At 50.2% G+C, this 62938-nt stretch overlaps 4 protein-coding genes across 5 annotated transcripts in view; 1 reads left to right on the top strand and 3 right to left on the bottom strand.

Moving 5' to 3' along the window:
• polrmt (polymerase (RNA) mitochondrial (DNA directed)) overlaps window positions 1–12803 on the top strand; it is a 13455-nt gene extending 652 nt beyond the window's left edge. The window contains exons 3-23 of the mRNA XM_047051189.1: window positions 286–1199; window positions 1284–1417; window positions 1538–1724; window positions 1962–2111; window positions 2847–3014; window positions 3131–3301; window positions 3493–3735; window positions 4129–4317; window positions 7240–7491; window positions 8305–8652; window positions 8766–8888; window positions 9079–9201; window positions 9275–9454; window positions 9562–9648; window positions 10183–10296; window positions 10948–11000; window positions 11086–11184; window positions 11315–11387; window positions 11646–11737; window positions 12186–12250; window positions 12373–12803. Of these exons, the coding sequence (XP_046907145.1) occupies window positions 286–1199; window positions 1284–1417; window positions 1538–1724; window positions 1962–2111; window positions 2847–3014; window positions 3131–3301; window positions 3493–3735; window positions 4129–4317; window positions 7240–7491; window positions 8305–8652; window positions 8766–8888; window positions 9079–9201; window positions 9275–9454; window positions 9562–9648; window positions 10183–10296; window positions 10948–11000; window positions 11086–11184; window positions 11315–11387; window positions 11646–11737; window positions 12186–12250; window positions 12373–12422 (3815 nt within the window). The 3' untranslated portion in view covers window positions 12423–12803. The remainder of the gene's footprint in view (window positions 1–285; window positions 1200–1283; window positions 1418–1537; window positions 1725–1961; window positions 2112–2846; window positions 3015–3130; window positions 3302–3492; window positions 3736–4128; window positions 4318–7239; window positions 7492–8304; window positions 8653–8765; window positions 8889–9078; window positions 9202–9274; window positions 9455–9561; window positions 9649–10182; window positions 10297–10947; window positions 11001–11085; window positions 11185–11314; window positions 11388–11645; window positions 11738–12185; window positions 12251–12372) is intronic.
• A 4929-nt stretch (window positions 12804–17732) lies between these two features.
• Window positions 17733–35069, bottom strand: hcn2b (hyperpolarization activated cyclic nucleotide-gated potassium channel 2b). The gene is made up of 9 exons (XM_047051117.1): window positions 34197–35069; window positions 31927–32350; window positions 30328–30489; window positions 29169–29387; window positions 24765–24911; window positions 21432–21672; window positions 20240–20404; window positions 18057–18909; window positions 17733–17907 (listed from the first exon to the last, which is right to left on the bottom strand). The coding sequence occupies exons 1-9, from the start codon at window positions 34952–34954 to the stop codon at window positions 17733–17735; spliced, it is 3144 nt and encodes a 1047-aa protein (XP_046907073.1). The 5' UTR covers window positions 34955–35069.
• A 4240-nt stretch (window positions 35070–39309) lies between these two features.
• Window positions 39310–50816, bottom strand: bsg (basigin). Of its 2 annotated transcripts, none has more exons than XM_047051192.1 (8): window positions 50620–50816; window positions 45868–46036; window positions 44405–44493; window positions 44116–44255; window positions 43526–43802; window positions 40706–40718; window positions 40354–40423; window positions 39310–40218 (listed from the first exon to the last, which is right to left on the bottom strand). In XM_047051192.1, the coding sequence occupies exons 1-7, from the start codon at window positions 50678–50680 to the stop codon at window positions 40366–40368; spliced, it is 807 nt and encodes a 268-aa protein (XP_046907148.1). In that variant the 5' UTR covers window positions 50681–50816; the 3' UTR covers window positions 39310–40218; window positions 40354–40365. The 2 variants fall into 2 exon arrangements, with proteins under 2 accessions (XP_046907148.1, XP_046907147.1); XM_047051191.1 differs by having other exon boundaries at window positions 40706–40730.
• Window positions 50817–52339: 1523 nt separating this feature from the next.
• Window positions 52340–57240, bottom strand: rnf126 (ring finger protein 126). The gene is made up of 9 exons (XM_047051190.1): window positions 57132–57240; window positions 56222–56280; window positions 56077–56137; window positions 55694–55911; window positions 54860–54928; window positions 54571–54640; window positions 54060–54153; window positions 53733–53848; window positions 52340–53571 (listed from the first exon to the last, which is right to left on the bottom strand). Exons 1-9 carry the CDS (start codon window positions 57204–57206, stop codon window positions 53410–53412), a joined length of 924 nt encoding a protein of 307 aa, XP_046907146.1. The 5' UTR covers window positions 57207–57240; the 3' UTR covers window positions 52340–53409.
• Window positions 57241–62938: the final 5698 nt, after the last annotated feature.

Below are 62938 nucleotides of genomic sequence, written 5' to 3' on the forward strand. Positions count from 1 at the left end.
TCGCGTCTAACTATTACTAGCAGACACATGATAGCCTAAGAGTTAACCAAAAGCTGGCTAGCAAACAAATGTCGACAACGTAGTTAGCAAGTCCTTTGTTATGTTAAGGTGGTGTTAACATACAAAACAGCTGTTGTAAAATGTACTTGTTCCTGACTTAGCTTCATTCCATCACATCACTTAAATGCTTTCTTTTTCTCTTCCTCTGTCATCTCCTTCTCTCCTCTTCTCCCCTCTCCATCCCCGCCCTCCCTCCCTCCCTTATCCCGCCTCCCTCCTCTTCAGTCCTAGAAGCCAGGATCCAACAGCTTCAATGTGGCTTCCTCCTGGAACCCCCGCCCTCCCAAGCCCCACCCCTCAGACCCCCCCAGCAAGGCAGAGGTGGGGCCCCAGCCAGGCTCCCTGTGGGGGGCCAGCCCAGGGGGGCGGTGGGGGGCGGCGCCCCTGGCAAGGAACAGGCCAGCCGCTGGATGGAGAAGCTGAACAAGGAAAAGAGGGTAACCAATACAAAGCTGCAGAGGATCCAGCAGAAGAACACCAAGACCCCCACCCTAACCTCCAAGACCCCCACCCTAACCTCCAAGACCCCCACCCTAACCTCCGAGCCTACCACCAAGATTACCTCCAAGCCCACCAGCAAGACTACCTCCAAGCCCTCCAACAAGACTACCTCCAAGACTAGCTCCAAGCCCACCACCAAGAGTACCAGAAACCCTGCCTCTAAGGCCAGGATGATGGCTGAGGCTGGGAGGGAGGCTGGGGCGGAGGCCATTGTGAGGACTGGGCCTAAAGCAGAGACTAAGGTCAAGACTAAGGCCAAGACTAAGCTCAAGACTAAGGCTAGGGCTGGTGGAGGGGCCGGAGGTGGAGGTTCTGGAGGTGGGCAGAGGAAGGCTGAGGTGTCTAGGGAGGCTGGGCAGCAGGAGGAGGCTGGGCAGCAAGAGGAGGCCAGCTGGGACAGGGAACTGGAGGGGTTACAGGAGTTACAGGCACGGATCAACCAGCTGCCTGGGGCTGGGGCTGGGGGGGAGCAGGCCCACAGCCCCACAGCGGTACGGTCCTACCTGGAGGCGTGTGTGGCAGCGTTGGACATCAATGTGGCTCATCGCTTCCTGCTGGAGCAGCATCGCCGTCTGAAGAGACGCAACATGCTGACCACCGCTGAGTACAACACCATGATGAGAGCCTGGGCCAAGAGGGTGAGGAGGGGGAGGAGGGACTGTGTAGGTGCGTGTGTGTGTGTGTGTGTAAGGTTTGATGGTGTGCGTGTGTGTCCCATGCAGGGTAACCTAGGTAACGTTCGTCGTATCTTCACGCTGCTGGATGAGGCGGGGCTGAAGCCAGACCTAGGCTCCTACGCTGCCGCCCTGGAGGCCATGGGTCGCATCACATCCTGCCCCGCGCACATCATCCTCAGGTACACACAAACATCATCCTCAGGTACACACGCACATCATCCTCAGGTACACACGCACATCATCCTCAGGTACACACGCACATCATCCTCAGGTAGATGAGTGTGTGTGTGCGTGCGCAGGTGTCTAAGCCAGCTGGAGGGGGATGGTCTAAGTCTGGATGGCATGTTCAGCAAGGTGATGTTCAAGCAGGATGAGAAGGACATGGTTGTGAAGGCTGTACACGCCGTCCGGCCAGACTACCAGCCCAGCAGCTCCTTCACCCAGCCTCTCTGCTCTTCTCCTCTGGTCAAGGACTTCTACACTCAGGTGAACCTCTCCTCTTTCCTACATCTTTACCTTCAGTTCTAAGAGCAGGACCGTTGTAGCCAAGCTTGCTTCTTGTTGATATTCTGTTAGTCAGGCTGCAGTATAGCAACATGTTCTGCTCAAAACTAGCCTGTGATAGATCTGTTGTCCAGGAAAATGACACTTTATAGAAAAAATATTGTACAACTATTTACAGATGTATTATCATTTTCTGACTGACTGTGTGTGTGTGTTCAGGCTGGAGAGGCGTCCTACCCTAAGCTGCCGTTCTCCCATGCGGAGCTGCAGAGGAGGTTCAAGCAGCAGCTCAGTGAGGAGCAGGCCTGCACCGTCACCATCCAGTCAGTAGAGGGCAGCAAACCTGTCACTCCCCACGCCTCCAGGATGGTACACACACCCTACACACCCACAAACACACCATATACTAGGGCTGGGCGATAAATATTATAGAAGTAATGACTTCCCTCAATAAAGATATTGTAACATGAATTCATTTTCAATAATGTCGAGAGAGAATAATTAGGAACAGCAGTCCATTTAATTTCTATGGTGTAGCAGGAAGTTGCGGAGAAATACGCTAATATTAACCGCGGAAAATTAGTCTTGTTGCTGAAAATAGTGGCAGCGATAGCCATGGCGAGGGAACAACTTCCAATAAAGAAATTATTGATAAAAAGGGTGCGTCTTCAGTTAATTGGAAGTGGTTTGGCTTTTTAAAATCCGACAAAGAGCAGAGCAATGTCTACCAAGTCTGGTAACGACAAACCTTTTTTACCACTTGAAGCAATATCACTCGTTGGAACATGCAGCAGGTGTGTGTTTGCACCAAGGTATTGATCAAAAGCTTAAGTTACTTGACCCCAGGTACGTGCTCCCTGGCCGCAAACATTTCTCTCACACCGCTCTGCCTAAACTTGATGCCGAGTGTAGGGGAAAAGTTGAGGAAGAGACTTATTTGGCTACTACTACAGATCTGTGGTCTATCGTTTAATTATCGTAATCGAATGGAAATATAAATATCTATCGTGATGATTTTTTACCCATATCGCCCAGCCCTACCAAACACATACACACTAACGTGGTCCCGGTTAACCCTCCTTCCCTCCCCCTCCTGTCCTGCAGAGGGAGCTGTTGAGTGAGCTGCGCTCCCAGTGGCAGAGCAGCCTCCTGCTGGCCTTCAGAGAAACCAGGCAGGCCATGGCCTCCAGTAGCCACCATCACCTCAAGACCAGCTTGTACCCCTACCTGTGTCTGCTCCAGGACCAGGACTACACAGGCATCATGATGCAGGTAGCACACACACACACTCACACACCCTGACCTCTGTCTTTTGTCTTCTACTCATCCTCTGTTGTGTCCTGTCTATCTTCCTCTATCATCCTTCTATCCCTCCCCCCTCCCTCCAGAGCCTGCGAGGGATGTCCCCCCAGGGGGACTCTCTGCACAGCCTGGCTCGCTCTCTGGGGACGCAGGTCCACAGCAAGTTGTGTGTCCAGGACAGGAACCACAGCAGGATGGTGCACAAGCTGGGCCAAGTGTACCACGAGTACACACACCTGCTGGCCCAGGACACAGAGGTAAACACAACACACACACACACGAGTACACACACCTGCTGGCCCAGGACACAAAGGTAAACACAACACACACACACGAGTACACACACCTGCTGGCCCAGGACACAGAGGTAAACACACACACACACACAGCATCAGTCTCCTCAGGAAGCATTCATTAGATGACATGTCCATAACCCCGCTCCCCCCAGTCCTCCTCCTCCCTTCCCAGGGAGCACTGGTGTCGTGTGGAGGCTGCCCAGGCCTCAGGGCCCTCCCTCCAGGGGGACGACGCCCCATGGCCCCCCATGCTGGTGCTGGAGCTGGGCACCTTCCTGGTGGAGCTCATGGTGAAACACCTGCAGGTCCGCAGCAACATCCTGAACCCCCAGCAGACAGACAGCAAGGTGGTCCCCATCCTCTACCACATGTACACCTTCCGCAGCGTGAAGCAGGTACGCTCCCTCTGAACAGCCTGAACACACCCTGCCTCCACCTGAACACACCCTGCCTCTCCACCTGAACACACCCTGCCTCCACCTGAACACACCCTGCCTCCACCTGAACACACCCTGCCTCCACCTGAACACACCGTGCCTCCACCTGAACACACCCTGCCTCTCCACCTGAACACACCCTGCCTCCACCTGAACACACCCTGCCTCCACCTGAACACACCCTGCCTCCACCTGAACATACCATGCCTCCACCTGAACATACCCTGCCTCTAACTGAACACACTCTGCCTTCTCAGCGCCTGTTTTTTTATAGTCTCTAAATATCGGATTTCGAAATCTAATCTAAATATCTGTCTCCATCTAAACCCCCCCCCCCCCCCCCCCCCCCAGGTCGGCTTCATCAAGCCCCACCCCATCCTGAGCCAGATACAGCTGGACGCCATGGAAACGACTTTGACGTTTGACTCGTATGTGATGCCCATGCTGTGTCCTCCCCTCCCCTGGACAACCACACGCTCTGGTGGCTACCTGCTCACCCCTGCCAAGATCATGCGTACAGGCGGAGCAGCCCAGCATGAGGTGTGTGTGTGTGTGTACATGGGCTCACAGCAAGGTGTGTGTGTAAAGACGGTGTAGGTATATGTATTAGTGGTGGATATGGATTCAGTCATCTGGTGATGTAGGTATATGTATTAGTGGTGGATATGGATTCAGTCGTCTGGTGATGTAGGTATATGTATTAGTGGTGGATATGGATTCAGTCGTCTGGTGATGTAGGTATATGTATTAGTGGTGGATATGGATTCAGTCGTCTGGTGATGTAGGTATATGTATTAGTGGTGGATATGGATTCAGTCGTCTGGTGATGTAGGTATATGTATTAGTGGTGGATATGGATTCAGTCGTCTGGTGATGTAGGTATATGTATTAGTGGTGGATATGGATTCAGTCGTCTGGTGATGTAGGTATATGTATTAGTGGTGGATATGGATTCAGTCGTCTGGTGATGTAGGTATATGTATTCAGTGTTTCCCACAGATTAGAAATCTAATTGTGGCGGGGAGGGGTGGGGGTTGTCAGACGGGGGGGGGGGGGGGGGTCGTAATAATTCCTTCGTTAATAATTCGTTACACAGTTAATTTGTTAATAATTTGTTACATTAAATATTAATCCAAAATGATTCACACCTTCACAAATTAACAACAACTAACATATCATTTCTGCATTATGCATGTAGCAACGCTAGTGCTAAACAACTATTTAACTGGTCGGCTCCATGACGCCGAGTAAGTAGCTAGCTCCTGAGACTTCTCACCAAAAGAACGAAGGGGAAACTTCGAGTACTGTAACTCGCTCTGGATAAGAGCGTCTGCTAAATGACTAAATGTAAATGTGAGTAAGGTACCTAGCGAAAAGTAGCCTCAACTTTCCTCGACTTTTAGCTACGGCACTAATGCTGAAGGCTCGCTGTCGGTCTTACTAGAACGGCATATGTATGCATTGTTGCTAACGTGTGCTGACGTTGTGACTGTGTGCATATGTGGGAAAGATGAGTGACAGAGAGACGGAGGGAGAGCAGGGGAAAGGAAATGCAGCTGAACGAATACGCTGCGTGTTTTAACCTAAATAGCGATAATAAAAAATTGTTTCACGAAACGCAATGTGTGGCGGCCGGTGTTGACTCTGTGGCGCACCGCCACAAATTAGTCTATGTGTGGGAAACACTGGTATTAGTGGTGGATATGGATTCAGTCGTCTGGTGATGTAGGTATATGTATTAGTGGTGGATATGGATTCAGTCATCTGGTGATGTAGGTATATGTATTAGTGGTGGATATGGATTCAGTCGTCTGGTGATGTAGGTATATGTATTAGTGGTGGATATGGATTCAGTCGTCTGGTGATGTAGGTATATGTATTAGTGGTGGATATGGATTCAGTCGTCTGGTGATGTAGGTATATGTATTAGTGGTGGATATGGATTCAGTCGTCTGGTGATGTAGGTATATGTATTAGTGGTGGATATGGATTCAGTCGTCTGGTGATGTAGGTATATGTATTAGTGGTGGATATGGATTCAGTCGTCTGGTGATGTAGGTATATGTATTAGTGGTGGATATGGATTCAGTCGTCTGGTGATGTAGGTATATGTATTAGTGGTGGATATGGATTCAGTCGTCTGGTGATGTAGGTATATGTATTAGTGGTGGATATGGATTCAGTCGTCTGGTGATGTAGGTATATGTATTAGTGGTGGATATGGATTCAGTCGTCTGGTGATGTAGGTATATGTATTAGTGGTGGATATGGATTCAGTCGTCTGGTGATGTAGGTATATGTATTAGTGGTGGATATGGATTCAGTCATCTGGTGATGTAGGTATATGTATTAGTGGTGGATATGGATTCAGTCATCTGGTGATGTAGGTATATGTATTAGTGGTGGATATGGATTGGAGTCATCTGGTGATGTAGGTATATGTATTAGTGGTGGATATGGATTGGAGTCGTCTGGTGATATGAACACCAGTACCAACATGGGTCTGGTAAGCACCAGCCTCAAGACCATAATGCAACATGGCTTAGAATCAGCTGACCACTAACCTGGATATTCTTTAAAAGTCCTAATATGTATCAATCTAATATGTAAGGATAATGCCCAGTTGCTTCTGCAGAGTCCATTATTGGATGATATTGTACACTTCGAAGGGCATTATCCCGCTTATACCATGGTCACTTACCAACAATCTTTTTGTTACAAACATGAATTTATGTTTTCATGCGTTTTGTAGTAGAAATCTAAAGTTTTTCAACGTTAGCCAACTCTGATATTCCTAGTCCGCTCAGGTCATAGAACCAACACCGGCTTTCTTTTGGCTAAGCTATTAGCCAGAAAGATAATGTTATGCTAGCAAGATTCAAAGGCAATAACATTGTGTACGGTTGACAAACAGTAAATATAATTTGACAATATCTTTGACAAGAAAATTATCTATCTAACCAGCCATGTCATTCGCCCAAATGAATATCAAGATTTTCAAGAACAAAGTATCGGCCATATACTAGTACTAGGCTACAGTAGGCTACGGCCACAGCCTGTGGAGCGAGTTGAATATCAAATGGATGTGAGATGATCGCATCAAAGTTGACATATTCTCCAAACGGTAGCTAATTATAATTGGACAGTAAATTCAGAAAAGTAAAATTTTTCAAATAGGCTAAAATAAATATTGAAGTCACTCATTGTTGTAATTACATGTTAGCTTGTTGAAGTCTTTCAAAATTGTGTATGGTTACTTATTTCAGACACTTTGTACAGGCTCATACTATGTAGCCAGCGGAATCATTTGGAACGGTGAACAGACAGTTCGACTGGAACTACTTAGTATGTGTTTATTATAACCTGATAATGGACAGCCCTGCAGCCAATCAGAATCGAGTATTCACCCAGACCATGGTATGAGTATAAATCTAATATATCTAAACTTCCGTGATGTTGCAGGTTCTGTTGGACCGGACCCCCACCCAGAGCTTGCACGCCGTGCTGGACTCTCTGAGCCAGCTGGGGAACTGTGCCTGGAGGGTCAACCAGCATCTCCTGGACGTCATCATCTCCTTGTTCAACGACCGCGGCAACGAGAAGCTGGCGGTGCCCCCGCCCGTGTCCGAGGGCCCGGAGGTCCCCCGCTTCAGCCCCAGAGACCCCACAGTCAGCCCCGCCCAGAAGGCTACCCTGAAGACCCAGGCCAACAAGGTGGGTGGAGGAGGGGGTGGAGGAGAGTGCCTTACAGCTCAATAATGCCCTCTGACGAAAATGTCAAAGTGAGCAAAAGCGATCAGTCTGAGTTTTACTAACATATCCAACTTCGGTTTCGGCGTATCAACCTCGTTAATGCTCGGTCGATATGTTAAAGCCTCAGTTTGATATTTCCCGGCATTACCTCACTCTCAGTTAAGTAATTAGCCTTCACTTGTCATTCTAGATCAAGAATGCTAGCCACGCAACCAGAGTAATTTTACAACAATCATTTTTCAACAACAAATCGAATTGGTTACCTGCAGAATGGGTCAACAAATATATAATTAATTAGCATCGGCATGAATGTGGTCCGCTTAGACAAAATACACTCCACATCGAAAATTTCCGTCGGACCAACGCAAATGTGCTTCAAGGTCGGACGAAAACAGCAAATCAAATAAAAGTTAATCTACAATTCTAAATATGCGATCGCAAAAATTCGATTTATATGATGGCTTGTATAGAATACAACAACCAGACATTTAATTGACACGTGTAATCCAAAAATACAGTATAAAAGTATACCGCGGTGGAAACGGTATAGCCAAATCTCTCCCGGTAGACACATTTCTACCGTCGCACGGTATATACCGTCATAGCGCCCAGGCCTAGTGTGCATCATGTTACATAGCGCCCAGGCCTAGTGTGCATCATGTTACATAGCGCCCAGGCCTAGTGTGCATCATGTTACATAGCGCCCAGGCCTAGTGTGCATCATGTTACATAGCGCCCAGGCCTAGTGTGCATCATGTTACTGCTCGTCCACAGGCTAAGAAGCGCCTCAGTGAGATGCACAGCTTGAGAGTGTCTGCACTGTACAAGCTGTCCATCGCCCTCCACCTGAGGGATCAGGTCTTCTGGTTCCCCCACAACATGGACTTCAGAGGCCGCACCTACCCCATTCCCCCACACCTCAACCACCTGGGCAGCGATGTGACCCGGGCCATCCTAGTGTTTGCGGAGGGCCGTCCGCTGGGTCCGCGGGGGCTGGACTGGATCAAGATTCACCTGGTGAACCTGACGGGGCTGAAGAAGCGTTGCTCTCTGCAGGAGAGGCTGGGCCACGCCAACAGCCTCATGGAGGAAATCCTGGACTCTGCTGACCACCCCCTGACAGTGAGACCAGCGACACACATACACACACACTCAGAGACCCTGGAGAACACACACACACACTCAGAGACCCTGGAGAACACACACACATGTTTTTCTGTGTGTGTGTGTGTAAGGGGAGAGGTTGGTGGATGGAAGCTGAGGAGCCCTGGCAGGCTCTGGGCTGCTGTATGGAGATTGCCAACGCAACCAGGTCACCTGACCCTGCCCAGTACATATCACACCTTCCAGTCCACCAGGTGAGCTAGCGCCTCACACACCTAAACACACCTAACACACACCTAAACACCCCTCACACCTCACACACACCTCAACACCCCTCACACACACCCCTCACACACACTGAAACACACCTCACACACACCTAAACACACCTCACACACACCTAAACACACCTCACACACACCTAACCCCCCCCCTGCCCCCCAGGACGGCTCCTGTAACGGGCTGCAGCACTATGCAGCTCTGGGTCGGGACGTCGTGGGAGCCACCTCCGTCAACCTGGCGCCCTGCCCCCTGCCCCAGGACGTCTACAGCAGCGTGGCCCAGCAGGTACCCTGCCCCCCTGGCCCCCTGCCCCCCGGCCCCCCTGGCCACCCGGCCCCTGACGTGTGTGTTTGTGCAGGTGGAGGTGTTCCGCTGCAGGGATGCTGCGCGGGGCGTGCAGGTGGCGCAGGTGCTGGAGGGGGTGGTGGGCAGGAGAGTGGTGAAGCAGACCGTGATGACAGTGGTGTACGGGGTGACGCGCTACGGAGGACGACTGCAGATCGAGAAGAGATTGAGAGAGGCCCAGGACTTCCCCCGGGTGGGGTGCACACACACACACACCTCACACACACACCTCAAACACCCCTTAAACTTATACACATACACAGTATAATGCCTAAGTCATTTGTATGTGTGTGTGCATAGGAGTACCTGTGGGAAGCATCTCATTACCTGGTGCACCAGGTGTTCAACAGTCTGAAGGAGATGTTCACTGGTACCAGAGAAATCCAGGTAACACACTCGCATACGCACACACACACACACACTTCATGCTGACCTACATCTGCTGTCTGCCCAGGTGACCCAGACAGAAAGTTTTATTAATGACTTACACACACACACACACGCTCACACACACACACACACACACAGAGCTAGAAAGTTGTATTGATGACAAGAGGAGTAGTACTTTGGGCTGTTCATCATTCGTTCCTATTAAGACTACTACTGCTGCTCTGTCCCCTCCTCTCTCTCCTGCCACTGCTGCTCTGTCCCCTCCTCTCTCTCCTCCTCCCCTCCTCCCTCCCCTCTCTCTCTCCTCCTCCCTCCCCTCTCTCTCTCCTCCTCCCCTCCCCTCTCTCCTCCTCCCCTCCTCCCTCCCATCTCTCCTCCTCCTCGCCTCTCCTCCTCCCTCCCTCTCCTCCTCCAAGTGGGTCTTCCTCAGAGAAGGGATCAACACTTTTTCAGATCTTTGTCTTCTGTGTGCCACACACACACACACAGCACACACACACACACCAGACACCCTCTGTCTATCTCATCCAGGATTGGCTGACGGACAGTGCTCGTCTGATCTCTAAGTCGGGGCGGCCGGTGGAGTGGGTCACACCCTTGGGCCTGCCGATCATCCAGCCCTATCACCGCCCCCGCCACACCCAGGTACACACACACACTCTCCATCCTCCAGCCCTTTCACCGCCCCCAGAGAGGAGGAGAAGAAAGGAGGAGAAGAAAGGAGGATAAGAAAGGAGGAGAGGAGAGACCAGCTCCAATATCATCATGTGATTGGTTTGGGCTAGAGGAATTCCATTTTTCGCCACCTTGATGACCATGCCTTGTTGCCATAGTTACTGATGGTTCTGTGTGTGTGGGGGTTGCTAGTAAGTAGGTCATATTGATGCTAGTAAGTGGGTCATATTGATCAGCAGCTGTCCGGGTTGGAGGGGGGAGGTGACCTGGAGATCTGGGACAAAACCCAGTGGTACTTCAGCTAGCTGACAGGTCAGGGTTAACCCAGTGGTACTTCAGCTAGCTGACACGTCAGGGTTCACCAGATGAATTCATGAATTACCGTGGAAACAGAAACCATGTCAGTTATTAATGTAACTCTTTTCCTCCTCATCCTCCTCTTCCTCATCCTCCTACCCTCACCCTCCTACCCTCACCCTCCTACCCTCATCCTCCTACCCTCATCCTCCTACCCTCACCCTCCTACCCTCACCCTCCTACCCTCATCCTCCTACCCTCATCCTCCTACCCTCACCCTCCTACCCTCATCCTCCTCTTCCTTATCCTCCTCCTCCCCCTCAGTTGAATAGCACCATGCAGACTCTTTGTCTCTCGATCAACTATGACGCTAAACAGTAAGTTGCTCTTTTTATCATTAGATGTGTGTGTATCTGTATCTGTGTGTGTGTGTGTGTAACCCTGCTTTCTCTGTGTCTGCAGGAGACCAGACACTATGAAACAGAAGAATGCCTTCCCTCCCAATTTCATCCACTCTCTAGACTCCACACACATGATGCTGACAGCCCTGCACTGCTGCAGGTACGCACACACACACACACGCGATTCTCACAGCCACCCACAGGCTCCAGAAGAGGGTAAGTTAGGGTTAGTTAGTTGTTCTCTATTGTAGAGAATCTTCTTTCACTATTTTCTCCGTTCTTTCTCTCAGGGCTGGTGTGACATTTGCATCTGTCCATGACTGTTTCTGGACCCACGCAATTACTGTGGACACCATGAACAAGGTACGCATTCACACACACACACACACTCAGACAGCTGAGGCCAGGCAGGCAGGCAGGTTCAGGCTACAACAGATGAGCCAGCCTCCCGAGACACTCCACCTGCACTGACCCAGCAACCCAGTTAGAGGAGCTCCTCCCTCCTCCTCCTCCTCCTGTCTTCTGCTAAGCTTCATTCAGAGCTTCCTGTCAGAGAGACTGTGTTCATTCAGAGCTTCCTGTCAGAGAGACTGTGTTCTTCCTCTCCCTCTGGGTTGCCAGGTTTGCCGGGAGCAGTTTGTTGCCCTACACAGCCAGCCAATCCTTCAAGAGCTTTCCAACTTCCTGCTTAAAAACTACTGCTCTGGGCTACCGTAAGTAACGCACGCATGCACTCAGGGTGTTAGTGTGGGAGAGGTGTGTGGGACAGTAAACACAGCGCTGCCACATCTAAACCATCAACCTCAGGAGGATCACAACCTCGTCTGTCACCTGACACCTGTACACTAACACCTTAGCTCACACACACACACTCTCACAGACACACACACACACACACAGACGTTCACTTACTCAACCTCAGAGTTAAGTTTGCTTTGAAGTGGATCTTTTCACCGAACCAGAATACGGAAAGCAGAGGAGGTGGAGTTAGCGCTATACTTAACCCTCACCCTAAACCTAACCCTCACCCTAAGTGTTGCTATACATTTTGTGCCGACCACAAGTTGTGCATGAGAGCAGAAGTCGTTTAGTCTTGGTGAGAGAGCGAGGGTTGTGTTAGTGTGTTTACACAGCCAACAAACCACAGCTATGTGTGTGTAGGTCTGACCTGAAGAAACCAGACTACAGGAGGATGATGCTGCTTCTAGCCAAGGTGCCTCAGACAGGTTAGTGTCTCTCTCACACACACACACACACACGTTCAGCTTCTGGCTGCCATCTCTCCTCTCAACGTTCTTAACACATACTCACACAGGAGCAGTTCATCCTGTCCTCCTCTCCTCTCCAGGTGACTTTGATCTTCAGAAAGTAAAGGAGTCCACCTTCTTCTTCAGCTGATTGGAGCTGACAAGAGGAGAGGAGAGGGGGATAGAAGAGAGGAGAGGGATTGAAGGGGATTGACAGGCTGACGGTGGGAGGTCGGGGTGACAGGCCAGACTTAGGAGACATCGATCCCCAGCCTGCTGCGCCTTCACTGGCAGGACAGAAGGGGGAGAGGAGGGGGAAGACAGCTCAGTGCTCTTGAATGCTGTAGCAGGAGGGTCAGATACTGAATCATGACTAATGTTCAAACCTGTGTGTGTGTGTGTGTGTGTGTGTTGCCTCCCTCCACTGGGCTGAGCTAACTCCACCATAGACATATATACATGTCTATGAACTCCACAGGTTCTTAATCTACCCCCCTCCACCACCACTTCAACCTCCACACACACACCCGCTCGGGGGGGGGGGGGGGGGGAGAGGGTGTGAAGGGAGGGATATGCGTGTTTGTATAAAGTTTTATGATTCCTTGTGGAGTTACCAGACAGTTGAATGTAAAAATATAAATAAACGTGTGTCTTATTTCTTGAAGCGTCTGAGATAATTTCTAAAGTGTCATAACTGGTTGTTATGGTGAGGTAGAGGGGTGAGAGGGTGGGTGGGTGAAGGGTAGACACTGGCTCATCTTATGGGTTCTGCACAGAAGTAGGAAACAGGAGACTGGAGAGAAAGGGAAATGGAGTTTAACCATGTGTGAAAGCAAGACCCAGTGTTGTGAATGTAAGATTCTGTCTGTATAAACATAAAAACCATCTTATCTGAAATCAGTCGTTTAGCAGAACTACCAACATGTTTAGAGTGAATCAGACAAGGAAGAAAGAAAATATTCCTCTTTTCAAATACAATTTATTAATCTGCTTCACTCATTACATGTATTGCAGGTAGATATAAAGACCAACATGGTTTTGCATCAGGGGAGCTACACGTTGTAAGATAAGTGAGCTAGGAGTGTTTAGGCACCAGGGGCAGGAGGGCAGGTTAAAGACCTCAGGGGCAGGTTAAAGACCTTAGGGGCAGGTTAAAGACCTTAGGGGCAGGTTAAAGACCTTAGGGGCAGGTTGAGGACCTCAGGGGCAGGTTAAAGACCTCAGGGGCAGTTTGAAGACCTCAGGGGCAGGTTAAAGACCTTAGGGGCAGGTTGAAGACCTTAGGGGCACCAGGGGCAGTTTGAAGACCTCAGGGGCAGGTTAAAGACCTTAGGGGCAGGTTAAAGACCTTAGGGGCACCAGGGGCAGGTTGAGGACCTCAGGGGCAGGTTAAAGACCTTAGGGGCACCAGGGGCAGGTTGAGGACCTCAGGGGCAGGTTAAAGACCTTAGGGGCACCAGGGGCAGGTTGAGGACCTCAGGGGCAGGTTAAAGACCTTAGGGGCAGGTTAAAGACCTTAGGGGCAGGTTGAAGACCTTAGGGGCAGGTTAAAGACCTTAGGGGCAGGTTGAAGACCTTAGGGGCAGGTTGAAGACCTTAGGGGCAGGTTGAAGACCTTAGGGGCAGGAGGGGCAGGTTGAGGACCTCAGGGGCACGAGGGGCAGGTTGAGGACCTCACAACACGGAAGTCTGGATTTCAGGAGCAGCTGATGGGTCACCTATGGCAACAACCCTGAACTAGCTTGGGGTTAGGGTCAAGTTTAGCCTAACCCTAACCCTGAACTAGCTTGTCGCTTCTCAACACTAACTACATGTGCAAACTATTGAAAAACCACGTTATCACACAATTCAGAATAAAAAAATCTCTTTAATCCAGTTTAATCTTACATTTGATAATCATATAGGCATGTATCCATTTAGAGGCCAAATTTGGCTAATCTTGTCATCCAGGCCTTAAGTTGGTCAAAGCTAGTCAAAGCTAGCCGCACGTTGTTGTCCATGCAACTTTCAGCAAAATACGCAGAAACTCATGGTAATCGACGTGCGCATTTCATCCTTCATATATGATTCATGATAATGGATATATATATATATATAGAACCAGTCAAAAATGTGTCCAAACTTTTGACTGGTACTGTATATATCATATATGGAATGTACGCACCTCATCCTTATGAATCCCCAGGTCTGTGTAGTCATGGGTGATTGTGAGGACTGGTGTAGCTTAATGGTTAGAGCCTTTGACTGCTGATCAAGAAGTTGCATGTTTAAATGCCCCCTGTACATCATGTTGGATCAAACCCTCTGCAGTATGAATATTGTGTAGGACAGGAGAGGATCGCTTCTCTCTGAGTCATCGTAAACAGACACCTCTACCACGCTACTGCTTCCAATCTAGAACAGAAACACAACTACTGGTTCTAGAACAGAACCATAACTAGAGTCAAATACAACAGGATAGATTAGTATCAATAGATACAAATTCGTATTTATTAGTATATGTACCTATAAAATGTGTAACCATACTAGAGTATAGTTAAATATATTAATTAAACTATACGGGCTTTAAGGGCTTTCCCTGTTGGTCAAATAAATGTTTTCACAAGATCTGCTAATCTAATGTCATTTATTCTTAACACTCGCTCCAGCCATACTGAACCTTTAGGAAGAAGTGAACGTGTTTCCTTGTCAGGTGCCAGACAGACAGGTGCCAGACAGACATGTGCCAGACAGACAGGTGCCAGACAGACAGGTGCCAGACAGACAGGTGTCAGACAGACAGGTGTCAGACAGACAGGTGCCAGACAGACAGGTGCCAGACAGACAGGTGCCAGACAGACAGACAACACAGCCCTTATTGATGAGATCACAGACAGACAGAACAGGGGTTCCTAACCCGATGCAAGACTGAATGAAGAGAACCCAAGGAAGGTGATTCTGAAGAAAAGCATGTGTATATACCTGCACACAAACAGTGTCTATAGATTAATATATCCATACTTTCTTACCTCACACACACACACAGTCTAAAGATATGCCCATAACCCGCCACACACACATGAATCATGCAGCTCTGTAGACCCAGGAACCTGCAGGGCTGGAGCGACAGTGCTCCCTGACACACATGCCACAGTGTGTGTGTGTGTGTCGGGTGAATGTACAGAGTTATCTTTAGACACTGAGTCTGTGAGTGTGTGTGAGTGTGTGTATGGTCTGTGAGTGTGTGTGTCTGCGTGAGTGTGTGTGAGTGTGTGTGAGTGTGTGTGTGCATGGTCTGTGTGCCGAGGGAAAGTGAGAGACAAAAGCACGGACAGAGGTGTCTGCAGACTGTGAGTGTGACTCAATTCTAGATACATACACAGGCTTTTCTGGGAGGGGAAGGGAGGCGTAGTCCTCAGCGAGTCTTGTTTCTCCAGGCCTGCTCCCTCCTCCTCCTCCTCCTCCTCCTCCATCATCTACCTCTCCTTCTCCCTCTTCCTACAGTGACCTTGTCCTGAAGCTGTTCAGGTCGGATTTCAGTCTGACAGGACTGGAGACGGGCACCCTAACCCAAATAAACAATATCAATATATCTGCCAGAGAACAGCCAAGAAGGTTGAATCAGTTCAGACACATTTGCATCTCATGGTTTTAGATGGTTTTGAATTTTCAAATCGCCTAAAATGATGAGCTGGATCTGGGAACATGCAAACGGGTTAGGGTTAGATGGATTAAGCAGGAATTATCTATGGATGAGATCAGGAAGATCAGTTTGACCTCCGACTGGGGAGATGTTGAATCCACCTCTTTCTCCAGTTTTACCAAAGAATACCTTGACAAAATGTATGTAAGAATAATATAACTTCAGTCTTGGCAGTAATATATAATGTTAGATATAATGTTTTACATGAAACAATGAGTTAGCTATTCACAAACACAAAACAATTATCTTGTATAAATATGGTCTAAAGGGGTTTGTCTCAATAATAGCTATATTTCCGAAATACAGTCTGTAGTGAATAATTAGCTATTCACAAAATAAACACACTATGTTGCTTGAGGGCTTGAGGACTTGAGCGGACTGCGTTACATCTTCAAGAGATCATAAGATCACAAGATCACAAATATTGATCAAATTATCCCTTTAACTCTCAGAGTAGTAGATCTCTAGACCACTAGATCCCATAGTGCAAGATCTCTAGACCACTAGATCTACAGAGTAATAGATCTCTAGACCACTAGATCTACAGAGTGATAGATCTCTTGACCACTATAGATCTACAGAATGATAGATCTCTAGACCACTAGATCTACAGAGTGATAGATCTCTAGACCACTAGATCCACAGAGTGATAGATCTCTTGACCACTATAGATCTACAGAATGATAGATCTCTAGACCACTAGATCTACAGAGTGATAGATCTCTTGACCACTATAGATCTACAGAGTGATAGATCTCTTGACCACTATAGACCTACAGAATGATAGATCTCTAGACCACTAGATTTACAGAGTGATTGATCTCTTGACCACTATAGATCTACAGAATGATAGATCTCTAGACCACTAGATCTACAGAGTGATTGATCTCTTGACCACTATAGATCTACAGACTGATAGATCTCTAGACCACTAGATCTACAGAATGATAGATCTCTAGATCAATATATATCTACAGTGACAGATCTCTAGACCACTAGATCTACGGAGTGATAGATCTCTAGACCACTATAGATCTACAGAATGATAGATCTCTAGACCACTAGATCTACAGAGTGATAGATCTCTTGACCACTATAGATCTACAGAGTGATAGATCTCTTGACCACTATAGATCTAGAGAATGATAGATCTCTAGACCACTAGATCTACAGAGTGATAGATCTCTTGACCACTATAAATCTACAGAATGATAGATCTCTTGACCACTATAGATCTACAGAGTGATAGATCTCTTGACCACTATAGATCTACAGAGTGATAGATCTCTAGACTACTAGATCTACAGAATGATAGATCTCTTGACCACTATAGATCTACAGAGTGATAGATCTCTAGACCACTAGATCTACAGAGTGATAGATCTCTTGACCACTATAGATCTAGAGAATGATAGATCTCTTGACCACTATAGATCTACAGAGTGATAGATCTCTTGACCACTATAGATCTACAGAGTGATAGATCTCTTGACCACTATAGATCTACAGTGTGATAGATCTCTTGACCGCTATAGATCTACAGAGTGGGATCAGAAGCAACCACCTAGCTTTGTCACAATCTTAAATAATTGAAGAATATTTTACAGTTTAATTTTGTTTTCTACGTTGTTGTCTGTAATAAAACTACTTCCATTAGTTTAAATAACAACATGTTTAAGCTCAGTCTGTTGAAGGGGTAGTCTGTTGATTAACAAATAAACCAAAACCTGATAAAAGGAGGAGGGGCGGGGCTGTTTCCTACTCAGTCTGGAGGCGGGGCTAAAACTTCCAACCACTGATGTCCAGTCTGTACAAGTCCACGAAGTGAGGACCCGTGACCACACCCCTCTCCTCAGCATATTGGTCAGCAGTCACAGGTTGGAGGAGAGCCTGGACCGCCTGGGGGCGGGGCCTGTCTCTGCCAGGCTTCCAGCAGTGTCCTTCTGGGGCTGTCCTGATTGTTCGAGTCTTATGGGAACCATTCCTGCCCCTGCCTCCACACCTGCCCCTGCCCTCACCCCGGCCTCCACACCTGCCCTCACCCCAGCCTCCACACCTGCCCCTGCCCTCACCCCAGCCTCCACACCTGCCCCTGCCCTCACCCCAGCCTCCACACCTGCTCCTGCCCTCACCCCAGCCTCCACACCTGCTCCTGCCCTCACCCCGGGCCACAGACCTGATAGAAAGCTAGGCAGGGGAGCCAGGGGCCCGGCCCCCAGAGACCCCTGGTGGGTCAGAGGGACCCTGGACTGGGCTGAGATGGGAGCAGGGAGGCCTCTTCTGTGTGTGGAAGCATGCGGCCGAGTTGGCTCAGGTGGGATGTGAGGGGGGCCGATGGAGGAGCAGGAAGCTTGTGTGGACCCGGGGGGGCTGGGGGCCGCAAGGGGGAACGTGTTGTGAGGGAGGGAGGGCTGGGAGGCGGAGAGAGCCCGCCCATCCTGACTCCGCTGGGAGGGGCTGCAGATGTGGCTCAGGGACAGCTGGGAGCCAAAGGGGGGCCCATGCTGGAGGTTCCACGCCGGGGTGACTAGGGGGCTAGGGCCAGGGGGGCCAGAGAGGGCATGGAGCGGGGGGGCCTGTTGGGGGCCGTGGGCCAGGGAGGACAGACTCTGCATCACCTGGAAACGCCTCACCACCCTGGGGGACTGGAGGGCCAACACCCCAGGCCCCCCCAGGGGGCCTGCCATGGGGGGGCAGAAGCTCATGGCCACAGCCTGCTGGAGCGTGCCCACCACGGAGCTGTGGATCTGGGAGCCGGGCTGGGAGGTGAAGGGGCTAGCGTGCGAGGGGGCAGGCAGGGTCATGGACATGGAGCGAGGTCGGGGGGGATCAACCTGTTGCACCATCTGGCGGTCGTACTTCACAATCTCCTGGATCATCTCGTTCTCTCGGGTGTTGAAGACGCCGGAGTGGAGGTCATGCTGGACCTTGTGGAGGAGGAGGGAGTTCTTCTTACCTGGGGAGAGAGGGGGAAGGGAGAGAGAGAGCGAGAGAAAGAGAGAGAGAGGGGGGGGGAGAGACAGAGAGGGGGGGGGGGAGAGAGAAGTAGAGGAGAGTATGGTTACTCGAGTACACTCTGTTCTCTGCATAATCATCAATCAATATTTATTTAGAGAAATAAGCAACTCAGTATTCAGCAGAAATTCTGCCAAAAAAAAATACACCCTCTTCTCCCTTCCTCCTCACCTCTCCTCTTTTCCCCTCCTCCCTTGACATGTCTGTCTAAGACTGACCCGTCAGGGAGGGGGGGGGGGGGGGTTGAAAGCCTTGTTTTTGTTGAGTCACCTTCACCTCTGAAGATATGAGATATGACGGAGACAGGGTGTCTGAGGCCTAAAAGTGTGTGTGTGAGTGAGTGAGTGAGTGAGTGTGTGTGTGTGTGTGAGTGAGTGTTGGGGTGGTACTAGACATTTGAAGCTGATGTAGGAACTGAATTTGTCTTTGTGGATCAAGGAAAGCAGCCAGGAAGACATGATTCTGTTTTAATAATATTCAGTTTGTTGGCTTTGATCTAGATGCCTCTTCCAGAGCTGAACAGACTCTGCTGTCATCAGGGGTCATTGGGGGTCAGATGGCTGAGCGGTTAGGCAGTTGGGCTATTAATCAGAAGGTTGCCGGTTCGATTCCCAGCTGTGCAAAATGACGTTGTGTCCTTGGGCAAGGCACTTCACCCTACTTGGCTCAGGGAGAATGTCCCTGTACTTACTGTAAGTCGCTCTGGATAAGAGCGTCTGCTAAATGTAATGTAAATCGTAAATTAGCTGCATTATCAGTCAAGTGTTAGCTGTGGTCCTCTCACTAATGGCAAGGCTAATTGAATGGTGGCTAGGCTAACAGACAGGGGGCTAGACATTTAGCATGGTGGCTAGGCTAACAGACAGGGGGCTAGGCTATTAGCATGGTGGCTAGGCTAGCAGACAGGTAACTAGGGTTGGAATCTAGCTGCTATGGCAACAGCTGGCAGGTGGCGGATGGAGGCTTCTGTAAACATGTGATGCATCACAAGACCAGGACTCTGACATCAGCGCCAAACTAATTCTGGAGGAGAGAAGAAGCTGGTTAACACTTATGGTGTTTAAATAGCTGACTGTTGTAGAGGAGGGGAGGTGAGGAGGAGAGGAGAGCAGGAGGAGGAGAGGAGGAAGAGGGGAGGGGAGAGCAGGAGGATGAGAGGAGGAGGAGGGGAGAGGAGAGAGCAGGAGGAGGAGAGGAGGAGGAGTGGAGAGGAAAGCAGGAAGAAGAGAGGAGGAGGAGGGGAGAGGAGAGGGGAGAGGGCCAGAGCTTACCGATGCGGTCCAGTCTGTCGATGGCGACCGTCTCGAAAGCTCGCCTCATCATGGGGTACTCCTCTAGAACCTCGTTGAAGTTGTCCACAGACAGCGAGTACAGACGGCAGTAGGTGTCTGCCTTCACACTGGCCGTCCTACGACCCCGCGTCAGCAGACAGATCTCTGGAGGCAGACAGACAGACAGACAGACAGACAGACAGACAGACAGACAGACAGACAGACAGACAGACAGACAGGCAGACAAACAGACAAACAGACAAACAGGCAGACAGACAGGCAGACAGACAGACAGACAGACAGACAGACAGACAGACAGGCAGGCAGGCAGGCAGGCAGGCAGGCAGGCAGGCAGACAGGCAGACAGGCAGGCAGACAGGTCGACAGTAGTTATCCTCCAGACAGAGACAAAGCAAGAGACAGCATCATTAAGACATTGCCATGGTGACACAGGTCACCGGTTAGTCTGCTGCTTGTTATTGTGCCAGCCTGCAGCTGCCTGGGGTAATGACATCACATCCTGCTTGAGAGTTCCAGAGCTGGAGAGTGACAGTTTGACAGCTCAGTTAGGAGACAGGCCACTTCCCTCTATTCAGGTGTGACTTCTCTCCTCTTCTGACCATCACTTCCATCGGTCGAGATACTGCTGTTGCCTTGACAACCATATGCTCTTTTACTCCGTCTGAGAAGATTTTCCTTTTTGACTCTAATCACAAATCAAAACTTAAACATATACATGAGGTCCCCCCTCCCTCTCTCCCTCTCTCCCTCTCTCCCTCCCTCCCTCCCGTCCTTTAACCCCCCCAGCCTCTTCTGTCCTCTAACCCCCCAGCCTCTCCTGCCCTCTAACCCCAGCCTCTCCTAATCTACTCTGATCTTGATTCGCAGAGGATTAATTTGCTTTATCCTGTCCTTCCCTCCTTCCCCCCTTCCTTCCTTCCTTCCTTTCCTTCCATCACTCCTTCTACAGACCCCATCCATCTCTTTGTCATCATTGTTACAGGCTGAGACACACACACAGACACACAGACACACACACACACACAGACCTCTGGCCTCTGTTGTGACAGACACCCTCCAGACTCCAGGAGCCCCTCACAGGGTTAACCCTAGCCCTAACAGATCTATGTTAAGAGGAGAGGGAGGGGAGAGGAAAGAGAGAAGAGGAGAGGAAGAGAGGACACCTCCTCACCTCCGAAGTATGACCCGTCCATCAGCTTCATCCCTGTGGTTGCCTTGGTGATGACGCTGACCACGCCGTGCTGGATGAAGTACATCTTCCTGCCCACTGTGCCCTCCCGCACGATGAAGTCACCTGGCTGGAACACCTCGAAGCGCAGCTGGGTCAACATGGCCGTCACAAAGTTGGGATCAGCATTGGCAAACAGAGGCATGGACGCCACCAGCTTACGACAGTTGAAGTTGACAATTTCCTGGAGGAGAGAGGAAGACGTGAGGAAGATAAAGAAAAGGCTCAAGACGCACTTGTTCCGGCAGTACAACGGCACTTAGGAATGTTTGTCTGGACCTGAAGTTTCCTCCAGGATCACAATGACTCTAAATGAGAGCCTTGATGCTCTTGTTGGTTAGTTGAAACTGACTTAAAACTATTGTACTTGCTGTGTAATATATTTTTGCTGCTTGATTTTTTCCGCAGGTACAACCTTGCACTTTTTCGAAGTTCATGTTGTTTAATTGTATCTTGTTCAACTACATCAGAGGTCGCCAACCTGTCGATCGCGATCGACGTGTCGATCTCGGAGACTTTCCCTGTCGATCTCCAAAATAATTTCAGAAATACTGATCTCCGACTAATTCATGAACGCGGAGGATTCTTAAACTGAACGCGCGTTCTCTTGTACCTGGATTTGCATATTGGCCTGTGCGTGTTGCAAAGCAATTCACCGACAGAATAAATGGGCGTTTTTTCCCGAAGACGACCTTTGAGAGACCTGCTATCCCAGGATACCTGTGGGCGTGGTTGCCGTTGGTTTGTTTATTTACCCGGCCGTGTTGTCCACATAGTGTTAGCAAGCATGGCAGAGGCACCACGAAAGAGGGCGAAAAACTACAGTTTCCATCATGAATGGGAGGAGGAATTCATCTTTACCTTGGTAAAAGACAAGAGTGTGTGTATGTTGTGCCACCAGCCACAGGCACTGTCTAAGCGAGGGAATTTGGAGCGGCACCACAACACTAACCATCCGAAATTCAAAGACTGCTATCCACCAAAGAGCGCAATCCGCGCCAAAAAAGTTCAGGAGCTGAAAGTGGAGTTGAAGGCTCAACAGTCGCTTTTCTCACAACCTACGTCTCAAAGTAAGGCTGCAACTGAGGCGTCATTTCGTATTAGCCACATTTTGGCTAAACACAAGAGACCTTTTACAGATGGGGATTTGTTTAAGGAACTATTGACCGTCACCGCAGAGACTGTTTGCAGCACCTTCAAAAACAAAGAGGACATAAAAGCTGCATTCCGTGCTGTGCCTCTTGGTCCTACAACAGTGACACGAAGGATCGAGTTACTGTCGGATAACGTTGGTCAACAGGTGTTGGAGGACTTGTCACTCTGTGAATATTTTTCACTGCAGTTTGATGAATCGCTGGATGTAATGGACACGGCTCAGCTTGTTGTATTTGTCAGAATGGCTTTCCAGGACTTTACAACAAAGGAGGACTTCCTCACTCTTCTCCAATTAAAAGAGAGAACGAGAGGTGAGGATATTTACAACGTTTTTAAAAGCTATGTCCGTGAAAAGAACATCCCCATTCAGAAACTGGTGGCAATCACTACCGATGGGGCACCGGCAATGTGCGGTGTGCACGCTGGTTTTATAGCACTGTGCCGTAATGATCCGGATTTCCCCGACTTCATGAAGTATCACTGTGTGATTCATCAGCAAGCCTTGGCTGGGAAAGTTGTGGACTTTTCTCATGTCATGTCACTGGTGGTCAAAGTGGTAAACGATTCGAGCAAAAGCGCTTCAGCATCGCTTATTCAAGGCGTTATTGGATGAGCTCGATTCGGCGTATGGAGACCTGCTTCTGCATGCTGATGTCAGGTGGTTGAGTCGCGGAAAAGTGCTGCAGCGATTTGTTGACTTGCTGCCTGAGATTAAGACGTTTCTGTCGAAAAGGAACGAGGAGCACGAGGAACTTTCAACGGATGCGTGGCTACTGGACCTGGGGTTTCTGACGGACCTAACCGGAAAACTGAACTCGCTCAACCACGAACTCCAGGGAAAAGACCGGCACCTCCTCCACATGATCAGCGCAGTGAATGCGTTCAAGGCCAAACTCTGTGTCTGGACCACGAATCTGAGGAAAGGGACGCTGACACACTTTACAAACCTGGAAAAAATGTCACAGTCCATCAAAGACTCTTCTGACTTTCACCCTGAGCAGTACTGTGTGCACCTGGACAAACTGGCAGCGGAGTTCAGTCGACGTTTTGGTGAGTTAGAAATCATGAAGGATATTGCTGCATTTCTTTCAAACCCATTCCTGCCTATTAATACAGAGGAGGTTGCAGACCAATTCGAGAAAGCATTTGCTTTGCCAAGTGGAGTGGACATGGAGATGCTTGATTTGCAAAATGACATTGAGCTGAAAGCCAGGTCAAGGGACAGTGACTTTTGGGGACTTGTCAGCCGAGAGAAGTTTCCTCTCCTCAGTGCATGTGCACTAAAAGTGAGTGCCTACTTTGGATCGACCTACCTCTGTGAAATGGCATTTTCACAGATGAAAATCACCAAATCCAAGTACAGGAGCCGGCTTACTGACAGACACCTCACAGACTGCCTCAGACTGGCTGTCTCTGCTTATGAGCCAAACTACAAGGCACTCACAGACAGTGTTCAGTCACAGCCATCACACTGACTTGTCACATGAGAAATTTGTCAGTGTTGTGTTGTAACTTCAGTTTATAAATAAAACCGTTCATATCCAGCCTGCTCATTGCAAAAGTGTTTTTTCTTGTTCATATTGTTCACAAAGTGTTTGATTTCATTCAATTACAATAAGGCCAAATATAAAGTTAAGTTGTAAGTTCAGTCTGGAGTCTGTTCTGTCTCTCAACGCCTCAATAGGTAGATCTTCGGGTCACCAAGGCAAAGGTCGGTGATCTTTGGCCTAAAAAGGTTGGTGACCACTGAACTACATGCTCTTATGGTTCTTCCCTTTGGGACTTATTTCGTTTTCACAATGTATGCTTCATGTTTTGTTTACCCGCAATATTTGGGGCTATCTCGTTGTTATGATCAGTGGCCTATGCACTTTTGGAAAGCTCTCTTTTGGAAGTTGCTTTGGATAAAAGCGTCTGCTAAATGCGTAAATGTAAGATTATAGGAAATATGATGAACACTGAGTGTAACCTTTTAGTAAAGTGTTGCTGGAAATACAACCACTGTTTAGTTTGACTGATTTGAGGGTGTATTTGGTTACGTTCCCTAGAGGAGACAGTAGGCTTTGTGGGCAGCTTGCAGGGGTGGTGTCAACTTGGGGAGGTGTGTTTGTTTGGTGCTACCTGACGTAGTGGCTCGTTCAGCTCCTCCAGGATGCTCTCCTCATCAAACATCTTTCCCTGGTAGCGATGCTCATAATAGTCATGGATCCTCTGGCGGAAGTCTGCCGGCAGCTTGTGGAAAGACATGTACTGCTCTACCTGTTTATACTGGAGAGAGAGAGACATGTACTGTTCTACCTGTTTAAACTGGAGAGAGAGACATGTACTGTTCTACCTGTTTATACTGGAGAAAGAGACATGTACTGTTCTACCTGTTTATACTGGAGAGAGAGAGACATGTACTGTTCTACCTGTTTATACTGGAGAGAGAGACATGTACTGTTCTACCTGTTTATACTGGAGAAAGAGACATGTACTGTTCTACCTGTTTATACTGGAGAGAGAGAGACATGTACTGTTCTACCTGTTTATACTGGAGAGAGAGAGAGACATGTACTGTTCTACCTGTTTATACTGGAGAGAGAGACATGTACTGTTCTACCTGTTTATACTGGAGAGAGAGACATGTACTGTTCTACCTGTTTATACTGGAGAGAGAGAGACATGTACTGCTCTACCTGTTTATACTGGAGAGAGAGAACATGTACTGCTCTACCTGTTTATACTGGAGAGAGAGACATGTACTCTTCTACCTGTTTATACTGGAGAGAGAGAGACATGTACTGCTCTACCTGTTTATACTGGAGAGAGAGACATGTACTGTTCTACCTGTTTATACTGGAGAGAGAGAGAGAGACATGTACTGTTCTACCTGTTTATACTGGAGAGAGAGAGAGACATGTACTGTTCTACCTGTTTATACTGGAGAGAGAGAGAGACATGTACTGTTCTACCTGTTTATACTGGAGAGAGAGAGAGAGACATGTACTGTTCTACCTGTTTATACTGGAGAGAGAGAGAGACATGTACTGTTCTACCTGTTTATACTGGAGAGAGAGAGAGAGACATGTACTGTTCTACCTGTTTATACTGGAGAGAGAGAGAGAGACATGTACTGTTCTACCTGTTTATACTGGAGAGAGAGAGACATGTACTGTTGTCCCTGTTTATACTGGAGAGAGAGAGACAAGTACTGCTCTATCTGTTTATACTGGAGAGAGAGAGACATGAACTGCTCTACCTGTTTATACTGGAGAGAGAGACATGTACTGTTCTACCTGTTTATACTGGAGAGAAAGAGACATGTACTGTTCTACCTGTTTATACTGGAGAGAGAGACATGTACTGCTCTACCTGTTTATACTGGAGAGAGAGAGAGACATGTACTGTTCTACCTGTTTATACTGGAGAGAGAGAGAGAGAGAGACATGTACTGTTCTACCTGTTTATACTGGAGAGAGAGAGAGAGACATGTACTGTTCTACCTGTTTATACTGGAGAGAAAGAGAGAGACATGTACTGTTCTACCTGTTAATACTGGAGAGAGAGAGAGAGAGACATATACTGTTCTACCTGTTTATACTGGAGAGAGAGAGAGACATGTACTGTTCTACCTGTTTATTCTGGAGAGAGAGAGAGAGAGACATGTACTGTTCTACCTGTTTATACTGGAGAGAGAGACATGTACTGCTCTACCTGTTTATACTGGAGAGAGAGAGAGAGAGAGAGACATGTACTGTTCTACCTGTTTATACTGGAGAGAGAGAGACATGTACTGTTCTACCTGTTTATACTGGAGAGAGAGAGAGAGACATGTACTGATCTACCTGTTTATACTGGAGAGAGAGAGAGAGACATATACTGTTCTACCTGTTTATACTGGAGAGAGAGAGAGACATGTACTGTTCTACCTGTTTATACTGGAGAGAGAGAGAGACATGTACTGTTCTACCTGTTTATTCTGGAGAGAGAGAGAGACATGTACTGTTCTACCTGTTTATACTGGAGAGAGAGAGAGACATGTACTGTTCTACCTGTTTATACTGGAGAGAGAGACATGTACTGTTCTACCTGTTAATACTGGAGAGAGAGAGAGAGACATGTACTGTTCTACCTGTTTATACTGGATAGAGAGAGACATGTACTGTTGTCCCTGTTTATACTGGTGAGAGAGAGACAAGTACTGCTCTATCTGTTTATACTGGAGAGAGAGACATGAACTGCTCTACCTGTTTATACTGGAGAGAGAGACATGTACTGTTCTACCTGTTTATACTGGAGAGAAAGAGACATGTACTGTTCTACCTGTTTATACTGGAGAAAGAGACATGTACTGCTCTACCTGTTTATACTGGAGAGAGAGAGAGACATGTCCTGTTCTACCTGTTTATACTGGAGAGAGAGAGAGAGAGAGAGACATGTACTGTTCTACCTGTTTATACTGGAGAGAGAGAGAGAGACATGTACTGTTCTACCTGTTTATACTGGAGAGAAAGAGAGAGACATGTACTGTTCTACCTGTTTATACTGGAGAGAGAGAGAGAGACATATACTGTTCTACCTGTTTATACTGGAGAGAGAGAGAGAGACATGTACTGCTCTACCTGTTTATACTGGAGAGAGAGAGACATTAACTGCTCTACCTGTTTATACTGGAGAGAGAGACATGTACTGTTCTACCTGTTTATGCTGGAGAGAGGAGAGGAGAGAGGATCCAGTCCAGCCCTCCACACACACACACATACACACACACGTGGCGGCTGCTGGTCTTTCAAATGGGGGAAGCTCATTTTCGGCCGACATCATTGACATTTTCCATGTATTTTGCTAGTTCACTGGCTAGTTCACCCCTTCGACACTAGCCTATGAAGGAACGATCTAACGAAACAATATTAACTATATTAAACTTGAAGGGAATGTGGGAATTAAGTTAAACTGAAACAACTAGGCCTAATGTGGTGTATAATTGTATGCAATGTATGGTAAAACTTGGCTTGCAATTTCGCCAAGAAAATACAAAGCAACAGGTGGTCGCAGCTTGTCTTGCAACGAGTTGCAAAATCTGCGATGGGACTGCGCTTGAATAGTGACTTTTTATAGTACAAAATCACTTTCGGTGACTTTTTATAGTACAAAATCACTGTGAATCAAAAGTAATTGCAGTCTTTCGACAGAACCTCCAATCTGAGCGTCAAGTCTAACTGAGGCTAACGTCAAAACAGTGTAACGGGGACGCAGTCTCACTCAGATTGACAGTTTAAACAAGCGTGAAGACATGGTTGACGCTCGACTATGCGGTCTGTACCGGGCGACATTCTCACTCAAATTTCAAGACTTTCGTGACCCAAATCAAAATTTTGATGCGGCAGATCAATGGGGAATCGCTTTCTCTCTTAAAGGCTGTCCTCCTTGACTTTTTTGCTCTTTTTAAATCTAACTATTTGTATGATCCGTGTGGTCCCTTAGCCGTTATAAATGCTATCCTTTTCCGGTTTTCTGCCACCACTTTGCGCACGCATCCCGAATGTTTACAAACAAAAAATTGGTCTATAGCTTTGAAATGAGATTTGCTATAGATTTAACTGTCTCTCCTCTCGTGTGTTTAGATTAACTCAATCCCAGTTACGTTCTGTGACAGATGGTTCCTATCAGCTCCACTCTCAAGTACAGAAAGCCTTTTATCAGGGACAGTAATGAAGGTCACACATGCATCCTGCCACACACCACCTCCCATCATCCAGAGAGACAGACAGCACTGGTTACAACTTATCACGGGTCTAACATCCTCTGACCTTACACACACACACACACACAAAGAGGGTATTGAAAGATAGATCATTCTACCTAATTAACTTCATCATAAAATTCCCTCAAAACAACATCCTATCCCTTTGTTTTGCTCATAAGCCTATTTTGATCAGAATTTAATTCACTTCTGATTAATTAGAATTAGAAATGGTGTCTGGAACCAACTGCTTTGATAACATAGCAGACTGTCTCTCCCTCCCTCACACACACATACCATACAAATACTTTGACGAACACAGCTATACACACACACTGTTAAAAACATACACTCAATCACTGACACACACACTTTGTCACACACACACGCTTGGTTTGTCTGTGCCGGGAGTTTTTCTTTCACTGTGATAACATTGTTGCCAAGGTTACATAACAGTGATGACTGACTACTGTGTATCTTAGTTTCCAGGGCGACAGACTATGTTGCTGTTTTGGCAGGGGTGACACACTACTGACCACCTACAACTCTCTCTCTTTCCTATCTCCCTTCCTCTCCCTCCTCTGTCTCCCTTCCTCTGCCCCTCTCCACCCCTCCTCTCCCTCCTCTGTCTCCCTTCCTCTGCCCCTCTCCACCCCTCCTCTCCCTCCCCATCTCTCTTTCTCCCTCCCCCCTCTCTCAACATGTGTCACCTTGAGCCCTCCCAGGGACTGGCTGACCAATCAGAGAACAGCATAACCAATCAGAAAGCAGCTCCCTCCCCCTCAATGTCTTGGGCCTACCTTCTCCTGGTACTGTCGTCGCGAGGAGTCCAGTGATTGGATGAGGGCGGTGGCGTGTCCTATGAACATGGCGTAGCAGGTGGCGCCCACGATCATACTGAGCATGGTCAGCCAAATGTCTGAAGCGCTCTCAGGGGCCTGGCGACCGTAACCAATACACAGCATGTGACTCATGGCCTTGAAGAGAGCGAAGGAGTAGAGCTCACTCCACGAGTCATTCTGGAGAGGGGGGAGGGGAGGGGAGGGGAGGGGAGGGGAGGGGAGGGGAGGGGAGGGGAGGGGAGGGGAGGGGAGGGGAGGGGAGGGGAGGGGAGGGGAGGGGAGGGGAGGGGAGGGGAGGGGAGAGATTTAGACAGCCCCAGCCTCACCTCCCAGCCTCAGAGCAGAGATACAGCAGTCCAACACAGCAGCTCTGGGACCAAAATAAACACACACACTCACAGGGTGCTGCTTGATAGAGATGTCAGATATGACCCCTTAGTGACCCTGCATAGCACTGCTGGGGTCCTGGAGAAACACACCAGGACCACAGTCCTGCTGTCAACTCCCTCTCCTTCTCCCTACGAGCCACCAATTACGGGTCAAGATCCTAGAGTGTGTGTGTGTGTGTGTGAACTGTAAGGGGTTTCTATCCATGTCAGACACACATAATATGTAAAAACACTGAAGTGATACACACATACACAGGCAGCCAGGCAGGTAGACAAACAGACAGACAGAAAGGGATGTCTCCTGTGTCAGAATTCAGGTTGTGCTACAGGAGAAGAGCTTTGGATAAATGTAAGAAGCATGGTTATATAACAGATATAAGATCTGATCAGTGTCCTGCAGAGTACTATACAACACACACACACACGCTCCTGGGCATCAGAGCAGAGCGTCAGGTGTGTGTGTATCACGGAGATCATTTAACGCTGTGTCTCTCATTTGTGACCTTGATGGCAGATATTCACATCATGTCTCTCTCTGCCTGTGCAACTGTCTGGCTGCCTGCCTTGTCTGCCTGCTTGCCTGTTTGTCTGTTTTGAGGTTAAAGGGGAAGGTGTGTGTGTTAGAGTCAGGTGGCTGAGTGGTTAGGGAATCGGGCTAGTATCGGGCTACTATTACTATAGTAAGTATAGTAATCAGAAGGTTGCTGGTGTGTGTGTGTGTGTCGTACCACCATCTTGTTGAGGGACACCCAGCAGTTTGGGGGGAAGTCCTGCAGCATGGGAACCAGGAACTGCAGACAGCCATCCCAGTGACACAGCAGCAGCATCATACCAATCAGGTTGAAGATCCGCATCACTGCACTGGCCAAGTCATAGGTCATGTGGAAGATCTGGTGGAGAGGACATTTAGAGTTAGTGTGTGTAGGGTTCATGTGTGTCTTAGTCTGTGTTTGTGTGTAGAGGTAGTGTGTACACTGAGTGTGTGTTTGAGAGTGAGTGTGTGTTTGAGAGTGAGTGTGTGTTTGAGAGTGAGTGTGTGTTTGAGAGTGAGTGTGTGTTTGAGTTAGGATGTGGTGTTATGGTGATGGATGTGGTGTTATGGTGATGGATGTGGTGTTATGGTGATGGATGTGGTGTTATGGTGATGGATGTGGTGTTATGGTGATGGATGTGGTGTTATGGTGATGGATGTGGTGTTAGGGTGATGGATGTGGTGTTAGGGTGATGGATGTGGTGTTAGGGTGATGGATGTGGTGTTAGGGTGATGGATGTGGTGTTAGGGTGATGGATGTGGTGTTAGGGTGATGGATGTGGTGTTATGGTGATGGATGTGGTGTTATGGTGATGGATGTGGTGTTATGGTGATGGATGTGGTGTTATGGTGATGGATGTGGTGTTATGGTGATGGATGTGGTGTTATGGTGATGGATGTGGTGTTAGGGTGATGGATGTGGTGTTAGGGTGATGGATGTGGTGTTAGGGTGATGGATGTGGTGTTAGGGTGATGGATGTGGTGTTAGGGTGATGGATGTGGTGTTAGGGTGATGGATGTGGTGTTATGGTGATGGATGTGGTGTTATGGTGATGGATGTGGTGTTATGGTGATGGATGTGGTGTTATGGTGATGGATGTGGTGTTATGGTGATGGATGTGGTGTTATGGTGATGGATGTGGTGTTATGGTGATGGATGTGGTGTTATGGTGATGGATGTGGTGTTATGGTGATGGATGCGGTGTTATGGTGATGGATGTGGTGTTATGGTGATGGATGTGGTGTTATGGTGATGGATGTGGTCTGGTCTGGCCTGCATACATCACTGTCAGCTGGGGAACAGGTGATCTCTCCTTCAAGACCTGGACAGACACTCTGGAAATACCACTGACCACTACCAAGTCTGCCTGCTACCACTGACCACAACCAAGTCTGCCTGTCTGCCTGCCTGTCTGCCTAAAGAGTGGGCTCCTGCCTCCAGTGAGAGAGTGAAGGTGACAACAGCAGAAAAGTTTAGCTTCAACTTAGAGAGCGAGAGAGAAATAGAAAGTGACATGTTGATGATCTTGAAGAAAAGACAGGCTCATTCTCTGCCAGGTCCCACCTCTACACTACACACCTCCTAAAAACAGGAAAAAACACCTCTACTGTCCACTCTGGTCTAGCATAGAAAACATAAAACAATACCTTTGCATACCCTAAACTAGCCTGGCATGTGCTTAATGGCTAGTTAGCATGGTTGCGGTGTTAGCATTGTTAAGGTGTTATCATGGTTGAGGTGTTAGCAGGCCTTCCTCCCCCTATTGGTTGGTGTGAGTCACATGATCCGGCCTACCTCCTCCCATTGGTGGATGTAGCGTATGAGCCTGGAGAGACGCAGCAGGCGCAGCAGGCTGAGGATCTTGGTGAAGCGAACGATCCGGAGCGCCCGGGCCGTCTTGTACACCTCTGAGTCCAGCCCCTTCTCCACCATCAGGAAGATGTAGTCTACAGGGATGGATGACACAAAGTCCACCAGGAACCAGCTCCTCAGGTACCGCCGCTTGATCCTTCTCGGGTCCAGGATGATCTCCGTGTTGTCCTCGAACACGATGCCCGTGCGGAAGTTGAGCAGCAGGTCCATGAGGAAGAAAGTGTCGGAGACCACGTTGAAGATGATCCAGGGAGTGGTGGTCTCATCTTTGAAGAAGGTGATGCCAACGGGGATGATGATCAGGTTACCCACCATGAACATCAGCATGGTGAAGTCCCAGTAGAACCTTAGACAGGTCGGGGAGACAGGTCAGACAGACAGGTCAAAGAGACAGGTCGGGGAGACAGGTCAGACAGACAGGTCAGACAGACAGGTCAGAGAGACAGGTCAAGGAGACAGGTCAGAGAAACAGTTCAGAGAGACAGGTCAAGGAGACAAGTCAGGGAGACAGGTCAGAGAAACAGGTCAGAGAGACAGGTCGGGGAGACAGGTCAGACAGACAGGTCAGACAGACAAGTCAGAGAGACAGGTCAAGGAGACAGGTCAGAGAAACAGTTCAGAGAGACAGGTCAAGGAGACAAGTCAGGGAGACAGGTCAGAGAAACAGGTCAGAGAGACAGGTCAGAGAGACAGACAGGCAGACCAACACAAACAGAGGAGGGGGAATACATGGAATGTCATTTAGTATAAATCAGGATTCTGCTGTTGACGTTAATATCACGTGACACCAAGACGCTGGGGCGTCTGGAACTGTGCCCTGTCTCTCACAGCGCCATCTCGAAACATTTCCCCTCACCGGAGTCACGCCATTACAATATCACTCCGGCTATCAACTATATCCACTCACTTATGGCAAGGTCACGTGAAAGACTGGAGGGCGGGGAGTAACGTGAGTGGCTGATGAATTGATTCTAAATCCTGCACACGCGGACGAAGGACAACACAGAAACCAAAATAGCACGATCCCCTATGACCGCTACGGACAACAATGCTTTCAAAGTGTACAGTGGAATTTAATGCGCGAACATGTGCGCGCTAGTTTATCAATTTATGGAATACTATTCAAGCTGATGTTACAGATGCATAAATATACTAGAATGGCAGGCCGGTGGTCAAAATACATTTTACTAAAACTTCCTGGTGTTCCCGTATTAAATTCAGCAGACAGTGTAATATCAGTGAATCTATAGATGGCTCGGTGTCAACTCAAGCAAGGGGTGAGAACGGACCGGGCTGGGTCGGGATTCTATAGTCACATAGGCTTACATCTTAGAAACGCGATTCAATGACTGGCGTGGAGACGAGACGGACTTGATCATCAAGCCTGACCACGGTGTCCGGTTACATTTTATCCGCCAAGCGAGAGCTTCACAGATGTGGAAAGTTTGTGAATAGATTGATTGTGTGTCTTTGGAGGAAACTAGATGCTCTTAAAAAAAAGTAGTGCAGATCTGATGTCCTGAGCTGTCCGTGGTGCTGAAACATTTCGAAAGATTTCAGTCTTTCTCTACAGGTGGAAAGCTCAACTATCAATTGGGAAGTGATCCGGCACGCATAAAAACCCTCAAAAACGTCACGCGCGGTTTCATAACACAGCAACAAGTTACGTGGCGTTGAGCATTTAGCTATCAACCTCCCAACTCCAGCAGAAAACAATAAAAAGGGAAAACTAAATCATACAGGTAACTATAGTTGTAATTTTGAGAGGTTGTAAAGATTGTGATCATCACGACCCCAAATGAAGCGTTTCATCTTTCCAGGAGTTTGTGTTTAACGCTAGCTCCACAGTGGCGAAGATAGCTCGGGTCAGTCTGGTCACCACGCGGAAATCCATCAATCGTCATTTTACCATAACTAAACACTAAAATCATAATTAAACAATTACGTAAGGATCTTAGCTAAATTATAAACATTAATACATGACGTGGTTTTAGGTTTATTTTAAACTGTTTATAACTCAGTTTTAAAGTCTTATAGAACACATCTCTAAATTAAATGGTCAGTTTTATGACAAAATAAGGAGATATTGAATTTTTCAATAACTTCTGCCATCTAATATTGGTGGATTTCTACATGAAGTTGTATTGTTGTTTACGCGTGCCAAAATGTATACTACACTGCTCGAGCTGTACCTGAAGTCGCTGTATGGGTGAATGATCCAGTTTCCCGCCGATTTCATGCGCTCTTGTTCTTTTTCCACCGCTTTCTGGCTCCCGAACATGCGCAGGGAGAACTTGTTGACGCCGGGCTGCAGCATGGAGCTGAACTGCCGCTGCATGTAGGTCCGGTTGTCCCCCTGGCCCAAATCGTCCAGCACGGGACGCCCGTCCTCACCCTTGGAAAACGGAATAGAATTCCCGGACTGAGTCGGTTGGCTCTGGGTCGGTCCCAGTCCGGGAACAGGAGGCTGCGGTTTACAGCTGGGAGAGTTGGAGGAAAAAACTCTGGAGTCTGTTTTCTCCGTTGGCCCCGGGGTCTGGGGCAGCGACCCCACGGAGGCTACAGAACATTCCATGTCGGCGACGGTAGAGTCACATACAGCTGTCTCAACTGTCCGCTTCTCCTGGCTCGAGCTGACTGGAGCCTGGATCGTGGAAGGGCTCGGGTCTCTTCTGCAGTCTCCGTTTTTGTTGTAAATCATCCCGGTGCTTCCTTCACCTGTCAATCCGGTGGTGAAGTCGGTAACGGCTGCTTGTGTGACTGAGCGCACTCCGCCTTTGTAGCTCGAGCTGCCACGACCGGCAGCGTCTCCTTGGCATAGCAACGCAGCGGCAGCGCGTGTGGAAGTGAGAGGTGTGGACTGCTCGCTGTGCAGGAGCCGCAGATCGTTGTTGTTGGAGTTCTTGCGCGTGGCTGCGGCTGCTCCCCCTCCTGGCCTGTAGGTCTTCATCTTGAGATATACACCTTTACCGTCGCAACCGACCGAACCGACTCGTTGAAACGATCCGGCAGGAATTTTGATTCATCGTCTCCATCCTCGTGCATGGCAGAGGACTCCAGAAGCACTTTAGGACCAGGCAGCACCAGCGGCGTTGCCATGGCTGCAATCTGGCTGCTGCTTGCCGTTCATCACGCGGACACTGGGGTCCACCTCAACCGATCAAACGGCAGTGGTGGCCCACGCAGGGGGGAGGGGGATTATCAACAGAAATATTGGATGAAGATTTACAATCCAAAGCAAATGGATGTATTATTTATTTGATTCATTAGGCTGTCTATTTCATTAAGATATGGCAGGGGTTGGGCGGGGAGTGTGTGTGTGTGACTTTTGAAGGACAAACTAATCAGTGGCGGAGTGAGACACAGTAAAAAGCAACAGAATACTTGATCAATTATTTAAAAACAGCAATCAAGTTCACCCTGGTCACGACTATTTTGCTAAACGAGATTAATACATGACAGCATTATAAGTAGTGCCCCCCCCAGCCTGCAGGCTGAGTATAGTGGTGAAGGGAAGAGAAGGAGAAGCCACAATGACATTTCAACTAATTCCCTTTTACGCGCGGCTTGTTACGCACGGCTGAAGGCGGCCTCGTGAGCGTTTCTCCAAATAATTCTCAAGACACCAGAAAACCGTGGAGAACGATTCTGACAGTTTTCAGTTAACATCAGTTCGAGTAATGACATTAAGGTAGTGACGACGGTCGATAGTGCACGAGGTACTGCGGACGCACACACACATTAAGCTTATATATTTCAGCCACAATATATTGGATTTTACAGTCGAATGAGTCACTTAGGATATTGTTTAGGAGAAGAGAGAAAGCTATCCAAGGATAGACTGACAGCGGTAACGGAAACGGATGCTCCCAGTGTTGAAATGGGAAGACAAGCATCGTGTCCAAACACTTACCAGCTACAGTCTGCAAACACTAGCTCTTCAGTAAATGTTACATTTTATAACCATAAAAAAATACCAATAAACTTCTGTTATTTGTATACTAAATAACAAAGTCATACATAAGGTGCTTAATGTCTTTGAAAGTATTGCAAAGGAACAAACCTGTCTACTCGATTTCCAAATCGCCTTCTAGGACAGAGCTTCAACATCGCCATCTAGTGGTTGACTATGAGGAAGGAAAACTTTACAGCGGGGAAAGTTAGTTTGATGGTAATGATCAAACTAGTTTGGTAGCCTACTCACATTTTCATGGGACCCCCAAATATCTAATTCTGGCTACGGTACTAGTACATGGAATTATTTTGTGTATATTCCACAAATATTCCTTTTACCAGTCCTGCAGTCTCTGATTAACTAGCTGGTTTAGGACCAACGCACAGATCTGAGATCGAACGTTGGTATAGTAATCTCACGTCAAACTTTTGATAAAACTCGACAGCCCTGAAAAACTTTTAATATTAAACGGAAAAAAATAAACGTTTAATCCACTGCCGACACATTTGCTCTTGATTTTGAAAGAATAAAAGACTAAATAACAGACCCCTCAACTTTTGGGGGATAAGGGTTGGTCCAAAAATAATCACTTCATCTAACGGTGCTACCATGTCTTCCATGCTGTGATGCTGCTACCACGTCTACCATGCTGTGATGCTGCTACCATGTCCCCCATGCTGTGATGCTGCTACCACGTCCTCCATGCTGTGACGCTGCTACCATGTCCTCCATGCTGTGATGCTGCTACCACGTCTACCATGCTGTGATGCTGCTACCACGTCCTCCATGCTGTGACGCTGCTACCATGTCCCCCATGCTGTGACGCTGCTACTATGTCCTCCGTGCTGTGATGCTGCTACCACGTCCTCCATGCTGTGATGCTGCTACCACGTCCTCCATGCTGTGATGCTGCTACCACGTCCTCCATGCTGTGACGCTGCTACCATGTCCCCCATGCTGTGAGGCTGCTACCATGTCCTCCATGCTGTGACGCTGCTACCATGTCCTCCATGCTGTGATGCTGCTACCACGTCTACCATGCTGTGATGCTGCTACCACGTCCTCCATGCTGTGACGCTGCTACCATGTCCCCCATGCTGTGACGCTGCTACTATGTCCTCCGTGCTGTGATGCTGCTACCACGTCCTCCATGCTGTGATGCTGCTACCACGTCCTCCATGCTGTGATGCTGCTACCACGTCCTCCATGCTGTGACGCTGCTACCATGTCCCCCATGCTGTGAGGCTGCTACCATGTCCTCCATGCTGTGACGCTGCTACCATGTCCTCCATGCTGTGATGCTGCTACCACGTCCTCCATGCTGTGACGCTGCTACTATGTCCTCCGTGCTGTGATGCTGCTACCACGTCCTCCATGCTGTGAGGCTGCTACCATGTCCTCCATGCTGTGACGCTGCTACCATGTCCTCCATGCTGTGATGCTGCTACCACGTCCTCCATGCTGTGACGCTGCTACTATGTCCTCCGTGCTGTGATGCTGCTACCACGTCCTCCATGCTGTGAGGCTGCTACCATGTCCTCCATGCTGTGACGCTGCTACCATGTCCCCCACGCTGCTACCATGTCCCCCATGCTGTGACGCTGCTACCATGTCCTCCATGCTGTGATGCTGCTACCACGTCTACCATGCTGTGATGCTGCTACCACGTCCTCCATGCTGTGACGCTGCTACCATGTCCCCCATGCTGTGACGCTGCTACTATGTCCTCCGTGCTGTGATGCTGCTACCACGTCCTCCATGCTGTGATGCTGCTACCACGTCCTCCATGCTGTGATGCTGCTACCACGTCCTCCATGCTGTGACGCTGCTACCATGTCCCCCATGCTGTGAGGCTGCTACCATGTCCTCCATGCTGTGACGCTGCTACCATGTCCTCCATGCTGTGATGCTGCTACCACGTCCTCCATGCTGTGACGCTGCTACTATGTCCTCCGTGCTGTGATGCTGCTACCACGTCCTCCATGCTGTGAGGCTGCTACCATGTCCTCCATGCTGTGACGCTGCTACCATGTCCTCCATGCTGTGATGCTGCTACCACGTCCTCCATGCTGTGACGCTGCTACTATGTCCTCCGTGCTGTGATGCTGCTACCACGTCCTCCATGCTGTGAGGCTGCTACCATGTCCTCCATGCTGTGACGCTGCTACCATGTCCCCCACGCTGCTACCATGTCCCCCATGCTGTGACGCTGCTACCATGTCCTCCATGCTGTGACGCTGCTACCATGTCTTCCATGCTGTGATGCTGCTACCATGTCCTCCATGCTGTGACGCTGCTACCATGTCCCCCACGCTGCTACCATGTCCCCCATGCTGTGACGCTGCTACCATGTCCTCCATGCTGTGATGCTGCTACCATGACCTCCATGATGTGATGCTGCTACCATGTCCTCCATGCTGTGACGCTGCTACCATGTTCTCCATGCTGTGATGCTGCTACCACGTCCCCCATGCTGTGACGCTGCTACTATGTCCTCCGTGCTGTGATGCTGCTACCACGTCCTCCATGCTGTGAGGCTGCTACCATGTCCCCCACGCTGCTACCATGTTCTCCATGCTGTGACGCTGCTACCATGTCCTCCATGCTGTGACGGTGCTACCATGTCTTCCATGCTGTGATGCTGCTACCACGTCCTCCATGCTGTGAGGCTGCTACCATGTCCTCCATGCTGTGACGCTGCTACCATGTCCTCCATGCTGTGATGCTGCTACCACGTCCTCCATGCTGTGACGCTGCTACCATGTCCTCCATGCTGTGACGGTGCTACCATGTCTTCCATGCTGTGATGCTGCTACCATGTCCTCCATGCTGTGACGCTGCTACCATGTCCCCCATGCTGTGACGCTGCTACCATGTCCCCCATGCTGTGACGCTGCTACCATGTCCTCCGTGCTGTGACGCTGCTACCATGTTCTCCATGCTGTGACGCTGCTACCATGTCCTCCGTGCTGTGACGCTGCTACCATGTCTTTCATGCTGTGACGCTGCTACCATGTCCTCCGTGCTGTGACGCTGCTACCATGTCCTCCATGCTGTGACGCTGCTACCATGTCCTCCGTGCTGTGACGCTGCTACCATGTCTTCCATGCTGTGACGCTGCTACCATGTCCTCCGTGCTGTGACGCTGCTACCATGTCTTTCATGCTGTGACGCTGCTTGGGTGGTGTTACTGACTCCAGAGATCCTGCTGCTTCTGGCTCTAGTCCTGAATGATAAAACTACATTATAATAATATTACTATTTACTTATTATACTGATCTAATCACTTACCCCAACATCATTACTATACTGATACAAATAAATCAAATCAGTTACCAAAAAGACAGTAATCTTTTAAAATCAAATCAACTTTTATTAAGGTGGTGCAAGTTGGTACAGTTAACAGTGTTCAATCTACTTGCTTGGTTACTTGCTAGGCAAAATAATTTACATATTTCTATTAAAAAGGTTTTCCAGATGTGCGACAAGACGCACCCAGTCACAATAATCATGTTGGTGCAGCAGATGGGTTAGGGTGTCACTAACCCAGCAGCTTCTGAGCTGACACGCATCTTGTAGAAGACCAGAAACATTTGAGAGGCAGAACTGATTCACTAGCTTTCAAGAAAACATCAATTTTCCATATAGCCATTAGCTGACCATAACCTGACCCAATAATGTACTCCTATAGACTTATACAGGTACTACTGTAGATGTTTGTATGGCAAACAAAGCAAGACAACTGAAACTACAAACATCAGAAATATAAAACAGGTCAATAATTCTTTATTTAAACAGGGTATTCTCACACAGTAGAATCAGAAGGTGGAGCACATTGATGTGTTTTTAAAACTCTGAATACGCTCAGGGGTGGAGGATGAGGAAGATGGGCAGGTGGTGGTGGTGGGAGGGGGGTGTTAAGGCCTTAATACACAGTTCTGATGGGTTTAGGATCAGACAGTGCTCTGGGTCTAGAGGTGAAGGGTGCAGACTGGCTTCACAGGCCTGGTGTCAACAGAACCACCAAGACAACATTCCTATGGCAACGCTACAACGTATTACTACAGACAAACACTTCTAGAACGTCAAGAATAAGTCATGCAGTGCTGGCTACACACCCAGCCTGGAGGGAGGGAGACCAGTCAACACAATGACACTCAAGCAAAAAAGAAAGATATTTAAAGATTGCGGGGTGCACTAGATTATGTGCCACACAGCATTTTGATGCTCCCATACCCTGGACAGGAGTCACCAGGAACCTTGTGGAGGGAGGGAGGGACCCAGCAGGAGGTAGAGAAAGAGGAGGGGGGAGGAAAAGAGAGGAGGAAGGGAAAGAGATGGTTAGATGTGCAGACCACCAGCAGATGTTCAGTAGAAGCACAAGTCCTGCTCACCTCTCTCCCCTCCTAGTTAGAGTTCCTCTGCCGGACGTTCTTCTCCTTGTGGTTGGTGGAGTTGCTCTTCCTGGGAAACCAGAGAAGACCTGTTTGGGCTGGTCCCTGCAGAATACCAGCCCACCCCTGGTCCCACCAGCCCACCCCTGGTCCCTGCAGAACACCAGCCCACCCCTGGTCCCTGCAGAACACCAGCCCACCCCTGGTCCCACCAGCCCACCCCTGGTCCCACCAGCCCACCCCTGGTCCCTGCAGCCTGGTCCCTGCAGAACACCAGCCCACCCCTGGTCCCTGCAGAACACCAGCCCAACCCTCCCCGTGTACTGGTAAACAGAAGGAGAGCAATACTTACAGAGGAGCAGATCCTGAGTCATCATCTACACCAGCGCACGCACGGAGAGAGACACAGAGAGAGGGAGAGGAGATGCAACACACTGTTAAACAGACAGACAGAGCTCTAACACCAGCATGCTATTCCCAACCAGGAAGTTCCAGGTCCAGTGTTACTCGCTCCCACACACCCCTAACAACTGTTAGTGACACAATGCCACACCCCTAACAACTGTTAGCGACACAATGCCACACCCCTAACAACTGTTAGTGACACAATGCCACACCCCTAACAACTGTTAGTGACACAATGCCACACCCCTAACAACTGTTAGTGACACCATGCTGATGTCAAAGACCACCCTGACTAAGCATGCCCATGCCCGGCTGCGTCGCCATGTCAACGGCACCGCTGCAGTCATCCCATCATTTTATATATATGTATCGTTTCCCCTTAGCCCCACGAGGCCAGGCCCCCCAACGCAGCTGTGTAGAGACCCCGCGGTAACCATGGAAACCACACAGATGACGGGGAGGGGGAGGTGCTGCAGCACAGGTGAGTCCACAGGGACACCTGAGCTGGTCGTCCAAGGTTACAGCAGAGGTAGAGCACGTCGTCGTCATGGCGATGATGAAAATGGAGCTGGAACGTCTGACAGCATCACTGGCCATGCGTGGTCAGCATGCACGATGCATGCAGTAACAAACACCAGCCTTTCTCCCTTCTACACCCTCAACCCTCCACCTTCCTCCCCCTATCATCCTCTTAGCAAACCACAACCCCATTAGACTGTCAGGACAAGCAAGAATAACCTCCATCCCCTCTAACTGGCCACACTGATTGGAGGCCAGGTTGGGATCTGGGGGGTTCTGATTGGTCAGGCGGGGCCGGTCAGGCGGGGCCAGTCAGAGGTCAGCATGGGGTCAGCAGAAGTGAGTATGAAGGCAGAGCATTCCCACTCCCACAGCTTGCTCAGCTGCATGCAGTCTGGGTCACTTACCACAACACAGCAGCAAGAGAAATCAAAACATGAAATCATAAAAAAGAAGTTTGGACAAATGGCATCAACAGAAGGACTAGAACAGGCAGAACTAAAAGAATAAAAGGATGTAAGCATTTTGAATATTTGTATCATGTTCAGATCAGTAGTTTATGCACCATCTTCAGCACTCAAACTAGGGCTGGGCGATAAGGGTAAAAAATTATCGATGTAGATATTTGTATTTACATTCGATAACGATAATTAAACGATAGACCACAGATCTGTAGTAGTAGCCAAATAAGTCTCTTCCTCAACTTTTCCCCTACACTCGCCATCAAGTTTAGGCAGCGCGGTGTGAGAGAAATGTTTGCGGCCAGGGAGCACGTACCTGGGGTCAAGTAACTTAAGCTTTTGATCAATACCTTGGTGCAAACACACACTTGCTGCATGTTCCAACGAGTGATTTTGCTTCAGGTGGTAAAAAAAGGTTTCTTATATATTAGTATTATAATTGGACCAATACGCTGTTCTTATTGGTCCAGAGACATTCTAAGAAGTCCGCAACGATTTACGGACCTAGCAAGCGGTTTCCTTGGAGATGTTGACAACATGGCGTCTGCTACAGATTCATTGTGTTTGATTTGGGAATGTGTTGTTATATTATATAAAAAAACAAATATGGACTTTCGACAGATCTACCAACACCTTTGTAAGCAGAGATTTGTTAAAACGGTTGTTAACCGAGACCGTAGGTCGAGGTCAACAAGAAGTCCACATTTGCAGTTTGTCGTATTACCAGACTTAACCACCTGTTTGTTTACTTCACCTGTTTGCACCGAACATTGCTCTGCTCTTTGTCGGATTTCAAAAAGCCAAACAACTTCCAAATAACTGAAGAAGACTAACCTTTTTATCAATAATTTCTTCATTGGAAGTTGCTCCCTCACCATGGCTGTCGCTGCCACTGTTTAACATGCGGTTAACATTAGCTACTCCACTCGAGGTGCTCAGTCAGTATATTTTAGTGAGCGTAGGCTACCATTTCTCTGCAACTTCCTGCTGCATCACAGAAATTAAATGGACTGCTATTCCTAATTATTCTCTATCGACATTATCGATATTATTGAAAATGAATTAATGTTACGATATCTTTATCGGGGGAAGTCATTACTTCTATAGATATTTTTATCGATTTATCGCCCAGCCCTAACTCAAACACTTGCAGGATGACTCCACTAGGAGGCAGGAGAGGGTCACTAACAACCCTGCTACCTTCACTCTCGCTTACTGCTGTTGGTAAGAACTGAAGGTATTTAGGGTAGTTAGATAGGAGGTGGGGAGTTAGGAGGAGCAAGGGGGGGAGTTAGGAGGACGTGGGGGGAGGAGTTAGGAGGAGGAGTTAGGAGGAGGTGGGGGGAAGAGTTAAGAGGAGGTGGGGGAAGAGTTAAGAGGAGGTGGGGGGAGGAGTTAGGACGAGGAGTTAGGAGGAGGTGGGGGGGGTTAGGAGGAGGTGGGGGGGGTTAGGAGGAGGTGGGGGGGGTTAGGAGGAGGTGGGGGGGGTTAGGAGGAGGTGGGGGGGGTTAGGAGGAGGTGGGGGGGGTTAGGAGGAGGTGGGGGGAGTTAGGAGGAGGTGGGGGGAGTTAGGAGGAGGTGAGGGGAGATAGGAGGAGGTGGGGGGAGTTAGGAGGAGGTGGGGGGGAGTTAGGAGGTGGGGGGAGTTAGGAGGAGGTGAGGGGAGTTAGGAGGAGGTGGGAGGAGTTAGGAGGAGTTGGGGGGAGTTAGGAGGAGTTGGGGGGAGGTAGGAGGAGGTTGGGGGAGTTAGGAGGAGGTGGGGGGGGGGGGGTAGTACTGCTTCGTACCGTCACTGATCTCATCAGGTGTTCTTCTCTTCTCATAGATGAAGATGATGGTGACCAGGATGATGACCTCGGCCACGATGCCCAGGAAGGGCCACAGGGCAGCCAGGCGGGAGCGCACGCGCAGGTGAATCTTGTCAGAGGCCATCCCCAGCTCACTGGTGGCCTGGCACTCGTAGTCGCCCATGTCCTGCTCCATGTCCAGGTCCAGGATGGACAGGGTGGTTTTGTTGGGGGTCGTCTTGATCTCATACTTGTCCAGGGTGGCGTTGGCGATGGCCTGGGGGGGAAGCACACTCTGGTTACAAGCTAGCACACGCACACACACACGCCTGCTCTGACACACACACACACACGCCTGCTCTGACACACACACACACACACACGCCTGCTCTGACACACACACACACACACACGCCTGCTCTGACACACACGCACACACACACACGCCTGCTCTGACACACACACACACACACGCCTGCTCTGACACACACACACACACGCCTGCTCTGACACACACACACACACACGCCTGCTCTGACACACACACACCCACACACACGCCCCCCTCCCAGAGGGAGCAGCAGACGTACTAAGGGAGAGCCGTCAGGCTGTATCTTCCTCCAGGCCCAGTCGGTGGGCAGCGGGTACCCGTAACCATGACACACCATCACCCCACGGTCACGCTCGTTCCCCTGCTCAGAGTGCTTGTAGGCCGACACGTGGAGAGGAGCTGCGCACACACACACACACAGGTCAGTGGTCACCAGATGGCTGAAAACACACATCAACTACGCCAACATTGCAGAAACATTCGTCACTGAAGATGAAGACAAGGGTTAGGGTTGAGGCAGATCAGACAAAGACAGAGGAGGAACTTACTCTTGACCTCTATGACCTTGGAGACCTGGGGCTCAGTGACAAACACACACTCATACTGCCCCCCCTTCTGGGCGCTGATCTTGGTCAGGCTGGAGGGAGAGGGAAGAGGGAGAGATGATAAGGTCAAGCTAAAGAACACATGATGAACATTGATAACCCACTTGTTGTTTGATGAAGTGAGAGACCAGACCTAACCCTAACCCTAACCCTAACCCTAACCCTAACCCTGACCCTAACCCTAACCCTAACCCTGACCCTAACCCTAACCCTAACCCTAACCCTAACCCTAACCCTAACCCTGACCAGTGTGCTTCCTCTGCATGGCTCCTCTCTCCTTCCCCTGTTCAGCCCCCCCCTCTCTCCCACTCCCCCTCTCTCCCACTCCCCCCTCTCTCCCACTCCCCCCTCTCTCCCACTCCCCCCCCTCTCTCCCACTCCCCTCTCTCTCCCACTCCCCTCTCTCTCCCACTCCCCCCCTCTCTCCCACTCCCCCTTTCTCTCCCACTCCCCCCCCTCTCTCCCACTCCCCTCTCTCTCCCACTCCCCTCTCTCTCCCACTCCCCCCTCTCTCCCACTCCCCCCTCTCTCCCCCCCTCTCCCACTCCCCCCTCTCTCTCCCACTCCCCCCTCTCTCTCCCACTCCCCCCTCTCTCTCCCACTCCCCCCTCTCTCTCCCACTCCCCCCTCTCTCCCACTCCCCCCTCTCTCCCACTCCCCCCCCTCTCCCACTCCCCCCCTCTCCCACTCCCCCCTCTCTCCCACTCCCCCCCTCTCTCTCCCACTCCCCCCTCTCTCTCCCACTCCCCCCCCTCTCTCCCACTCCCCCCCCTCTCTCCCACTCCCCCCTCTCTCCCACTCCCCTCTCTCCCACTCGCCCCTCTCTCTCCCACTCCCCCCTCTCTCCCACTCCCCCCTCTCTCCCACTCCCCTCTCTCTCCCACTCCCCTCTCTCTCCCACTCCCCTCGCTCTCCCACTCCCCTCGCTCTCCCACTCCCCCCTCTCTCCCACTCCCCCCTCTCTCCCACTTCCCTCTCTCTCCCACTCCCCTCTCTCTCTCACTGATATGGAATTAAGGTCACAGAGGGAAAGAGCACAAAGAGCTGGAGCCACTCTCTCCCTGCTGCCAACGCTACTAGCAGAGCAGCCTGCAACGCTACTAGCAGAGCAGCCTGCAACGCTACTAGCAGAGCAGCCTGCAACGCTACTAGCAGAGCAGCTTGCAACGCTACTAGCAGAGCAGCCTGCAACGCTACTAGCAGAGCAGCCTGCAACGCTACTAGCAGAGCAGCCTGCAACGCTACTAGCAGAGCAGCCTGCAACGCTACTAGCAGAGCAGCCTGCAACGTTACTAGCAGAGCAGCCTGCAACGCTACTAGCAGAGCAGCCTGCAACCAGCCCTCGCTGCGAACAGAGAGAGAATTCTTCCCCTCCCCCAGAGGTATTGTCCCCCGGCAGGACCTACGTCAGTTCAATGTAGGCCAGGTCGTTACTCTGCCTGGTCCCCTCCAGCTCCTGGTCATTCTTCTTCCAGAAGCTGCCCTTGATGGGGGAGGTGGGAGCCGTCAGGTTGCAGCTCAGCACAGCAGAGGTCTGGTTACTCACCTCCGCAGGGTCCGTCACTATCGGGGGCTCTGAGGACACACACACCATCATTAGTAACCTCTCTAACCTCCCTGTATCTTGAACAGTTAGGGTTAGGCTAACAGCTGTATTCATGAGGATGTCTTGATGGAGGACAGTCGAGGGGTTCTGAGAGGAAGGCGTGTCTACAAAGCTCTACAACACAGAGGTCATCCACACTACAGGAAGTGTGTAGGGTTCAAAGGTCATAGGTCATCACATGCCGTCTGAGACCAAGAGACAAGACAAGACTCGGACCCTGACCTTTGACCTGCCTAATGACATCACAGCTAACCGCAGCACACCTCTAGCACAGGAACACAGCTATGCCCCAGCTAGGACACACAGGAGACAGGAGGCTGAGAGGCTAGGAGACAGTTCTCCTGGGGGAGGAGAGAGGCTAGGAGACAGTTCTCCTGGGGGAGGAGAGAGGCTAGGAGACAGTTCTCCTGGGGGAGGAGAGAGGCTAGGAGAGACAGTCTGGAGGAGGTACTCTATTGGCTGGTCTAGGGGTGTGTGAGGGGGGGGTTGTGGGGAGGAGCAAGGTGGAGGTCAGGGGTCAGGAGGTTGATTGACAGGGGATGGACCAATCCCAGTCCTCTTTACAGGGAGGGGGAGGGGCATGGTGCTCCACCCTCCTCCACTCACGTTGGAACACCAGGACGTTGGCCTGGGAGCGGATCCACTTAATCTTGGGCGTCTTCTTCAGCTCGTTGCGGTCGGGGTCGTTGGAGGCGCGGCACTCGTACGTGCCCGAGTCTGAGAGGGAGAGGTTTCTGAGGACGACGGAGCTGGTGGCGTGGGCTACATAGGTGGCGTTAATGGCCATGCGGTCGTCACGCGCCCCGTCAAACAGCTGCACCAGCGTCTCCTCGGGGCCATGGCCCTCCACGAACCACCACTGCACCTCTGGGAGGGGGTCCCCCACCACCTCACACTGCAGCTCCGCCCAGCCTCCCAGCAGCTTCATCTGGGACAGGGGCGACTTAATGAAACCAGCTGGGGGGGGGGGGGGGCAGGCCCAGTAGAGAAGAGCCAGGGGGGGGGGGGGGGGGGGCAGGCCCAGTAGAGAAGAGCCAGGGGGGTACAGGGAGTACAGGCAGAAGGCCGAACAGTGATGGCAGTTAATGGATTGATATTGATTTGGGGTGGGTGTGGGGAGGGCCAGTGGTGATGAAATGTGAGATGGAAAAGACCAGCAGGCAAAATCAAAAGAAAGAAACAGAAAAACAGAAAAGATTAATATAAGTCACAGATGAGAGGGTTGAGTCCTGCCATCAAGATAAGGCAAACATTCAGTATGAAAACATTATGCAAATGATATGAAGAAATATGTGTAACACCGTGAGAAGGCAGTGAGCACTCAGAAAAGACAGACGAACAGCACATGCAGCAAAATGTACTAAACATAAACTCAATTAATTCATCAAATGCATTCAATGGAAAGACAGGATACAAAAAATATATATTTCAAGGGCGGTAAAATACCATGAGAAGCCAGTAACCACATGATGGGATAAGGGTTAGGATGACCCCATACTGGTTACACCTGGCAGGGAACATGAAAGGCCTTGAGGGGGGGCTGGGGGCCCAGGAGGGCATGTGTCTCCTACCGGGGACATTCTACAGAGGATTTACAGCCTGGGTGGGGCTCACTGGAGCAACAACACACAGTCTGTCCATATGTGCTCCCGCTGCCCTCTCCACACAGCACACAGCCCTGCCCTCTCCACACAGCACAATATCAACCTGCTGCCAGGAGATCAACACTTGAACAGGGGGGGGGGGGGGGGGGGGGGGGGGTGTCTGGAACACAATAACCATGTTTATTGTTGTAGGACCACTCCCCGTGTCGGAGAGAGGAGGAGACGGAGGGAGTGGCCCCTGTTCTTGGCGTTTGTGTGAAACCTGGTCGACAACAAGGCTCTCTTAGCAGGGTTAGGGTTAGCTGGGCAGGGTGGAGAGGAGCTGGGCAGGGTGGAGAGGAGCTGGGCAGGGTGGAGAGGAGCTGGGCAGGGTGGAGAGGAGCTGGGCAGGGTGGAGAGGAGCTGGGCAGGGTGGAGAGGAGCTGGGCAGGGTGGAGAGGAGCTGGGCAGGGTGGAGAGGAGCTGGGCAGGGTGGAGAGGAGCTGGGCAGGGTGGAGAGGAGCTGGGCAGGGTGGAGAGGAGCTGGGCAGGGTGGAGAGGAGAGAGGAGCTGGGCAGGGTGGAGAGGAGAGAGGAGCTGGGCAGGGTGGAGAGGAGCTGGGCAGGGTGGAGTGGAGCTGGGCAGGGTGGAGAGGAGCTGTAATCAAATCGTAATTGTTTGATAAACCCAGGAAGTCCTGGTGATGATTAGCTAGCCTAGCAATCTGACTTCTCAGAACTCCCTCTGGGTCCGTCCCCTCCTCCCCAGGGTTCTAGAACAGGCCGACAGTGTCACCATGGCAGCAGGCTGAGAAGGTTCTGGTTAATGAGCTACAGGACAGACAGACCCTGGAACTGCAAGCACGGTCATGATGAACAACCAGAAATACCTCAGGCCAAAATGGCTGGTGAACTGATAGCGACACATTATATTTACATATTAATCAATACATCATATGATTCGACATGGGCTGAATCTGACCCTAGCTATAGCACCTGTCACAGGAGTTCCAACAGTAAAGCCTGACCAACTCAGGGGGTCATGCACAAGTCAGGTCCCGGGCAACGGTAGCTACGGCCGTGAAAACAATGATGCAGTCTGGGATGAGGCGCATGATCAGAACATTCCAGAACGCAGCCCTGAACAATCTGTACCCAGCCATATCGAGCAGTACCCTTATTTGACTGAAAAAGGCATCAGTGATATCAGCAGTAGTATGTTACATAAACGTATGTTAGCCTTCTACACAGACCACATTCCTGAGTTATGTGGTGAACCAGAGATTGAGAGTAAATTAGGGGAGAGACACAGAGAGAGAGAGCCACACAGAGAGCCACACAGGAAGAGAGAGCCACACAGAAAGAGAGAGCCACACAGAAAGAGAGAGCCACACAGAAAGAGAGAGCCACACAGAAAGAGAGAGCCACACAGAAAGAGAGAGCCACGCAGAGAGAGAGAGAGACACACAGAGAGAGAGAGCCACACAGAGAGAGAGAGAGAGAGAGAGAGAGAGAGAGAGCCACACAGAGAGAGAGAGAGCCACACAGAGAGAGAGAGAGCCACACAGAGAGAGAGAAAGACACACACAGAGAGAGAGACAGAGAGAGAGACAGAGAGAGAGAGAGACAGAGAGAGAAAGCCACCCACCAGCCCAGTAGCAAAGAGGGAGGCCCAGTAGTTTGGGTGAATGTGTGATGGAGGAGCTGAATGAACCACTCAGTATAGCATTGCGTAACTTGTGGACAGTCATGGCTGGAGGCTGAGAAAGTTTACAGCAAAGCTCCCATTCCTTAACAGAGGCTGAGCTGGAGCGCTATAATTAGATTACCCTAATACTCTCTACACACAACAACAGGCCTGTCCTGTGACACGGGGAACCACTCAACAGCAGCTTTCCACCACAACCACTCTGCTCACCGCAGCATCAAGTTAGTGTTCATCTCATTATGTACTTTCTCAAAACACTATTTTAACATAGCTTTGGATAAAAGCGTCTAGATTCCTTTACTGTAAATGTTGACTGTGTATGATTACTGGGGTACAAAGTAGCTGCTTCGACAGGAAGAAACACTACAGGCTGGTCCTTTAGTCCTGTTCCAACAACCCAGCAGGAGAACTAGTTCACACCGGTTTGAGAACAGAAGCTTACTGGGAAACTACTAGCTTACTGCCTTTTCACATTTGCAACAGAATTGGGTGAGACTGGATTGAGTTACCCGATTACAGGCCAAATACTGTAGAGGTCGAAGTTCATGTGGTCTCAATAGACTGAAATGAAATTGCAATACGTTGTTTTCCACTCTGTTTTGAGCGGCATATCAGGACTACATCCAACGATATCATCCCGGACACATCTTGAGCAACTTCGACCATACCTATTGATTTGCCCAATTACCTACTGAAATAATTGTTACGATTCCTAAATTTAAAAAAAACACCGCACATTTCACGGATGCAATTAGCATAAAGTAGCTAATTATACACAGCAGGCTCTCAACACATTCAGCAAATCATCGTTGCTAATGACCAAAAAATCACTATAACCTGTTAACCTATAAATAGGGCACGTCGAAGTCTCATTTCATGGATGTTTCACGTTCAGCTAAATATTGAAGTAAACTAAATGGGCGACTATTCCTATAGACCGTCGATGATCGCGTGCCTGTCCGGTAGTTTACTGCCCCACACCCGGCTTTCCCAGCTAAACACGTCTCGTCATAAATAACCTTACAGGAGCTAGCAATGTAGCTGACATTAAAACGATCATTTTAAGCGTTTAGTGGTAAATAAACAATTCACTCACACACGACTTGCAATACACATGTCCGTACCTAAACCATCTTGAAATGGAAAAGTATGTCATCGTCAATAATTGAAATGGTGTTGGCTTGCTAACGTTAGCCAGCTAGCTAACTCATTTGCTTGCTAATGTGGTTAGCCAACATGAGAGCACTCGTGTTAAACCTTACCTGTTGATCCACTGGCACGGTACACGCACAGCAGGGCACCTAATACCCACAGGAGCTTCATGTTCACAATGTTCGCTTGGATTTTAAACTCTTCGATGATAAACTATAATTCGCGTTATTTGTTCGACTGAATGTTTCGGAGGCGCTGCCTGCTAGTGTCGCCCGGAGTTGGTCGTCCTCTATTTGCTCCTCACGCGCTTACGTCATGACTAGGGCCGGCAGCACGTACAGCCACTGAATTTGTGGGGCTTGACACAGATCACGACAACATATCAGACCCGTAGCCCAAACCCCTAACCCATATCAGACCAGTGGCCCAAGATCAGTCATCATCAGATTTTTTTATTTTATGAACAGATGTGAGATTTTACTCAGTTGGCAGATAATATGGAAGGAAGAAACCCCCAAAGCACAGCAAAGGAAAAACAAATGTTAAAACACCAATCTATACGTCTAGCGCGAACACACCCACACACCATCAAATAAAAATACACAGGTTCACAAATACACACCAAATGTCCCATGATTTCTGTTTGTGATTGTCAATTCTTTCTTTTTTTTTAACACACGATACATCAAAGTGTAAACTAAAGTACAGAAAGTCAGCAACGGGGCCATAACTTCATAAGACCACTGTAATACAAAATAAATACAATTAAAAGGTTATTTAAATATTGCCCTGCTCTACATGAAAATGTCCCCTACGATTTACATCTGTGGCTGGACCTCACTAGAACCAGACAGCAGCTCTGCTCTAGACAGGAATAACTCCTCTGGGAGTAGGAAGTCAGCATGCACAGAAAACACATACCTCACCATGTTCCCTGGCCTCTTCATGTTCCCTGGCCTCTTCATGTTCCCTGGCCTCACCATGTACCCTGGCCTCTTCATGTTCCCTGGCCTCACCATGTTCCCTGGCCTCTTCATGTTCCCTGGCCTCTTCATGTTCCCTGGCCTCTTCATGTTCCCTGGCCGCCTTAAGGATGTGATCTAATGTAATCAAGCACATCCCCTCCCGAACAAAGACAAGTCCGACACGGCTGATTGTTATAAAGGTGGACCTGTTGTTGTCTTCCTGTCTGATTATTCTGGCTGCAATGCTCACAATGCTGCAAGAGACAAACAGAACAGCCTCACTTCCTCTCAACCCTGAAGCCCTGCTCCCCAGCACTCCTCTCCTTTCCACACTGTGTGTGTGTGTGTGTGTGTGTGTGACCTCCCGCTCCTGACTGATGTCCACTAGGAAGTTTACCAAAGCAGTTTGTGTCAATATCAAATGAAGACAAGCCTGCTGATGGGTTGAGAGCTGGAGCATTATGAAGGGGCTGGAGCCTGCACTGCCCCCTGTGGGTCAGAGGTAGGAGTACCAGAAACCACCTGGGTTAGAGATGGTTTAACCCAGACCCCACCTGGGTTAGAGATGGTTTAACCCAGACTCCACCTGGGTTAGAGATGGTTTAACCCAGACCCCACCTGGGTTAGAGATGGTTTAACCCAGACCTCACCTGGGTTAGAGATGGTTTAACCCAGACCTCATCTGGGTTAGAGATGGTTTAACCCAGACCCCACCTGGGTTAGAGATGGTTTAACCCAGACCCCACCTGGGTTAGAGATGGTTTAACCCAGACTCCACCTGGGTTAGATATGGCAGGGTTAGTTGTCCGTCACTCCTTAAAACAAACATAATATGCGAACGATCGTAAAACCAAGTTATCACACATTGATAATAAAAATGTCTTTAATCTAGTGAAATTATACATGATGACAACTATGCAGATGTGAAAACCACCCAGAGGCCAAACGAAGCTCATCTTCCCCTTCATCCAGCTAGCTGTTGTTTATGTTTGAGTGCACGTGTGTGTGTGTGTGTGTTTGTGTAGGGAGAGAGGGTACAAATATGTTTTCCATTTTTTAAATACTGAACAAACATACATTGTATAATAGTCAACATCTCAATCAATTAAGACTTTGAACTGAGCACTTGCGACCGCTACTTAAAAACTTGACAGGTTAATAATCACAACCTGGACTTTGCTTTCTTCTTTTCTGAGCAGCCACACAGTCGTTTAAAAAATCATCTGGATGAAAAATAACTACAGAGTCTTGCTCTGAAGACAACCATACTAAAAGGTGTTCAACAGCAGCACTGTCCTGTTTCATATCCCATCCAGCCACGAAAACACTTCCACATTCCTCCTCTTACTCCTCCTCCTGCAGGAGGCCGGGTCCAGCCCGTCACCCCAACACAGGACAGGGGTCTGAAGGTTAGGGGGTCCTGGGGGGAAGTACGTCTGTCTGCCTGCCTGTCATCCTTAGCCCTCCAAGCCTCCTAGACCTAACCCTCCAGGCCTCCCAGCCCTAACCCTCCAGGCCTCCCAGCCCTACCCCTCCAGGCCTCCTAGACCTAACCTTCCAGGCCTCCCAGCCCTAACCCTTCAGGCCTCCCAGCCCTAGCCCTCCAGGCCTCCAAGCCCTAACCCTCCAGGCCTCCCAGCCCTAACCCTTCAGGCCTCCCAGCCCTAACCCTTCAGGCCTCCCAGCCCTAGCCCTCCAGGCCTCCTAGACCTAACCCTCCAGGCCTCCCAGCCCTAACCCTCCAGGCCTCCCAGCCCTACCCCTCCAGGCCTCCTAGACCTAACCCTCCAGGCCTCCCAGCCCTAGCCCTCCAGGCCTCCTAGACCTAACCCTCCAAGCCCTAACCCTCCAGGCCTGGGCATCCTTCCCCCAGTTGGGGTCAGACAGGGGGAGGGTGGGGGACACGGTCATGGGTGAGGCAGGCAGAGGAGGTTTTTAGGAGTCTGTAGAGTTGTCCTGACTGGTGGAGCTAGAGGACGGAGGAGTGGAGGAAGAGGAAGAGGAGGAGGAAGTGAAGTTCATTCCTGATAGTCCAGGTGGGTTCATGGCTGTGTTCTGTCCACTCAGACTCATCCTGCACACAGGACATGTGTCATGCTGGAGAGAGAAAGAGAGAGGGACAGAGAGAGGGAGGGACGGAGAGAGAATGAGATGTTTCAGTCATCACTTCAGTTAAGATGTAATGAGCAGTAATATTTAATACAGCTGTTAGGGGGAGTGTGTGTGTGTGTGTGTGTGTGTGTGTGTGGGGACCCAACCTGCTCCAGCCAGGGGATGATGCAGTCATTGTGGAACAGGTGGTTACATGGAAGCTGCCTGACTGTCTCTCCTGTGCTGTAGTCTTCCTTACACACAGGACACTCTAGACCTGAGCCTACACACACACACACACACACACACACACACACACACACACACACACACACACACACACACACACACACACACACACACACACACACACACACACACAGGTCAGTGGACTAAAGACAGAGGTGACAGGTCATACAGCACCATTGTTCTCTGTGTGAGGGAACCCCATGGCAGGATAGTCCAGTTGTGTGTGTGTGTGTGTGTGTGCTCACAAACGTGCTCCTCTGTAATGTGGACGCAGGGCAGGGTCTTAATCTTCTCCCTGTCAGCTGGAGGAGGGCCTGTATTCTCAAACTGGTTCAGCAGCTGCGGGGAGGAGAGGGGGAGACAGGATGTTTTCATCCACAATTTTATCAAATGGATAGTGGTAGCAGAGGAGGCTGGTAGCAGAGGAGGGTGGTAGCAGAGGAGGGTAGTACCAGAGGAGGGTGGTACCAGAGGAGGGTAGTACCAGAGGAGGGTAGTACCAGAGGAGGGTGGTACCAGAGGAGGGTAGTACCAGAGGAGGGTGGTATCAGAGGAGGGTGGTACCAGAGGAGGGTGGTACCAGAGGAGGGTGGTACCAGAGGAGGGTAGTACCAGAGGAGGGTGGTACCAGAGGAGGGTGGTACCAGAGGAGGGTGGTATCAGAGGAGGGTGGTACCAGAGGAGGGTGGTACCAGAGGAGGGTAGTACCAGAGGAGGGTGGTACCAGAGGAGGGTGGTACCAGAGGAGGGTGGTACCTGTGTGATGATGGCGTCCAGACCACCGGCCCCCCAGGCGTAGTCCATAGGGTTGGAGTGCAGCACCCCCCTGAGGGACAAACACACCCGTCATGCTTGAGTACAAGCATGAAATACACAGGGGGTACAGCACCGGACTACAGATCTAGAGTTCACATGTTCACATTCCCCCCTATATGTTGCTGTGGTAAAAATCATCATTATTACGAATGATCTGATTCGAAATACAAGCCCTGCCCCTGGGGTTAATAATAATCCATATTATTATTTGTTAGTATGTGGTACTCACCAAGGCCCCACGCCCATATTAGGCATGGCCGTAGGCGCAATGATTCCATTCACCAGCTGCTGAATTATTCTGGAACGGAAAAAACACAATGTGATGTTCACTGTTGCCACGGTCACAGCTTGCGTAACAAGTGAGTTTGTGAAAGAGAAGTTAAGTTGGAGTCAGATGGCTGAGCGGTTAGGGAATCGGGCTATTACTCAGAAGGTTGCCGGTTCAATTCCTGGCGTTGCAAAAATGACATTGTGTCCTTGGGCAAGGCACTTCATCTTACTTGCCTCGGGGGAATGCCCCTGTTCTTACTAAGTGAGTCTACTAAAAAAATTACTAAGTGTAGATTATCTAGTCACGTTAAGATAGAGAGATCCAGTCATGTTAGGGTTAGAGAGATCCCTAGAGAGATCTGGTCATGTTAGGGTTAGAAAGATCCCTAGAGAGATCCAGTCATGTTAGGGTTAGAGAGATCAGATCCAGTCATGTTAGGGTTAGAGAGATCCCTAGAGAGATCTGGTCATGTTAGGGTTAGAGAGATCAGATCCAGTCATGTTAGGGTTAGAGAGATCAGATCCAGTCATGTTAGGGTTAGAGAGATCCGATCCAGTCATGTTAGGGTTAGAGAGATCCCTAGAGAGATCTGGTCATGGGAGTCTTTGGGACGGATTATCCCCCAAGTCCCCCCCTCACCCTTCCAGTGCGGGCACGCCCTCCTGCCCCCCCCTCACCCCTCCAGTGTGGCCACGCCCTCCTGCTCCCCCCTCACCCCTCCAGTGTGGCCACGCCCTCCTGCTCCCCCCCTCACCCCTCCAGTGTGGCCACGCCCTCCTGCCCCCCGCTCACCCCTCCAGTGTGGGCACGCCCTCCTGCCTCCCGATCTGCCTCCTTGCACCATGGCGAACCCGTGGTTGCCTTGCGCTGTAGCGTTGCCGTGACACCATCTCCCTCTCCCGGCGGTTCTCTGCCTCGCGGTTATCTTCTAGCACCGGCTCATCAAACAGCCCCAGTGCAAACTGGCCAAACCCCGGAGGGAGGGGGAACATCTGCTGGGGTTCCACGTTCTAGAGGAAGGAACCGGAACACGGACACAGAGAACATGACCAGAACCTCAAGGTTGGGACCTTGGTAGAATACCCCCACACAATGCTTTATTTAAATACCACCCTGCTCCAGATATTAAAATGTTCCAGAGTGCCGATTTAGGAACCACAGACCGTCTTACACACCTCGAAGGCCAGAGGGTTCTGGGCCCCGCTGGTGATGCTGGCAGAGGAACCGTTTTCAGCGCTGTCCAGGGAGACAAACAACACCAGAGTTACAGCAGCGCTCATCTAACCCCGACCCTGACCCCGACCCCGACCCCAAACAAACCTTCCCTCCTCAAGGAGCTCCTCGATGAAGCCAGACTCACATCTGGGACACGTGTAGTCCTGCAACACACACACACACGGTTCAGTTCAGCCTCTCTCTCTCTCTCTCTCTCTCTCTCTCTCTCTCTCTCTCACACACACACACACACACACACACACACACACACACACACACACACACACACACACACACACACAAAAAATCAGAAGTCAAATCAGCCCTGCTATCAAACTCCCTCCCTCCCACACACGAGAGAGATAGAGAGAGATAGATTGAATACAGAGCAAAGATCCATTCAGCCCTGGACACACACAGCAGTAAATTACCCCCGACTGTCATTCCCACTAGAACCAGGAGACTGGGTCAAGTGTCATCTAGGTGGCAACCCAGTTAACGGTCCTTATACCATCATATCACCGCAGAAAGCTTAGCTTGCCTGCATGGAGCCGGGCAGAATACAAAGATGAGGTTCATGATAGGCTAGCTTGCCTGCATGGAGCCGGGCAGAATACAAAGATGAGGTTTATGATAGGCTAGCTTGCTAGCTGTCAGGTGTCAACCCACAACCTTACTGTCGGAGACTCAGACCGCTAGCTAACGCAATAGCAGTAACGAAATAGCAAAACGTTCTAGCTACGTGTTTGAGAATAGCTTTAACAGTTTTTCTGGATGACTGCTACTAGAAAGACAGTTTCTACACCATAGACTTTAGCTCGTTAGCTAATTAGCTGTGTACCTACGTACTACTATGTGCTTCGTTAGCAGCCTAGGCTAGCAGCTAGCTACAGTAGCAGGTGGACGCACTAGCGTTACGTGTTACAAAGCAATGAGATGGTACAGACAAACAACAAGGTACACGTTCATCCCGTGAATATGATGTAATCTCGTGCTTCATGTCGTTGATACTTACGGGGAGGCGGGGGTTTATCTCGGCTGAGCACCGGTGACAGAAGAACCGGCTGGGCCACGGTGGTGCTTCCGCCATTTTTAACTCACTTGTGAAGATAGTGACTGTACGGTGATCTGACATGGACAAAATATGTCGGTGCAGACTGCGGCTTTCAAAGCAGTTTGCCAAATCAATGATGCGTACTGTAGTTTTCAACACGGCCGCTAGATGGGGCGCGGGAGCGCTTGTAGCAGACTCTCCAACAAACATTAATTCCACTGCTACATTGGAATATAATTCATGAATTATACTCTGGAACATAAACAACAAATGATAGGCAATGTGACCTACAACTTTCGAAACAAACCCAGTCATGATCCGTGAGTTGGGAAGTTGGGTAGAGGCTGGGTTGTAAAAGAGAGTCCAAATGAGGAGAGAGGCTAGAGGCCAGGTGAGGGTGGAGGCCAGGTGAGGGTAGAGGCCAGGTGAGGGTAGAGGCCAGGTGAGGATAGAGGCCAGGTGAGGGTGGAGGCCAGGTGAGGGTAGAGGCCAGGTGAGGGTGGAGGCCAGGTGAGGGTAGAGGCCAGGTGAGGATAGAGGCCAGGTGAGGGTAGAGGCCAGGTGAGGATAGAGGCCAGGTGAGGGTAGAGGCCAGGTGAGGGTGGAGGCCAGGTGAGGGTAGAGGCCAGGTGAGGGTAGAGGCCAGGTGAGGGTGGAGGCCAGGTGAGGGTAGAGGCCAGGTGAGGATAGAGGCCAGGTGAGGATAGAGGCCAGGTGAGGGTAGAGGTCAGGTGAGGGTAGAGGCCAGGTGAGGGTAGACCCTGGAGGCTGAAGGCCTGAAGAACCCTAGCAGGAGACTTAATGTCCTCCGGCTGGCTGGGCCTCCTCGGACTGGCTGGGCCACCTCTGACTGGCTGGCTGGGCCTCCTCTGACTGGCTGGGCCTCCTCTGGCTGGCTGGGCCTCCTCTGGCTGGCTGGGCCTCCTCTGGCTGACTGGGCCTCCTCTGGCTGGCTGGCTGGGCCTCCTCTGACTGGCTGGGCCTCCTCTGGCTGACTGGGCCTCCTGTGGCTGGCTGGCTGGGCCTCCTCTGACTGGCTGGGCCTCCTCTGACTGGCTGGGCCTCCTCTGGCTGGCTGGGCCTCCTCTGGCTGACTGGGCCTCCTCTGACTGGCTGGGCCTCCTCTGGCTGGCTGGGCCTCCTCTGGCTGGCTGGGCCTCCTCTGGCTGACTGGGCCTCCTCTGACTGGCTGGGCCTCCTCCGGCTGGCTGGGCCTCCTCTGGCTGGCTGGGCCTCCTCTGACTGGCTGGGCCTCCTCTGGCTGACTGGGCCTCCTCTGACTGGCTGGGCCTCCTCCGGCTGGCTCGGCCTCCTCTGGCTGGCTGGGCCTCCTCTGGCTGGCTGGGCCTCCTCTGACTGGCTGGGCCTCCTCTGGCTGGCTGGCTGGGCCTCCTCTGGCTGGCTGGCTGGGCCTCCTCTGACTGGCTGGCTGGGCCTCCTCTGACTGGCTGGGCCTCCTCTGACTGGCTGGGCCTCCTCTGGCTGACTGGGCCTCCTCCGGCTGGCTGGGCCTCCTCGGACTGGCTGGGCCTCCTCTGGCTGGCTGGGCCTCCTCTGGCTGGCTGGCTGGGCGTCCTCTGGTTGGCTGGGCCTCCTCTGGCTGGCTGGCTGGGCCTCCTCTGGCTGGCTGGGCCTCCTCTGACTGGCTGGGCCTCCTCTGGCTGGCTGGGCCTCCTCTGACTGGCTGGTGTTCAGGTAGCGCTGCTCCCCAGAGGGCCATAACCGGATGATTTACGTGAGGGACAGACAGCCCCATCAGAAGAGCCTCCAGAAATCTGCTGGCTTCACCTTGCATCCCTCTGAAGAGAGAAGGAGGAGTTTCCTCCTGATTGAGCAACAGCCAATCAATGCCCTCCAGCCTGCTGGTCCGATGCAATGTGTTGTTTGGTACCAGGAGTGTGTATGTGTGTGTGTGTGATTGTGTGAGAGTGTGTGAGAGTGTGTGAGAGAGAGAGAGTAGAGAGGCAGCTATGTCTGGGGGCAGAAGTGAGGCATTCTCTGCCTCCAGTGCATCACTGAGCTTCTGCAGGGTTCATTGTTGCAGGGAGATGTGGGAGGGGGGACTGGGGGGCTGGGGGGCCTGGGGGGGTCTGGAGGGGGGGGGGGTTCACAGACAGGTCATGCGAGCTGCTACAATGAATTAGTTCTTCTGATTTCTGGACTTGCCCAGGAAGTTAGTCTGGGTCTGGTCTGGGTCTGGGTCTGGTCCGGTTCTGGGTCACACCAGATAATCACATGCTTCTCTCTCATGTCACAAGTTCCCAGGGAAACACAGCCTCACACAGCCTCACACAGCCTCACACAGCCTCACTCAGCCTCATTCAGCCTCACTCAGCCTCACACAGCCTCACACAGCCTCACTCAGCCTCACACAGCCTCACTCAGCCTCATTCAGCCTCACTCAGCCTCACTCAGCCTCACACAGCCTCACACAGCCTCACTCAGCCATCCCACACCACACGGAGGCAGTTGGGGGAACATGTGCTCTCAATTATCCACCCCAGTCCAAGCCTCTTAGTCACTGTATACCCCAGAGGATCTCCTCATCATCACGTCAAGAAGGTCCACACCTACTGAACTGTACTGTAACCCTAACCACGCCTACTGAACTGTACTGTAACCCTAACCACACCTACTGAACTGTACTGTAACCCTAACCACACCTACTGAACTGTACTGTAACCCTAACCACACCTACTACACTGTACTGTAACCCTAACCACACCTACTACACTGTATTGTAACCCTAACCACACCTACTACACTGTACTGTAACCCTAACCACACCTACTACACTGTATTGTAACCCTTACCACACCTACTACACTGTACTGTAACCCTTACCACACCTGCTACTACAGAGTCACAGGGTCACAGAGCCACAGGGCCACAGGGCCACAGGGTCACAGGGTCACAGAGCCACAGGGCCACAGAGTCACAGCTCTCTCCAGCTCACAAACACTGAGTACTTCTGACTCGGTCAGGCCATCTGAAAGTAGGGCAGTGTGTGTGTGTGTGGGAGGGGGGGCATGGCATATCAGGGTATGTGGCAATTTAAGTTGACTCAAATAATTAGAAAAGCGGGGGGGTGGGGGGGGGGGCGGGGCTTTCAGAGCGGAGCTTTGGGGACGGGTGGCTTGGGGGTCGGGGGGCCAGGGGACTCAGGGGACACGGGGGGCCAGGGGAGCGGGGGACCAGGGGACTCAGGGGGCTTGGGGGGCCAGGGGGGCGGGGGGCCAGGGGAGCGGGGGCCAGGGGACACGGGACTCAGGGGACTCGGGGGGCCAGGGGAGCGGGGGCCAGGGGACACGGGACTCAGGGGACTCGGGGGGCCAGGGGAGCGGGGGCCAGGGGACACGGGACTCGGGGGACTCGGGGGGCCAGGGGGGCGGGGGACTCGGCGCTGTGATAGTGGGGTGGTGTGTGTGTGATGGTGGGGGGTGATGTGTTCAGAACTGTGGGTGGTCTCAAACCCCATGTCTCCATCTCTCTCTTACTCTCTCTCCATAAATCTCTCCATCTCTCTCTTACTCTCTCTCCATAAATCTCTCCATCTCTCTCTTTCTTTCTCCCTGCTTTCTGGTTTCTGGAAGCTATCAGACAGCTAGCAACAGGAAGTGATGCAGTACAGAGTTGTTATATACAGGAAGTGATGCAATGCAGGGACATTATACACAGGAAGTGATGCAGGAGAGGATCATCACACGCAGTGATGATCTGCAGTGTGCTTTGATAGGACAGTTGTGTAATGTGTGTGTGTGTGTGTATGAGTGTGTGTGTGTGTTTATGAGTGTCTGTGTGTATGTGTGTGTGTGTGTGTGTGTGTTTATGTGTGTGTGGGCTAAGTTTGTGTTTGTGTAATCTCTCCTTGGGTGATTTAATGGCAGTGTTCTGGGAACTCCTCGATGGAGGAACGTAATTTCCGTTGTGAGTAAGAGGGCCGAGAATTAAAAAACTGGAACGAGACCGATTGTGTGTGTGTGTGTGGGGGGGGGAGGGGGGGCAAATTGGGGGCAAATTATACAAAATACACAGACTGGATACAGACCACTTTCAGACTGGATACAGACCACTTTCAGACTGGATACAGACCACATTCAGACTGGATACAGACCACATTCAGACTGGATACAGACCACATACATACCAGGAAGAGACTCCACAAGTTGTCGATGCCACCACCAGAAGAACTGTGAGGAGGGCAGCTAGATGTGTGGGGGAAAAACAACAGTTTCAAATGGCATTGTTATTCCCCTGTTTGAACAGCCGTATACCTCCACCCCCGGTGTACCAGCGTGACTGGAACACAGGATAAACATCAGTAAAGTCAAAACAGATGGTAGCACTGGGCATGAGACACACCGAGAGAGGGAAGGAGGGGAAAGGGGGGGGGGGGGGTTGAATAGGAGAGGGAGAAAGACAGGGAGATACCAAGACTGTGGATAGACGAGACTGTAGTGAGCTCCTTCCACCCTCCACACACACACACATTCTGCACATACACGCATTCTGCACACACACACACACTGGACTAGGCAGGAAAGAGACATCATGACAAATATCATTGTTTATTTAGAGATTAAATGATAGTACAAAAATAAGTAAATACATGTATCATTAATATTTCACAGTAGGCACACAGGTACACAAGAGTTATTTACATCAATAACCGTTCTTACTCTGTATGTTCAGTAAAATGAAAACAATTAACAAAAATTGAAATTAAACCAAATTCTCATTTGGTTTGTTGGATTTACATGACTGTTGTCCATCTGTCCATGATTGCATCTGTTTCTATCTGGTCTGCTTCTGATCTGCTTATGGTCTGTACATGGTCTTCATGAACTGTTTACGGTCTGTTATATGGTGTCTTTGGGCCCTTTTTAGTTTAAACTGTGTTCAGGGTAGTGTGACTGGTATGTGTTAAGGTGTGTGTGTTTGCCCTTTGTCCAGGTGTGTGTGTCTTAGCCTGGAGGTCTGGTGAGTTCACACTAAACCCAGCTCCATATTCCCAGACAGATTAGATTCAACGGTCCAATCAGATAAGGCTGCCCACGTGTCTGTCCAATCAGATAAGGCTGCCCATGTGACTCTGTTACTCCCCAGCCTGGGAGCGTGTCAAGTCAGATGAGACTGTGTGAGCGCCCCAACACTGGGCTCCCTCAGTAGACTGTGTGAGCGCCCCAACACTGGGCTCCCTCAGTAGACTGTGTGAGCGCCCCAACACTGGGCTCCCTCAGTAGACTGTGTGAGCGCCCCAACACTGGGCTCCCTCAGTAGACTGTGTGAGCGCCCCAACACTGGGCTCCCTCAGTAGACTGTGTGAGCGCCCCAACACTGGGCTCCCTCAGTAGACTGTGTGAGCGCCCCAACACTGGGCTCCCTCAGTAGACTGTGTGAGCGCCCCAACACTGGGCTCCCTCAGTAGACTGTGTGAGCGCCCCAACACTGGGCTCCCTCAGTAGCAGGAGGTAAACAGGCCTGCGCTGGAACACAGGACATGTTGTTGAGGGCTGAACTCTTCCAGAAGCAGAACTGAACTGGTAATGTCAGTTATCAGGAGGTGCCTCGCAGCCCTGACTAAGATCCAGCCTAAACATGCTGTGTGAGTAGGAGAGGGGTGTGTGTGTAGAAGGAGAGATGCGTGTGTGTGAGTAGGAGAGGGGTGTGTGTGTGTGTGAGTAGGAGAGGGGTGTGTGTGTAGAAGGCGAGGGGTGTGTGTGTGTGTGTGTGAGTAGGAGAGGGGTGTGTGTATAGAAGGAGAGTTT

Source organism: Hypomesus transpacificus, unplaced genomic scaffold (assembly GCF_021917145.1).
Source record: "Hypomesus transpacificus isolate Combined female unplaced genomic scaffold, fHypTra1 scaffold_139, whole genome shotgun sequence".
Classification (NCBI taxonomy): domain Eukaryota; kingdom Metazoa; phylum Chordata; class Actinopteri; order Osmeriformes; family Osmeridae; genus Hypomesus; species Hypomesus transpacificus.

What these genes read in the sequence shown, in the direction of transcription:
- hcn2b (XM_047051117.1), bottom strand. Translation starts at nt 34,954, where the DNA reads ATGAAGACCTACAGGCCAGGAGGGGGAGCAGCCGCAGCCACGCGCAAG. An exon ending in ACATCCACCAATGGGAGGAG is followed by an intron (nt 30,490 to 31,926) that starts GTAGGCCGGATC and finishes CCTCTCCACCAG; the next exon opens with ATCTTCCACATGACCTATGA. An exon ending in GGACGGGTCATACTTCGGAG is followed by an intron (nt 20,405 to 21,431) that starts GTGAGGAGGTGT and finishes GTCTGCCTCCAG; the next exon opens with AGATCTGTCTGCTGACGCGG.
- rnf126 (XM_047051190.1), bottom strand. Translation starts at nt 57,206, where the DNA reads ATGGCGGAAGCACCACCGTGGCCCAGCCGGTTCTTCTGTCACCGGTGC. An exon ending in GGCGTGCCCACACTGGAGGG is followed by an intron (nt 54,929 to 55,693) that starts GTGAGCGGGGGG and finishes TTTCCGTTCCAG; the next exon opens with AATAATTCAGCAGCTGGTGA. An exon ending in TGGACGCCATCATCACACAG is followed by an intron (nt 54,154 to 54,570) that starts GTACCACCCTCC and finishes TCCTCCCCGCAG; the next exon opens with CTGCTGAACCAGTTTGAGAA.
- bsg (XM_047051191.1), bottom strand. Translation starts at nt 50,680, where the DNA reads ATGAAGCTCCTGTGGGTATTAGGTGCCCTGCTGTGCGTGTACCGTGCC. An exon ending in AGCCTGACGGCTCTCCCTTA is followed by an intron (nt 43,803 to 44,115) that starts GTACGTCTGCTG and finishes CTTCCCCCCCAG; the next exon opens with GCCATCGCCAACGCCACCCT. An exon ending in ACCTGATGAGATCAGTGACG is followed by an intron (nt 40,731 to 43,525) that starts GTACGAAGCAGT and finishes GCGCTGGTGTAG; the next exon opens with ATGATGACTCAGGATCTGCT.